This window comes from Dromiciops gliroides, chromosome 3 (assembly GCF_019393635.1).
Source record: "Dromiciops gliroides isolate mDroGli1 chromosome 3, mDroGli1.pri, whole genome shotgun sequence".
Lineage (NCBI taxonomy): Eukaryota > Metazoa > Chordata > Mammalia > Microbiotheria > Microbiotheriidae > Dromiciops > Dromiciops gliroides.
In genome coordinates this window covers 278,523,038-278,595,126 of record NC_057863.1, presented here as the reverse complement: position 1 = coordinate 278,595,126, position 72,089 = coordinate 278,523,038, and the positions used below count along the sequence as shown (strand labels likewise).

Below are 72,089 nucleotides of genomic sequence, written 5' to 3'. Positions count from 1 at the left end.
TAACTGCCTATCTCAATAGCTAACTAACAGATCTTTTCTTTCCAATCCATCCTTTCTACTGCTATCAGAATAATCTTTCTCATTATAAATAACAGGTGGGAGGCAAAGTTTAACTGAGAGTTTTCCCTCCTTCTAACTAGAAATTAAAGGAGCAGATTCCTCCCAGCCCAGACCTTTCTTCTTCCACAGGGCTATGTTAGGAGTATAAGCTTTCCTTTGCACGCGTGCGCGCGCGCGCACACACACACACACATACCCTACCCCCATCCCTGTGTTCATATTCAGAGGAAGATGATGAAGTTTTAAAAGCCACTCCTTTTTCAAAGAGAAATTTCAAATGGTCATAAGCCCAAAAAGAGTTTTTCAAAAGCTTTAAAAGGAGCAATCCAAGAAAATTAGGGAAATGTTTAAATATATATTTTATTTTTCCCTTACATGTTAAAACAATTTTTAAATATTTGTTTTTTAAAGTTTTGAGTTCCAAATTCTATTTCTCCCTCCCTACCCTCCTCTCTCCCTGAGACAGTAAGCAATCAGATATGGGTTATACATGTACAATCATGTAAAACATTTCCATATTAGTAATTTTGTACAAGAAGACTCACATTAAAAAAAGAATGAAAGAAAGAAAATGAAAAATAGTATGCTTCAGTCTGTATTCAAACAATACCAGTTCTTTCTCTGGAGGCAGATAGTATGCTTCAACATTAGTCCTTTGAGATTGTCTTGGATCATTGTATTGCTAAGAATATCTAAGTCATTAATGGTTCTTCATTGTACAAAATTACTGTTATTGTAGACAACATTCTCCTGGTTCTGCTCATTTCACTTTGTATCTGTTCATATAATTCTTTCTGGGCTTTTCTGAAATCATCCTACTTATAGCACAGTAATATTCCATCACAATCATATGCCACAGCTTGTTTAGCCATTCCCCAATTGATATGCATCTCTTCAATTTCCAGTTCTTAGCCACTACAAAAAGAGCTGATATAAATAAAATTAGGAAAATTATGAAAAGAAAGTCAACAAACTGAGAAAAGAGGGAGAAAAAAACTTAAGGAAGAAAATAACTCCTTGAAAACTAGAATTGGGCAAGGGGAAGCTAATGATGTTATAAGGCAATAAGAAATAATAAAATCAAATCAAAGAATGAAAAAATAAAAGACTATAAAACATCTCATTAGAAAAAGAACTGATCCGGGGGGCGGCTAGATGGTGCAGTGGATAGAGCACTGGCCCTGGAGTCAGGAGTACCTGAGTTTAAATCTGGCCTCAGACACTTAACACTTACTAGCTGTGTGACCCTGGGCAAGTCACTTAACCCCAATTGCCTCACTTAAAAAAAAAAAGAAAGAAAAAGAAAAAGAACTGATCTGGAAAACTGATTGAAGAGAGTCAATATAAGAATTGTTGGACTATCTGAAAGCTATGATTAAAAATGAATCTTAATATAATATTACAAGAAAGTATTACGGAAAGTTGTCCTGAAGTTCTAAAGCAAAAATAGAAAAAAAAAATCTACCAGTCACTGCATGAAAGAGATCCTAGGAAGAAAACTTACAGGAATATCATAGCTAAGTTTCAAAGTTCCCAGGTAAAAAAGAAAAAAATTATAAGTAATGTTAAGGCTAAAATTCTAGCTAAACTGTCTAAAATATCTAATGAGTGGTCGCCAATAAATTATAAGCTTTAGCAAGAGTTAGACTTTTAAGCATTTATTAAGGAGAATAAGAATTTGGTAAAGAGAGAGAAAAAGGCCTAGATTTCTATCTATTAAAGGGAGAGCACATTTCTAGCTCCCTTCTCCACCAGAGTCCAGAGGAAAAGAGCCCCAGTGTCAGCGCCAGTCTCTTCCTTCCTCCTCCCACTAGCCCGCGTCACTTCCTGACTCCTGGTCTTGCCCTCAAAGACCTTCCCTTCATGGGCAGAACTCTTCTACAGTAAGTATCCAGCAGGTGGCGTTATTCCAATCGTTACAGTCCCCCCTGTTGTTCCTCAAGAAACAAAATGTTTCCTTGACGGAACAGTAAAAACAATATGATAACTATTGCTAACTAATAATATGTGAACAACAATATAGAAAAGGAAGAGAGGAAAGTTTTGTCCAGAGGGGCGATTTTTTTTGTCCTCATGAACCGACGCTTTGACATTAGTCTTGCAAAGGGAGGGCCTCTGCAGAGAATACATGTTACAGATGGTGTATATTATAACAGAAAGAGAAAAAAACCAACAAAAAGAACAAATCAAAACTGTTCATTTAAAGTCTCTGAAAGTCTTTTCTCAGATGTCCTCTAGGTGTAGTCGTGGAATGGAAGTCTTTTCAGGGGTTGATGTGTGGATGCTGGTAATCAGCCAGGAAAATTTCCTACAAAATTGAGCTTAACACAACTTTAAAATAGCTTTGTCAATAATCAAATCAAACAATGAAAGTTCTCAAAAACATGTCTAAGGGAATTCAGAATCTTAGTTGTTACACATGAAACATATAATAAAACAAAAATTGAACCATTCTTTAAAATTATAATATTACTATAGTCCCCCCCTTATGGAGGGTAATTGAGAAGACAATTGCTGCGATATTAATTATTAAAAATAATTTTTTATCTTTGTTTCATCACTTTTTGCATCATCTGCCTAATTATCCTCATGCCATTATGAGAAATTAAAAAATCTAATATAATTAGTAACAGGTGTCAAGGCCAAATTCAACACTGTATTTATCATGACACCTGAGATAATTATGGGGGTTACCATAAAAGAACAGAGAAATGATGGGATATGAGCATTCCCACACTTGAGCAGTATGTACTGTCCATGCAGTATGCCAGGCTTAAAATAGGTGGATGGAATATATGTCCATGCCACCGAACATATTGGAGGAAACTGAGTCAGACTTAATCAGATGCATGGGATTGAGATGTTCCATGGCATCAGGCATATAGGAGGGAGCATAGAAGCCAGGTGTAGAAGTGAGATGGGTGGGATGAATACTTCCAGCCATCTGTACAATATTGTGGGGAAAAATAAAATAAAATATTAAACCAAGAGAATCCAACCTCAACATTTGTCAAAAGCCGTTCCCTTGGCCATACCTTGACTTCATGCATGTCTCCCCTCATGTGACAGTTCAGTGTCTGCTCTTGCATGTATTCCTCTTGTGATTGGATGGCATCTTGGCCAACTGGCATCTGATAACTCAGAATAAAGGCAATTAATGTCTTAAATGATAAGTTCCCATAATCCAAGTCTCATATGGATTTAAAATTGAGGATAATAAATGATTGCAAAAAATGTGAATACATCTTGACTCAAAATATAATATATAATTATGCAACAATTTCAAATAATACCCCTTTTTTGTACTTAGTATACAATTACTTTTGTGAAAAATCTGAACATATTTAAATACAAGTTAAAGCACAACAGAATCTCAAAGAAAACTTTTTTTAAAAAAAGAAAACTTTTACAAATGTTCCCCTCTTTTTTTTTTTTTTTTTGGAGTATGCTTATCAAAAATAATACTTCTAGAATCAATTTACACTTGCCATGGCAACCAATTTGCCAGGGAAATGCTTTGAAGAGTTTGATCAAATAATCAGTTGAGAAAAAATAACAAAAACAAACAACTCAGAACATGGGAGCACAATACTCCTAGAATTAACATTGTATTATGAAATCAAAACCATCTTGCAATTTTTTCAAAATTAGATAAATGAATAGAAGAAAATACACATGGAACAATAAAAGACAATGAAATTCAAACTAGGGAAATCTAAATGAATATGAACTTAATATTAATAAGAGTATTATAAAATATAAACTTGATCATATGACTATAAAAAGCTTTACAAATATTCTCCTTGTTTTAGAAACTAAGTATAAGACACAATCTCAAAAGCATGAAAATCTCTATGAAAATAAACCCATACCATTAATTTCAAAATGTATATATAATAGCATAGAAATCCTATGTAACCTCTGAACTGACATTAATACTCTGAGTGAATTCAGAACACTTTTGATTCCGATATCTAAAATCCCCAATACTCATATCAATACCTTGCTGCTTACTTCTACATTTCTGTAAAATATATACCCTTCCATGGCAAAAGAAGCAGAGTCTTGAACTATGTTGATGGTTGTCATTCTTATTCAGCTTAAGTTTTTCTTCTTTAACCCCTTTATATTGTCTGTCAGTCTTTTCACCATACAAATGCTTTATAAGATTACTAATTAAAGACAAAAGCAGGTTAGCAAAATTATGAACAAAACAAGCATATCTGGAATTTAAAGAGTTTTCTAAGATTGTCTCAAAAGCACAGCCAGGCCTGGGAAGGGCTGAGCCTGAAGCTGCAAATGCAGGTAGAAAAAGTTGAGCATGCGCATCAGATCTCTGGACTTCCCAGGCAGGGGAAGCTATGGGCTTGGCCATAGGAGGAGTAGAGGGTGGGGTCTGGGGAGGAGGGGAGGGACCAGAGCAATTTGAATCAGACTTGATTTTGAACTCAGGCCTGGATTCCTCTTCCCCCACTTTGCCTCCAGGTGCTAGGGGATTAAAAGCTTCAAGAGGGTGGGTCACTGCCTCCAGGCATGCAAAATTAGAGCAACAATTAGTGTTAGAACTGGGAAAAGCTGCAGGAATCTCTTCAGGTTTCTCTGAAAAAGCATGGTTAGGAGAGGGAGAGATATTTCCTTGTGTGAGTAAGTTGCTGGCTCTTTTAACAAAAATAAAAAGAAAAATAGAAAATCCACAAAAACAAAGCATTAACATGATCTTATCTCCCATTTGTCTGGTTAAACAGACTAAAATCAAAAATAGGGTAATTAGGGAGTTTAAAAGTTCCATTCGAAAAAATTTAAAGGGAAAACACAGCCAGTACACCAGTACTTAGTAGGGGAAATTTCTTACCCAACCAGAAGATCAGAAGACTGAGGTTTAGCTTTCCTCTTCGTGGTCAGCCATCTGTTAAGGGCTAAAATTCTAGCTAAACTGTCTAAAATATCTAATGAGTGGTCGCCAATAAATTATAAGCTTTAGCAAGAGTTAGACTTTTAAGCATTTATTAAGGAGAATAAGAATTTGGTAAAGAGAGAGAAAAAGGCCTAGATTTCTATCTATTAAAGGGAGAGCACATTTCTAGCTCCCTTCTCCACCAGAGTCCAGAGGAAAAGAGCCCCAGTGTCAGCGCCAGTCTCTTCCTTCTTCCTCCCACTAGCCCGCGTCACTTCCTGACTCCTGGTCTTGCCCTCAAAGACCTTCCCTTCATGGGCAGAACTCTTCTACAGTAAGTATCCAGCAGGTGGCGTTATTCCAATCGTTACAGTAACAAGAAAAAAAAAACAATTTAAATACTATGGAGCTACAATCAGGATCACACAAAACCTAGCAGCTTCTACATTAAAAGACTATAGGTCTCAGAACATTGAAAAACAAAAGAGCTGGGGTTGCAACCAAAAATAACTTATCTAGCAATATTAAATATAATCCTAAATGGCAGGGGAGGAGGTGAACCTTTAACAAACTGAAAGACTTTCAGGTATTTATGATAAAAAGACCAGAACTTAATGGAAAATTTGACACAGAATATCCAGGAGAAATATATAGTATACATTAAAGACCAGTTATAAGTAACTCAATAAGGTCAAACTGCTTACTTCTTATATGTGAAAATGTTATCAGTACTCTTATGACTGTCATTATTACTTGGGTAATTTGAAAGAAAGGCTTGGGCTGAACTGAGTATGATAGGGTGATTCTAAAAAAATAAAACAGGGTTGGGAAAAGTAAAAAGGAGCAATTATCTCATACAAAGAAGGCAAGAAAGGAAGAATTGATACAGAAGAAGCATATGGGAGTGGAAAGGTGGTAGTGCTGGAACTTTAATCTCATCAGAAATGGGTTAAAGATGGAACACATAAAGATATATATGTATGTATGTATGTATGTATTATGTATGTATGTATAAAAGTCTTCTAAATTTATAAAGCAATAAAAGGACAAGGTAATAGGATAAGGAAAGGACTCTTAGAGGGGTGGGTAGATTAAGGAATAGCAGGGCAAAGTAGTGGTTAGAAGTAAATTAGGTGCCTGAGGAGGGATAGGACAAATATGGTGAGGATAGTGAAGAAAAATAGGATGGAGGGAAAAATACAACTAGTAATTATAACTTTGAATTTGAATGGGATTAATTTACCCATAAAATGGAAAAAGATAGCAGAATGGATTAAATCTCTGAATCCAACAATATGTTATTTATAAGAAACAAAATAAAAAATGAGATGCATGAAGAGTTAAAATAAAGAGCTGGAGTAGAATTTATGCTTCCACTGATGTTAAAAAAAAAAAAAAGGCAGGGATAGCAATCATGATCTTAGGCAAAGTTGAAGCTAAAATAGATTTAATTAAAAGAGATAAACAAGAAAACTACACTGTCACCAATATTATTTAATATTGTTTTAGGCCATTTAAAATAACCAGAAACAATATAAAATACCTGAGAGTATACCTGCCAAAACAGATCCTGGAACTACACGAACATAATCATAAAATATTCTTTATACAAATGAAGTTATATTTAAATAATTGGAGAAATATTGTTTATGGGTAGACAGAGCTAACATAATACAAATGACCATTTTACCTAACTAACTTATTTATTCAATGTCATCTCAATTATATTACTAAAACAATTTTACTGAATTAGGAAAAATAATAACAATTCTTTTGAGGGGAAACATGGTAAAAATTTTCAGAGAAACTAATGGAAAAAAACATAAAGGAAGGAGGGTCAGCAGTACTAGACCTCAAACCATATTATAAAGCAGTAAATATCAAAACTATGTGGTACTAAGAAATAGTAGACAGTGAAACACAGTAGACATACAATACACAGTAGCAAATGATTATAGTAATCCTGTGTTTGACAAATCTAAAGATTTATGTTTTGGGGATAAGAATTCATTATTAGGTAAAAATTATTCTGGAAAGCAATCTAGCAGAAGTTGGGCATAGACCAATATCTTAAACCATGTACCAAAGTAAGTTCAAAACATGATCTGGATATAAAGGGAGATAACACAAGAAAACTAGAACATAGAACATATTACCTATCACACTCATGAATAGAACAATTTATGAAGAAACAAGAAATAGAGAGCATTGTGAGATACAAAATGGATAATCTTGATTATATTAAATTTTAAAGTTCTTGTATAAATAAAACCAATATAGCCAAAATTAGAAGGAAAGCAGAAAGTTGGGGAAAACTTTTCATAGACAGTCTCTCAAATAAAAGTCTCATTTCTCAAATATATAAAGAATTTTGTCAAACTTATAAGAATGTCATTCCCCAATTTATAAACAGTCAAAAGATTTGAACAGGCAATTTTTTGATTGAGCAATCATATATGTAGGTATATATTTATGTATACATACATATACAAATTACACATACACATATATGTATATATGCATTGTATATATGTGCATACACATAATATGGGTGGACATAAACATACACATATATGTGGTGTGCGCACGTATGTGTGTATATTGTGTCTATGTGTGTATGTGCATGTGTGTATTATTAATTAGAAAAATGCAAATTAAAATCACTTTGATGTATTATCTTACACCTATCAGATTAGCTAAAATGATAGATGCCCTTCATTTGGGCAATGGCTAAACAAGTCATGGTTTATGATTGTGATGGAATCCAACTCTATATAAGAAATGATGATCTGGTTGACTTTGGGAAAACATGGAAAGACTTGGACCTATGAAGAAAGAGGCTATCCATCTCCAGAGAAAGAACTTATGTAGAAATATGTTTAGTAAGGTCTTACATATGTGTATTGTGTGTATATAGATATGTGTGTATACATATATATGTATGTATATATTTGTGCTTAATTGTAGCCTTTTCTAGGGTGAGGTGGGGAGAGAGGGAGAAAAAATAAAAGGTACACAGCAGAGAACAAAAGAAAATTTAGAAGGAAGCATAGAAAAGCTTTAAAACAATGGATAGTATTTATTACATAATTTTTCAAGAAAAAAAACAGTCTGAAATGGAACTTTATGGTTTTATATTGAATTCTTTCTTTATGTTCTTCTGTGTATGTGGAAATGTTCTTTTTTCCCCTCATTTTGTATTTAAGTTTAAAATGAATTAAAAAGTTTTTTTAAAAAGAACAAAAATTATCACCATTAGATTCATTCCCATATACATAGCTCATCAAACTCCCAGTTAGGGAAATCCCTAATATTCAAAGATTCAACTCTATTAAATTCTGATTATTTCTAGATAGTCCCTGGTATCCCCATTTGCATTACCTGTATGCAATTAAAGTACCTGAAATCAGTCATCTTTATTTAGAGAAAACTGACTTTAAAAGTCTATTTAAATTGGTAAATATGAAACTTTAAAGAACAGAAAAGATCTGGATTTAAATATCTGTCTTATCAGATGGAAAGGAAAAGGGGCAGGGGGGAATAGAAAGAGATACTTCACCAACTGCCTGAATTTTAAGGCCGGGGGAAGTTCACTTACAATCAGGCAGGTACAACATTCTGATCACAGATTTCCTGTCTGCCTCTGGTGGATGAAGATACTAGCTGCCTTTATGGATCTCAAGCATGTCCTATCTCCCCCATGTGGAAATAAGTTTTGCAGGACTTCACATGTATATAATAGGTATTTCTTGCCTTCTCCATGGTGGGGGAGAGGGGTGGAAGAAGGGAGAGAATTTGGAACTGAAAATAAAAATTAAAAAATGAATATTCTAAAAATATAATTAGGAAATAGTTAACAAAATAAATAAAAATACAATAAAATATCTGCTTCACTGTTTTTCTCTTCAGTTCCAGCTACCCTTCCATCTTTGTGTCTATATCCATTCTCCCTTAGAGGGATTCAAAAAGTTCACACTGGAAATTTGGCTCTCCAACTCAGACTCCACAATAGATCTGCCTTTTGCAGAAAGAGAACTCTGCTACCTCCAGGATTACAAATCCCAGAATGCATAGAGATTGTTTCAGAACAACTTCCTCTGCCTCGTATACAGGATATTCATACAGTATGAATTGATGTATCTGTCATCTGCTCAAAAATCCTCAGTTGCATTCTATTGCCTACCAAGTAAAATTCAAATTCCTTTACCTGGCATTCAAAGCCTCCTACAATCTCCCACTACCCTCCCAGCTTTATCTCATATTAATCTCTCCCACACACTTTTAAAATTCCAGCCAAACTGTACCACTCTCTGCCTCCCTGAAATGATTGTCTGATTTCCATGGCTTTATGCCTTTTTTCACATTGCTCTCTCTGCTTGGAATGTCTTCCCATTCCCTCTTTACCTACCAGTCCTCTAAAGCCCAATTCCATGCTACCACATGCACAAAGTCTTTCCTGATCCTGGAAGGATTTTTCCCTCAATGGTATTTTGTTTTGTTAACTATTTAATGCATTCATGAAGGAATGAATATTACAATAATCTGTGTTTGGGTCTTGTGAGAAATGGGTAATTGTCTCCTCTCAATGTGGATATAACAGTCAGTCATACTCCCCTGACCTGTTTATAGGACAAAGGTCCCAGATCTCCTCCTCCCCCTCAGGTCACATGGTTCAAGGAGCCCTGGTCTCAATTAGGTCCTCTCCAGAGTTCTGTCCATATAAGGAAGTATAAGGTCCACTCCTGAGTTATGCCCATACAAGGAAGAGGGGTGGGAATACTGCATTCCAATTAGCTAGTTTTTGCACGTGGATTGTAACCCCGACCAGTGATGAAAAAGGGGAAGGTCCATTCGCATTAGGGACTAAGGTATAAAACAGGGCCTGCGAGCCCCCTTTCTAGGCACCCACTAGCTGCACACTAGGATGCCTCCTTCTCATGAGAAGAAAATAAAGCCTTTGTCACCTTGCTGCTGAGTTCCTGAGAATTATTGAGAAGAGGATGGATTTTTCCCTCACAGGTCTCATACCCCTACTAGAGTATAAACTTCAAGAAAAAAGTTATCTTGTTTAAATTTTTTATCTCGCCCTATGGTATCTAGTAGGATGCCCTGCATTGCTTAATAAATGTTTGTTGATTGAAAGAATTGATAAATTGCTTTACTGATTGTTGGAGAATATATATAATACTCTTTCAGAGAAGTGACTGAACAGTACATTAATGACACTGATAGAATGATGCCTGTAGACAACAACAGAGAAGTGGCATTCACAGTAGGAAAAAAGGGGTCAAGGAATGCATTTTCATTCACACCATTGCATTCCCACTATTTATGTCTTAGTGCACACATGACTCAGGAGAAGAGAGGGTGAAATATTTTACAAGTTCTATCATAAAGAAGACCTAAGATCTGGATCTACCAAATTAAACCTGGGAAATTTGACCTGTTTTTGTCTCTTTATCCCCAAGTTCCCAGCTCATCATAGATACTTAGCAAATGGTTGTTGCTGAATTTAATTAAATTGCAAGTTTTCCTCATCATGGAAGGATGAGGAAGGACTTGAAAGAATGCATTCTCCAGAAATTCTGATAAAAGAAAGAGCACTAGATAGATATGCTGCAGTTTTACATCTGACCACAAGATGGAAGTAGAAGAATGTTGAGTGTGCACTGAGGAGTTTGGGGTTTGTTTTTAAAATCATTAATAGTTAATCAAGGTGAAGTGGATTTTGTGAGTGTTTTTGTCTCTACTTCCTCCACATCACTAAACTCCTTTACATTTCACATTGTCCTATTCCTTTTGATTTTAGTGATCGTGAGCTTGTTTTTTTTTTATTTTAATTTTCCCCAATTATATGTAAAAACAATTTTTAACACTCATTTAAAAAATCTTTTGAGTTTCAGATTCTCTCCCTTTCTCCCTCCCTTCCCCCCCCACCATTGAGAAGGCAAGCAACTTGATATAGGTTATACATGTGTAGTCATGCAAAACATATTTCCATATTATTGGTATTGTGAAAGAAAACACAGACCAAAACAAAAACAAACAAAAAACCAAGAAAAATAAAGTAAGTAAATAAAAAGTATGCTCCAATCTTCAATAAGACTCTGTCAGTTCTTTCTGAGATGGATATAATTTTTCATCATAAGTCCTTCAGAATTGTCTTGGATCATTGTCTTGCTGAGAATAGCCAAGTCATTCAGACTTGCTCATCATACAATATTGCTGTTACTATATATGATGATGAATGTAAGGGTTTTTTTTGTTTTTTTGTTTGTTTTTTAGTGAGGCAATTGGGGTTAAGTGACTTGCCCAGGGTCACACAGCTAATTAAGTATTAAGTGTCCGAGGCCAGATTTGAACTCAGGTACTCCTGACTCCAGGGCCGGTGCTCTATCCACTGCGACATCTAGCTGCCCCAATGAATGTAAGTTTTAAACAAAATTTATTTTACTTACTAATTCAATTGTAGTTCATTTTCTTGTATATTCATTGTATTTACTATCCCCTCTAATTAATTACTTTTATTACTCTTATTCATTATCCCTTCTTATTAATTACTATTAAGAACAGGTTCCAAATTGGAAGTTTCAAGACTTAAACTATCATCTTATCTTTTAAAAATTATGTTTCATTGCCCCCCCAAAATAAATAAAAATAAGTGAATAACTAAAAATGGATAAATGAATGAACAAATAAATAGATCAATCAATCAATCAGTGAATAAAGAAATAAATAGAAATTACATGTTACTTGATAGGATTTGAATTGTTACAGCCTGTTCCCTAGTTATTCACTTCTACTTACAATAAGGTAAGCACGTACACAATGGATAGTCAATAAAAGACTGGTGTTTGAGTAACTGAGTAACTTCTCTCCTCCATTTGAGAAGCATAGATATGGAATTAGAACAATCTGAGTTGCCTCAAGATAGAATGGGCTGCCTGGATGGGGGTGGGGAGTGATGGACTCCACTTCAAAGAAGTCTCAAGACTAAATAACTGAGCACTCATTAGGTATGTTGCAGTGGGGGCTTCTTTCTGTTAAGATTTGGATTAGTGGACCATTGGAGTCCCTTCCAATTCTAAGATTCTGATTCTTTTGAGTAATTGAGATTTGTCCCAGCAAAAAAAAAAAAAAAGTTTAATTGTACACATTTAAAATCAACAAAAAACTTGTCCAAAATTCACATAATATTTGTCCAAGAGAATTAGTAATAACTTTAGTCTCACACCTCTGGGTTCCTGAATTCCAATCCTGTTGTCAGGGCCAGCATGAGGTATATATACACTATCCAAGATTCTAGGAGTCCTTTTATGCCAACATCATTAGCAAATAACAGAAAGTGGCCATGTTATTTTCCTTCACTAAGAATTCTGCTAGTGCTTAAGTCCTTGGTTTGGACATACATATTCTATAGTGAAAGCTGCCATAGTTAAAAGCATCTGTTGTCATTTTGAGAGGAAAGTGCAAAACAGATTGAAAATAATATTGTTATTATTGTGCAAATAATTATTGTTACTGGACTGCCAACAACAAAACGTGTACTTTGAATTGTTTCTCAGAATGTTTATGGGTTTGCACTGAGACATCTTTGTCCCCATGTATTCATGGTATACCCAGTTGGTCATAGGGAACCAACCATCTGTCCTCATGAAACAAAGCAAAGTTTAACATGGATAACAACATCAATAAATTTTGTTTTGGTTTGGTTTTTGGGGGGTTTTGTTTTTTTTATGGGAGAATGAGGGTTAAGTGATTTTCCCAGGGTCACACAGCTAGTTAGTGCCAAGTGTCTGAAGCCAGATTTGAACTCAGGCCCTCCTGAATCCAGGGTCAGTGCTTTATCTTGTAACGATTGGAATGGCTCCAGATGCCACCTGCTAGAGACTTACTGTAGAAAAGCTCTGTCATGAGGTGAAGGTCTCTGAGGGCAAGACCATGCATCTTGCCTTTGGCATCAGGTAGTGACGTTTGCTTGTGGGAGGAAGAAGGAGGAGCCTGGAGCTCTGACTCGCTCTCTTTCCTGAGGACTCCGGTGGAGAAGGGAGCTAGAAATGCGCTTTCCCTTTAATAGATAGATGAATGTAGGCCTTTCTCTCTTTACCAAATTCTTATTCTCCTTAATAAATGCTTAAAAGCCTAACTCTTGCTAAAGCTTATAATTTATTGGTGACCACTCATTAGATATTTTAGACAGACTAGCTAGAATTTTAGCCTTAACAATCTACTGCACCACCTAGCTTCCCCAGACATCAATAATTTTGAACTCAATGCTACTCAGCAAAACTCTTCTAACTCACTGACTACATCAGTATTGATACATCCAGGGGGGTCAACATAACAAGTTTTCCAAGGGGATAGAGTGGGGAGATGTAGAGAAAGCCATAATGGCTTGACACCTCTTGAAACTTATCCGAGTGACCAAGTGACCCGAAGTCATGGCTATTTATCTGGAAGATTTATTGTGCGGAAAGCACACTGATTTTAGAGTCAGCTTGTGTTTAAATCCCAGATCTGCTGTTTACTCTGTATCCTTGGGCAAGTCACAAATTCTCTTGTTGAAGTTATCCCACCCTCTCTACAGTTATGGATATCCAGCTTGGTTTTCCTTTTAGACATACTGTGGATGGATGGTATCAGGTCACACTGACTGGCAGTGGAAATCAGAAAAAAAAAAAAGTACATTTGTTTATTTGTAAATTCTTGTTCCTTTTTACAAATTCTTGAAAAATTTTCTAAGCTCCATAATAAAAGAAAATTCTTGAAGGTATAATGCACATTCTTTTTGAATCCTTTGTTATTAATTAGTTGTCAACAATGGGGCATCTTGATTCAGTGTCTGGAATAGAAAATATGGTTTCCTCATTCCTGTTAACTTGGAATTTTTGAGGAACTTTTCATGTACAGAGTGTTTTTTAGCCACTTGAAAGTGAAGGAGTATAATAGCAAGATGAGGTAATGTTCCATTCATCAAGATAAGTAGCATATATAGGGTTTAAGTTCTTTCTCCGAATACTGGCTATGTGACCATATACTGGTTACTTGACCATGAGTTTCTGGAGAGTTACTAATCTGCAGCATTGGGGTGGGGGGGAATTACCTTAATTGGAGTGTTCTACACTGATGAAATCACAATTCTAGACCCCCCAAAATCATGCTGGTATAAACATTACTGAAATGATTTTCTCCTAGAGTCAGGAGACTCAAATTACAGGCTTATTATATAATCAATACTATATTTCCCTGTGGGATTGATAAATTTAGATATTAACAAGTCAAAAAATGTAGACCATAAGTTTTTTTTTAATGAGAATAAGTTGTCACTACTTATACATAAGGTATTTGAAAATTTCTGAAGGGTCTTTTAAGTATTGTGTACAATTCATTATAGAAACATTTATATTTCTAGTATATCACCCTGAAATGACTTATCTTGCATTCTGCTTGCATTGAACTTTCTTTTGGACAGAAGAATATGTGTGGATGAGGCTATTGCTCCCAGTTGACAGAAAATTCCCATTATTCCATCTATGTGTAGCATCCCTTTTGAGTTTTCTCTCCCTGCCCTTACCTTCCCTATTTTCCTTGCAGTAGTAGTGAAGATTTGGCTGGGGATGGAAAAGAGAACGTACCACAGGAAGTGAATCAATGCAGCTATAGGAGAGAGGTGCTGGCAACAAGATCAATGTGCTTAGAGGGACAGAGGAGATGTGACTTATTTCCAGCTACCGGAAGTAAGAAGTAAAAGTCTCCAGATCAGAGAATGAGAAAGAGCATAAAAGAATGATTAAAGAAGAGAGAGAGAGAGAGAGAGAGATTCCTCTGTGTGTCTAGCCTGTCCTTATCTCTGCTGCTCCAGGTCCATAAGTAGTAAGTTAGCCAAGGCAATAATTATTTGAAGGTCCCTGCTAAATTAGGGTTAGGGTTAGAGTTAATGTCCAGCTTTTAGAAGTTCCAATTTGCACCTGATACTGAGTTCCACACTGGTGGGGAGTCTTGAGTCCCTAATGACTGGACTTCCTGGAAGTATGAATAGAGCATTTAGTGGTAACTGACTGTAAGTAACCCTTGACTCTAAAGCCAACTTCATGAGACTTTGTCCTCATTGGTGGATACTGTTTACTCAATACCCTACACCTATATGAAGTGAGGGTGGGGCAGAGTTGGTGAAATCTGGACAGAAAAGAGACCCATTTTTCAGGCTTCAAGAGAGAAAATGGGGGCAGCTAGATGGCACAGTGGATAGAGCACCGGCCTTGGAGTCAGGAGTACCCGAGTTCAAATCTGGCCTCAGACACTTAACACTTACTAGCTGTGTGACCCTGGGCAAGTCACTTAACCCCAATTGCCTCACTAAAAAAAAAAAAAGAGAGAGAGAGAAAATGAAGCATGTCAAACTCTCTTCAAGCCCCTAAAGGGAGAAAAAGACTCTGGGAAGAAGTTGACATGCAGAGGGGCAGGCACTTTGATCATGTCACTATTCTCAGCTCACTATATGAGAGATTTCCCGGAACTTCCCCTGGGGTGAAATCTGAGACTCTCTCTTGGTTAAATTGAGTTATCTCACTCCCCATGGAAGAGCTCATTCAATCTGTTTAATCTGGCATGTGTTTTCATATATACATTTTCTCTGGTTTCTGTTTTACTAATGACTTGGACAAATGGCTTTAGTTGCTATTTTCTATGTGTGTTCATTTTGGAATGGGCATTCAGTGAGAAGGGAGTCAAGCCTCAGATAAATAGTTTGGGGCCTTCCTTTCACATTAAGGGATAGATATAAGGAGTTTGGTGTGAACCTAAAAATGATTTCTTCTAGACTAAGAGTATTTAAGGGAGCAGATAGGTATAATTTTATCCCAGTACCCCCTCTTTCAAAGGAAAGCAGAATAGCTAGCCTCTGGCCCTAACCTCCTGCTTCCCCTCCTGGCAGGAATCAAAGTCTCCCTTGGAAAAGGGTGGGAGGGGGAGCTAGGTGGCACAGTGGATAAAGCACCGGCCCTGGATTCAGAAGGACCTGAATTCAAATCTGGCCTCAGACATTTGACACTAGCTGTGTGACCCTGGGCAAGTCACTTAACCTCATTGCCCTGCAAGAAAAAAAAAGAGAAAGAAAGAAAGAAGGAAAAAAGAAAGGAAAAGGGTGGGAGGAAAAGACTCTAGAGATATTTATTCTTACCTCCCCTTAAGCTACAGATCCATGCAGATGCACAGTCTTCATGAGCAAACAACACAGCACACATGATCCCCCTTATATGTGTTATATTGTCTGTACTTCCTTGATTATATGCAGGAGTGGCCCTGTAGTCTCAGAAAAGCAAAGCAAGCATTTCCTAGAACTCCTGGGTCCAAAGCAGCTTGTGTAATGTCTGGAGATTTCCAGAGTATGCAAGAAGCTGAGGAGAAAATGTTTTATTGTGCATTGTTTTATTGTTATTGGGTATTGGTTAATTGCTTTTATTGATTCTATGCCAAGAGTAAAATATTTGGTGCAGTTAAATAGGTTTTGTCCATGCAGGGAGCCAACTCCATTACACCAAGGTCATATAGCTACAGCTCTATAAAACATAACAAGTTCAGGGAAGACTTGAGATTTGTCAGGAGTGGAGGCTCAAGAACTCATTCTCAAGGGCAGATCCACTATATTTCACACATCTTAGCTAGAATGCTGTTAGTTCCCCCAAAGGGTGAGGCTGAGTAAATGCACTCTTTGTGAACCATAGCAGGTCCTGCCCTTCCTGGGCATTTCTGCCCAAAAGGAGCACTACACAGAACTGCCAAAGTGACCATGGAACAAACCCAGCTCCTCATCCTTGTTATTGAGAAGGACCAAGCTAGTGGCTCTCAGTGACACCTGGTCATTAAATATTTATATGATTTTAATTTTTAATATTGAAACTATTTAGTTTCGATGATAAATTATAAATAAAGCTCATTTTTACATAAAGCTTCCTGGTTTATAAAATATATATGTATGTATGTATGTTTAGCTCCCAGTTGTTGTTCAGTTATGTCTGACTCTTCATGACCCCATTTGGGATTTTCTTGGGAAAGATACTGAAGTAGTTTGCCATTTCTTTTTCTAACTCATTTTACAGATGAGGAAACTGAGGCAAATAGGGTTAAGTGACTTGGCCAGGGTCACACAGTCACATAGCTAGTAAGTGTCTGAGGCCAGATTTGAACTCAGGAAAATGAGTTGTCCTGATTCCTAGCCCAGCACTCTATCCATTGTGCCATCCAGGTGCATATGTGTGTATATATACACATATGTACATATGTATGGGTATACCCACATATATATGCATGCATGCATGTATACACATACATGCGTATAAATATAATTTCATTTCATCCTTATAACTATTAACTATTATAATAACTTATAACATAACTATTTTGTGGACTAGTAACAGGAGGTCTCACACATATTTTATAGATGAAAAAACTGGTTTTCCGATTCAGAGACTTGCCGAAAGACACATGGCAGTCAATGAATGGACCAAAGACCTTTGAGCTGAAGGACTTGGCTTCAAATCCTTAATCTCATTCGAATCTAAGCCCAGCAATAATTTTGTGGAAGGATAAATACCAACTAATTGATATGTTTCCACTAGAAAAGCAAAGCCAATGCCATCCTATATCTGCTCCCCACCCTCTCCCTGAACAGATCATGAATTGGAAATAATGGAATAAAAATCACTGTTGCTTTAATATGCAATTGTAAAACATTTGAACAAAAGCATATTTTCAAAAATGCTCTTCCATCCAGATATAAAGATAGAGACAGAGCATGGGAGAGGGGAGATACAGTGAGGTACGGAAGGGGTGAAGAGAAATAGTGAAAGAAAAATGGAGAATAGTGAGTGAGAGAGAAGGAAGGAAACAAGAGAGATGAGAGGAGGAGAGAGAAGAAGAAAGAAAAGAAGAAGAGAGGAGCGTGAGAGAAAGACTCAGTTCGATACAGTACTGACTTGGGGTCAGAAAGATCTGTGGTCAAATCCCATCTCTGACGTGGGATAATATGCAAGTCACGACTTTGCTAAACCTTAGGGAACTCAGTAGTATTCACTTACTAAACTACAGACTCTACCTTGGATGAAGGGAGTTCCCACACTAATGTGTGTTGTATAGTATATACATAATTAGAATCAAGGAGGTTCCCCCGCTGCCACCACCCCATGTTTAGTGGGTAATCTGACAAAAGAAAGAGGTTCAATTTTTTGCCAAAGGCTAGTAACTCCTACGTGGAAAGAAAGAACAAGAATTGTCAGCCTTTTTTAGCCTCTACTTTCTCAGCTTTGAGCAGATACCGTGTATGTTGGTTAGGGACATCATCTAGGCTCAATTTCTGTCCTAATTCTGGTAGTCCCATAATTCTGCCCATCTACCCTGTGTCCTCTCTCAGAGCTAGATAGTTGTGAATGGCTTTTTATTTGCAGGATTTTCGGTGTTTATATTTGTAATAACACTCATCCCATTCGAAGTTGAATGTGTGACAATAAAAAATATGAGACATAATTTCTGGATAATTTAATCATTTTATTAATAGGTCAGCAGTTATTAATAAAAGGAGGCCAATGGCTGTCTCTCTAAGACCAAAGGTCCTTCACAGCTGTCGGGTTTCAGTTCACATACCCTTCCAAGTATAGGAGGGCCATTACATAGCAATCAAATCTAATTGGTTAACATCATTAAAATCTAATTGATTGGGGGCAGCTAGGTGGCACAATTGATAAAGCACCAGCCCTGGATTCAGGAGTACCTGAGTTCAAATCCAGCCTCAGACACTTGACACTTACTAGCTGTGTGACCCTGGGCAAGTCACTTAACCCCCATTGCCTTGAAATTAAAATAAAATAAAAAGATAGCAACAAAAAGATGCCACAAATCGGTGTTTTAAAAAAAAATCTAATTGATTGACATGGTTGGAGGTGGGCTATATTAAAATAAATTTCAGGGAGGTCACTCAACTCTTGGGAGAGATGACATCACAGAAAAATGTAGACCCCTCACCCAAAATAGTTTTCTACCTAGGTGTGTTTTAATATTACCAGTCCTTCAGTAATCTAAGCAAAAGGATCTATCTCCACCCAGGATTCTTTGTAAACTTGGCGTGGCTTTGGCCCAGATGAACTAACTAGACCTTGGAGTGGGGAGGAGAAAGGACTAAGAAAGAAGGGGAGATCACTGGGTCCTTCAAGATATCAATTATTAATAATTATTTCTCACAAATGTATTCTGGGGGGTCAGCTAGGTGGCATAGTGGATAAAGCACCGGCCCTGGATTCAGGAATACCTGAGTTCAAATCTGGCCTCAGACACTTGACACTAGCTGTGTGATCTTGGGCAAGTCACTTAACCCCCATTGCCCTGGAAAAAAAGAAAAAAGAAAAAAAAAGTATTCCAAACTAAGGTAGACGATCACCTATAATTTTTTTAAGTTCTTATATATTTGCAGTAATAGGATCATACATGTATTGGTATTTATGGAAGACATTGGTCTTGGAGTAAAATGTAACCTTGCTGAAAAATGCTACACATACAAAATTCACTTATATTCATAGATATGTTTAAAACTTCAGAATACAGTCACTTCATATGTCTGGACTAAACATAGTTTAATACCAGCTACAGTAGGTCTATCCTAACAATCTTAGCAATATGGATTACAAAATATGAAAGTCCAATTTTTCTTATGTAATTAAGTGTCTCTGAGGACAATATTGATTTGTGTGCATGCATGTGCGTTTTTTAAAAGACTGCATGATCTTTGATGCATGAAAGTACCCACTTTCAACATCCAATACAAATTTGCAGATGTCCTGGCTAAAATTCTGTATCAGCCCAAGGCTTCAACTTTCTTTTTTACTCATTTTTTTTTTTTGTAATTCTTTTTTATTTTAGACTTACATACAAAATGAGAAAAAAAAAGATTGCCATGTATACAGCAGAATATAGGAGAGGATTCAATACAAAATAATAAATGTCTGTTTCAAGAAAACCTATATAATAAATACTACACATTGTTTTCAACTCTGCCCAGGTTTTCTTTGCTTCCTTGTTGGTTTTCTCTTGTTCTACTATACACTTTTTTACTTTTTCTCCCTTTTCCCTTCACCCTAAAGATATATATGTATATGTATAGATATCTATGTATATGCATATATATCCCTGCTTAATTGTTGTGTATGACTGTATGTGTATATATACATACACACACATATATATTATATATATACTCTCATACACATATATCTAAGACCATACTAAACTTATTTCCACTCATCAACTCTTTCTTCAGTCAAAGTATTTCCATGCCTTTCCAAGTCAAGTCATTCATCATATCCTACACCACAGAAATATTCCAATTCAATCCAATTCTATCTGAGATTGTCCATGAAAGTTTCCCCACAATTTTCTGCATTCCTTATATTCTTGGGTACATAATTTTTATTTATACATGAAAATTTTAATTTAAAATAATCAAAATTATCCATTTTATACTTCAGCAATGCTCTCGATATAGTTTAAGGTCTGATACTGCTGAAACAATTTCCTTTACATCCTTTTTCCTGGTTTCTTTAAAGTTCCTGACCTTTTGTTCTTCCAAATGAACTTTGTTATTATTTTTTAATTCATTAAAATAATTTTAGTAATTTAATTGGGATGACATTGGATCTGTAGGTAAAATTCTAATGTAAAAATAATCTTGCCTTTACTTACACATGAACAATAAATATTACTTCAATTATTTGGATCTGAGTTCCTTGCATAAAAAGTATTTTATGTTTATCTTCTAATAGTTCCTATATCTGTTTTGGCAGGTATACACTCAGGTATTTTATACTGTCTAGTCATTTTAAATGGTCTAAAACAATATTGAATACTATTGCTGACACATAATATAGTTTGTATATTTTTCTCTTTTGATGAAATCTATTTTAATTTTAACTTTGCCTGAGATCATGATTACTATCCCTTCTTTTTTTACATAATAAATTCTACTCCTACCCTTTGTGTGTATCTCTCATTTTTATGTTTCCTGAAAGCAACACATTGTTGAATTCTTATTTTTATTCTGCTATCCATTTCTGTTTTATGGGTAAATTCCTCCCATTCACATTCTAAGCTACAATTACTTGTATATTTTTCCACCTTCCAAGTTTTCTTCACTATCCTTATTACCCCATTTACCACCTCCCCACTCCTTTTCTTTACTTCTACTGCTGCCTTGCCCTCCTATTCTTTACCTTACCCATCCTTCTAGGAGTCCCTCCCTTATCCTTTCTTCCCTCCCTATACCCTTTTAAAGGGGGCAACAAGGTGGCACAGTAGATAGAGCACTGGCCCTGAAATTGTAGGACCTGAGTTCAAATCTCACCTCAGATACTCACTATCTGTGTGACCCCTGGGGAAGTCACTTAATTCCAAATTGCCTTAAATATCCAGGACTATCTCCAGTTGTCATGATAGATATCTTGCCACTGGACCCAGATGGTTCTGGAGGAGAGATTGAGGCTGGTGACCTTGCACACAGCTCTTCCTCACTTAAATCCAATTCACTGAAAGTCATGACATCACCTCCCTGATGTCATGGTCCTCTTCGAGAATGAAGGGAAAACAACATACCCTTTTAATTCATTCCTAAAGAGAGTTAGGCTCCATTACTACCCACCCTTCCTCCACTAGCTTCTTCTGTATCAATTTTTCCTTTTGTGTCTCATTTCTATGAGATAATTGCTCCTTTTCATCTGTCCCTAGTAAGTTTTTTTTTTAATCACTTCATCATATTCAGGTCAGCCAAAACCTTTCTATCAAACTAAAAACTTTCTATCAAATAATAATGACGGTTATAAAAGTACTACTAATATTTTCACATATAAGAACTAAATTTAATGCTTATTGAGTCCCTTATAATTGTTCTTTAATGTTTATCTTATATTTCTCTTGGATATTAAATGTTGAATTTTCCCTTAAATTCCTTTTTTTGTCACAAAAACCTGAAAGTCTTTCAATTCATTAAATATCCTTTTTTTTTTTTTTCCATTCAGGATTATACTGAACTTTGCTGGGTAAGTTACTCTTTTGTTCTATGGAATATAGTATTCCAAGACCTATAGTCATTCAGCAAAATAGCTGCTAGGTCTTGTGTAATGCTTATTGTAGCTCCATATTTAAATCTTTTTTCTTGTTTTTTCCAATGTTTTCTCCTTAACCTGGGAGCTTTGAAAGTTGACTATGATATTCCTGTACGTTTTTCTCCTGGGATCTCTTTTAGATGGTGATTGGTGAATTTTTTTCTATTTCTGCTTTGCCTTCTTGTTCTAGACCTTCAGGGCAATTTTCCTTGATAATTTCTTGTAATATTGTATCAAGATTCTTTTTTATTGTAATTTTCAGGTAGTCCAATTATTCTTATATTATTTCTCCTCCATCTGTTGTCTAGATCATTTGTTTTTCTGATGAGATGTTTCCCTTTCTCTTCTATTTTCTTATTCTTTTGGCTTTGTTTTATGATTTCTTGTTGTCTTAGAACACCATTATCTTCCCCTTGTTGAATTCTAGTTTTCAAAAAATTATTTTCTTCCTTAAGTTTTTGGTTCTCTATTTCAATTTGATTGACTTTCTTTTTGTTTTGTTTTGGGGTTTTTGGTAGTTTTTTTGTTTTGTTTTGTTTTGTGTGTGGTTTTTTTGTTTTGGGAGGTTTTTCTTTTTGGTGCGGGGCAATGAGGGTTAAGTGACTTGGCCAGGGTCACACAGCTAGTGTCAAATGTCTAAGGCCAGATTTGAATTCAGGTTCTCCTGAATCTAGGGCCGGTGCTTTATCCACCAAGTCACCTAGCTGCCCCCGATTGACTTTCTTTTCATAATTTTCTTTGATTGCTCTTAATTTTGTTCTAGTTTTTCAATGCCTATGCCAATAAAATCATGAGATCTAGGCATCATTTTCTTTGAAGATCAAATACACACATATGCAAAACCCAAACATAAATAAAAGGTATCAGGATAAATTTTTTTTAAAAGAATAGTATACTTTTCCACTTCAAGTACTTAGTAAATTACATTTGACATGGGTTCATAAGATTTTTTTTTAAAGGATTAGAAGGGAAGCCAAAATGACAGAGTAGAGGGAGCATTCAAGCCAAACTCTCCCGATATTCTCCTCAAAACAATTTAAAAATAATGCATCAGGGGCAGCTAGGTGGCGCAGTGGATGGAGCACCGGCCCTGGAGTCGGGAGTACCTGAGTTCAGATCCGGCCTCAGACAATACTTACTAGCTGTGTGACCCTGGGCGGGTCGCTTGACCCCAATTGCCTCACTAAAAAGAAAAAAAAAATAAAAAAAAAATAATGCATCAAATAGAATTCTGTTGGCTTAGCCAACAAAAAAGTCAAAGTGTGACATTTTTTTCTAGCCCAAGACAACTTAGAATGTCTGAAAGAGAGATATGTGATGCTAGCATGAGGGCTGCCCCAGAACAGTGCAACAGCAAGATCAGCTACGTGACCTTGGAGGCTGTGGTGGTAACAGTAGCAGTAGCAAGCAACAGCAAAAGTTCTGGGAGTTTTCACAAAGTTGGTCACAAAGGGATTATAGGGGGTTCTTGTACAGGCTTTGGGTGCAAGACTGGCAACTCCATTTCAATTTCCAGATTGCAATTCCAGAGAAGGAAGGCGTAGAGAGAAGCATTTGTGGTCACAAGGAGGTAGGGGCCCTGGTCCCATAGCAGAGAGAGCAGGGGCCTCAATTACTGGTAGCAGTTCCAGGGCAGAAAGAGGAGTGTTTGCATAGCAAGGAAGCAGGGGCCTTTTCTGGGTAAGGACCAGAACAGATTAGGAAAGCAGTAACCATACAACTCCCCCATCACACTCTTTTGGAAGCATCAAACATTTACAGACCACAAGAATTAGCTGTAAAAACAGCAAGGCAAAAAAGAGACAGTGAATCCCACTCCCTTTAAGGTGAACAGAACCTAACACTAACATAAAGTTCTGAGTCAAGATATAGGCTGGAAAAATGAGTAAACAGCAACAACCCAAAAAAAAAAAATGAACCTGACCATAAAAATCTACTATGATAATAGGGAAATTGAAGACACAAACTCAGAAGAGGACAACAATGTGAGAACATCTATAAGCAAAGTCTTAAAGAAAAACAGATTGAGAACAAATTTAAAATTCCCAATTAAGGGGCAGCTAGGTGGCACAGTGGATAAAGCACCGGCCCTGGATTCAGGAGGACCTGAGTTCAAATCCGCCCTCAGACATTTGACACTTACTAACTGTGTGACCTTGGGCAAGTCACTTAACCCTCATTGCCTGCCCCCCCCCAAAAGAAGAATACCTCTAAAATTCCCAATTAAACATAAATTAGAAACCTTAAAAATTAAAGATGAGATTAATAAAATTGAGTTTGAGAAAACCATTGAATAAATTAAACTAGGCATTGGGTTTATTAAAAAAATAAACAATTGGTTAATACTATTTTTAAAAAGAGAGAAGATAGGGGTAGCTAGGTGGTGCAGTGGATAGAGCACCGGCCCTGGAGTCAGGAGTACCTGAGTTCAAATCTGGCCTCAGACGCTTGACACTTACTAGCTGTGTGACCCTGGGCAAGTCACTTAACCCCAATTGCCTCACTAAAAAAAAAAAAAAAAAAAAGAAAAAGAAAAAAAAAAGAGAGCGAGAAGAAAACCAAGTAACCAGTATTAACAATGAAAAGGGTAGAGGCAGCTAGGTGGCACAGTGGATAAAGTGCCAGTCCTGGATTCAGGAGTACCTGAGTTCAAATCTGGCCTCAGACACTTAACACTTAACTAGCTGTATGACCCTGGGCAAGTCACTTAACCCCAATTGCCTTACCAAAAAAAACCCAAAACAAACCAAAACAAAAAATGAAAAGGGTGAAAATACCACTAATAAATATGAAATCAAAGCAATTACAAGGAATTAATTTTGCCCAATTATATTCCAATAAATTTAATAATTTAAGTGAAATGGAAGAATATTTACAAAAATGTAAACTGTCTAGATTAACAGAGGAGGAAGGAGAATATCTAAATAAGTCTATTTTAGAAAAAAAAAATTGAACAGGCCATAAATAAGCTCCTAAGAAAAAACATTATGAGCAGATGGATTTACAAATGAATTCTATGAAACATTTAAAATAAACTAATTCCAATATTAAATAAATTATTTGGAATAATAGGCAAAGAAAGAGTCCTACTAAACTCCTTTTGAGAAACAAATATGATACTGATACCTAAACAAAGAGAGTAAAAACAGAGAAAGAAAATTATAGACCAATTTCATTATTGAAGATGGATGCAAAAATCCTAAATAAAGCACTAGCTGGGAGACTACAACACTATATTACAAAGATTATACATTGTGACCAAATGGGATAGATACCCATTAACAAAATTGATTGTATCAATAACAAAAGAAATAAAAATCATATGACTATATCAATAGATGCAGAAAAAGGTTTTGATAAAATACAATACCCATTCCTATTAAAAACACTACAAAGCATAGTAATAAAGGGATTTTTCTTTAAAATGATAAGAAGCATCTATCCAAAACTATGAGCTAGCATTATTTGTAATGGAATAAGCTAGAGGTCTTCTCAATAAGATCAGAAGTAAAGGGGCAGGTAGGTGGCGTGGTGGATAAAGCACCGGCCCTGGATTCAGGAGGACATGAGTTCAAATCCAGCATCAGACACTTGACACTTACTAGTTGTATGACCCTGGGCAAGTCACGTAATCCCAATTTCCTCACAAAAAAAAAAAAAAAGATCAGAAGTGAAACAAGGATACCCATTGCCACCAATATCATTCAATATTGTATTAGAAATACTAGTAATAGCAATAAGAGAAGGAATTAAAGGAATTAGAATGAGCAGTGTGATAATAAAACTATCTCTTTTTGCAGATAATATGATGATATACTTAGAAAATCCTGAATATTCAACTAAAATGTTACTGGAAACAACAAATAATTTTAGCAAAGTAGTGTTAAAATTGATTATTTGAAATAAAAAGATAACTGAGGACAAAGTTACTGAACCATCTATGCTTTAATCTGCAAAGCAAGCATTTGTATATCAAACCAGATCACCTGACTCCTCAGAGGTCAGAAATAAGGAGTGATTTACAGGGATGATTTTTATAACAAAAAAGAAGGAATTGGAAAAATTATAGAAACTTGTTTTGAACATAAGTTGGTTGGACAAGGCAGGTCACCTGACTAGTTAGCTCATCCCAGACTTTCTTAATCCTATGCCAGATATCCTTTCCTCCAGAGAGTACCTTTTGTAACGAGAAGGTGTACTGGGAAAGAGGAAATTGTGATTAGTGGTTAGCAGATACCCTCTATCATCCTTAGCAGAGTCCATTATTCAACTTAGACTCTAGCTAAAGAAAAAGTAAAGGGGGCTTAACTTAGTTTTTGGTCAACCCCACTTTCTGCTAAAAAAAGGGGGACTTGGCCTTTTGAAAAACCTTATAATCTTATGATTATTTTATTCTTCTAAATTATGTGCTACTGGGGGCAGCTAGGTGGCACAGTGGATAAAGTACCAGCCCTGGATTCAGAAGGACCTGAGTTCAAATCCGACCCCAGACACTTGACACTAGCCGTGTGACCTTGGGCAAGTCACTTAACCCTCATTGTCCAACCAAATAAATAAATAATGTGCTACTAAATGATAAAGTCTTCTGTATCTATCTAGTCACTAAATCTATAAGTAACCTAGACTTAAGAGACTATCTATATTAGTCTTTCTTAGTTTAGGACTAACTCTTCCTAAAGAAGGGATCCTAATTCTATAATCAAACTAAAAATAAATCAAAGTAATCAGTAAGAGCTGATTTCCTTTTCAGCAGCAGGGCATAAAATAAAACCACATATATCATCAACATTTTTATATATCACCAACAAAATCCTGCAAGAAGAGATAGTAACAGATACCCCATTTAAAATAATTGCAGACAGTATAAAATGCCTAGAGGTAAACTATCTGGTTCTGGCTAAGAATAGAAAGGTAGATTAGTGGAACAGAGTAGACACACAATACACAGTAGCAAATGATTATAGTAACCTTGTGTTTGACAAATGCAGGGATTTAAGCTTTAGGGATAAGAATTCACTATTTGGCAAAAATTGTCGGGAAAGCTGGAAAGCAGTCTGGCAGAAATTGGGCAGAGACCATTATCTTATACCATTTATGAAGATAGGGTCAAAATGGATACATGACCTAGATATAAAGGGAGTTATCATAAGAAAATTAGAACATGGAACATGTACCTGTCTGACCTATGGATAGAAGAATAATGTATGAATAAACAAGAGATAGAGAGCATTGTGAGATATAAAATGGATACTTTCAATTACATTAAATTAAAAAGAGTTTGTACAAATAAAACCAATGTAGCTAAGATTAAAAGGAAAATAGAAAATTGGGAGAAAAATTTTATACACTGTTTTTCAAATAAAGGTCTCATATCTCAAATATATAAATAATTTTATCAGATTTATAATAATACAAGTCATTCCCCAATTGATAAATGGTCAAAGGATATGAGTGGGAAGTTTTTCAGTGCAGAAGTCAAAACTATATATAGTCATATAAAAAAAATGGTCTGAATCACTATTGATTAGAGAAATGTAAATTAAAACAACTTTGAAATATCATGTTACACCTATCAGATTGACTAAAATGATAGAAGAAGAAAGTGACAAATGTTCGAGGGAATGTGGAAAAAAATAGGACACTAATTCACTGTTGGTGGAACTCTGAAATGATCCAACCATTTTGGAGAGCAATGTGGAATTATGCCCAAAGAGTTATAAAGTTGTGTATACCCTTTGATCTGGTAATCAGGTCTGTTTCTCAAGGTGATTAGGGAAAAAGGAAAAGAATGTGCAAGTTCTAAAATATTTATAGCAACTCTTTGTGGTGGCAAAGAACTGGAAATTGAGGGGATGCTCATCAATTGGGGAATGGCTAAACAAGTTGTGGCATACCATTGTGATGGAATGCTATTGTGTTATAAGAAATGATGAACTGGCTGATTTTAGAAAAACATAGAAAGACTTGCATGAAATAAAGAACAGTGAAATGAGCAGAACTAAAAGACTATTGTACATAATAACAGCAATATTGTTCTAAGAACAACTTTAAATGACTAAGTAATTTTGAGTATTATAAATACTCAAATCAACTACAAAGAACCCATGAAGAAATATGCTATCCACATCCAGAGAAAGAACTGAGATATAGAAGTATATATGGTGTGGTTTGTGTATGTGTATATATGCATGTATACACACATATATTTGTGTCTAAGGGTAGCATTCTCTAGGATGGGATGGGTAGGGAAGGAGAAAAAAATTAAAAGTACACAGCAGAGAACAAAAAAAATCTTAGAAGGAAACACAGAAAAGCAGCATCACTTTGAAAATGATGTATAGTATTTATTAGTTTTTCAAAAAAAAAAGTAAACAATATGAAATGTCAATTCATAGTTTTATATTGAATTCTCTTTTTGTGTTTTGCTGTGTACATAGAAATGTTCTCTTTTTGTCTCTTTGTATTTAAGTTCAAAATAAAATTTTTTAAAATTTTAGAGAAATACAGATTGGACACAAGTCCAACAAGAATTCCTAAAGAAAGAGGTGCTTTACAAGTATTACCTCATTTTATCTTCATAACAACCCTGGGGGATAAGTTACTATTATTATTTTTTTTTTTGCAGGGCAATGGGGGTTAAGTGACTTTCCCAGGGTCACACAGCTGGTAAGTGCCAAGTGTCTGAAGCCAGATTTGAACTCAGGTCCTCCTGAATCCAGGGCTGATGCTTTATCCACTGCGCTACCTAGCTGCTCTGATAAGTTACTATTATTATACCCATTTCACAGATGAGGAAAAGTGGAGCAGAGGTTAATTGACTTGACCAGGACCATACAGCTGGGGAAGTATCTGGAGCTGAATTTGAACTCAAATCTTCCTGATTCCAGGTCTAATGCTCTCCATTGTGCCACCTCGCTTGGTGGGCAAACTTCCAGATATTTTACACATTCTGTAGTTATTTTGAATAGAATTTCTCTATTTCTTCCTTCTGGGTTTTGTTGATAATATATGTTGTTCAGTCATCTAGTCAGGCCCTTCTATCCTCCACTATCTCTCAAAGTTTGTCCACTTCATATTCATTATGTTGATGATACTATCTATCTACCTCATCCTCTGCTGTCTCCTTTTCCTTTTGCCCTCAATCTTTCCCAAACTCAGGATCGTTTCCAATGAGTCTCATCTTCTCCTTATGTGGCCAAAGTATTTAAGCATCAGTTTCAGTATTTGACTTTCCAGTGAATAGCCTGAATTAATTTCGTTAAGCATTGACTAATTTGACCTCTTCGCTGTCCAAGGGACTCTCAAAAGTCTTTAGCACCACATTTTGAGAGCATCACTCAGCTTTTGTTATAGTCCAACTCTCACAGCCATACATTGCTATTTAAAAAAACAGAGCTCTGGGAAAACTGAACCTTTGTCAGTAAGGTGATATATTTGTGATATATTTATTTAAGTATGCTGTCTAAATTTGCCATAGCTTTCCTTCCAAGGAACATCTTTTAACTTCCTGGCTGTAGTTGCCATCTGCAATGATTTTTGAGCACAAGAAAATAAAATCTGACACTTTCTATTTCTTCTACTTCTATTTGCAAGGAAGTGATGGGATCAATCAGCTTCCAAGATCTTAAGGTTTTGGGGGGGTTTTTTAATGTTAAGGTCCAAGTCAGCCTTTATACTCTCCTGTCCATGAAGTTTTCTTGGCAAAGATACTGGAGTGGTTTTTCATTTCCTTCCCCATTGAATCACCTTTTGTCAAAACTCTCTACAATGACTTGTCCATATTGGGTAACCCTTCACAGTATAGCTCATAATTTTATTGAGCTACACAATTTCCTCCACTGTAACAAGGTAGTGATCCAGGGGGTAATGATATATGGAAAACTGATAATTCATGTGGGTTTATTTTATATCATTATTTTGCTGGAGTTATTAAATTTCAATTAATTGTATTTGAATCTCTGGCATTCTCTAGAGTTCTCTAAGTAAATCATTACATAGTTTTCAAAAATTGTTAATTTGTTTTCTTTTTGCTTGTGTTTATTCTATCATTTTCCTTGTCTATTTGCTATAGCAAACATTTCTAAAACTGCATCAATTAATAGAGGTGACAAAGGACATACTTGCTTTGCCCCTAGTCTTTTGGAAAGGTCTTTCATATTTTCCTATTGCAAAGAATCCTAACTCTTTGGTTTATATAAATATTTTTACCATATTAAGGAATAGTCCATTTATTCTATGCTTTTTAATATTTTTAGCAGCAATGATTGCTGCACTTTTCAAAAGCCTTTTATGTGTCTATTGATTTAATCATGTAATTTAAAATATTTTGTTATCAACATGGTCTATTATTTTTATAGATTTCCTAACAATGAATAAACTCGGCATCCCTGATATAAGATCATCCTAGTCATCATATGTAATCTTTTTAATATTATTGTAGCTTTTTGTTAATACTATATTCAATAATTTTACTTTGATATTAATTGGGGAAATTGGCCTATAATTTTTACTTCAGTGCTTCATTTCTAGCTGTCTTAGGTATCAGGACCATATTTGTATCATAAAGGAACTAGTGGGATCACTACTTTTCTTATATTTTTCAAATAGTTGTTGTAATACTAGAGTTAACTGTTCTTCAAATGTTTGATGGAATTCATGTATAAATATATTGGGTCCTGATGATTTTTCTTTGGGGGTTCATATGTAGATTGTTAAATTTATTTTTCTAGAATTGTTTTTTAAAATTATCTATTTCTTGTTCTATTAACATGGATATATATTTTTGTAAATATGCATCCATTTCATTTAATATATCATTTTTTGCTTACATATAATTGGGCAAAATAGTTTCTCAATATTTCCTTTATTTCTTCTTAATTTGCTGTGGATTCTTTTTTTCATTTTTTATTTTGGCATTTTGGAATGTCTTATGTATTTTATCAACCTCCCCCCCCTGAAGCCCCCTAGTTTTATTTATCAATTCAATAGGGTTTTTTTATCCAATTTTATTTCTTTTTGATTTTCAGAATTTCTATTTTTGCATTTGGTCATGGGTTTAAAAATTTTTCCCCAAGTCTTTTTAATTGGAGGTCCAGTTATATAATTTTTTTTTCTTTGTTGATGAAAATGTTTTAGAGATATAAATTTTCTTTTAAGGACTTTGGCTACATGTACATGTGTCATGTACAGTTTGGATATAAGCATATTCCCTATTATTGCTGTTGATTAATCAACAGAGATTTATCACGTCCATGTTTTCTAATATTCTATTTAGATTCTCAACTTCTTTCATATTTATCTTTTGTTATATTTTTCTATGTTTGAAAGTGGCACATAGTTTCATTTCTAAGATATATAAGGAACATATTAAAACTTTTAAGACTAAGATCTACTTCTTTTCAATATGATATGAATAGACCTTTTAAATGAAGAAATCCAAGCTATCAACTAACATGAAAAATGCTCTAATTCATATTAGAGAAATTCAAGTTAATGCAACTTTGAGGCTCCATCTCACAATCATCAATGAAGATGACAAAAGAAGTAAATGACAAAGAACTGTTAGTGGAGTTATGAATTCATCTAATCATTCTGTTAATCAATTTGGAATTCTGCCAAGAAACCTAGCAAATTCTAAATATCTTTTGACTTAGCCTATGTCCCAAAGAAATCAAAGAAAGAGGAAAAGAATATATGTTTACAAAGGTATTTATAGCAGCTCTTTTTGTGGTAGCCAAAAATTGGAAACTGAGTCATTCCTCCTCCAAAACCAAATTGTGGTATATGAATATAATATTACTGTGATGTAAGAAATGATAAACTGGACAATTTCAGAGAAACTGAAATGAAGCAAATTGAACAAAATAAGGAGAACAATTTATATAACATTATAGAGAAAAACAACTCTGAAAGATTTTAGAACTCTAATTAAAGAAATGATAAATCATGAGACCAAAAGAATGAAAATGAAATATGCTACTCACGCCCCACCTCAACAGTGATGAAATTAAAATGCAGGATGAGATAGGATATATTTTCAGATATGGTTAATATGGGAATTTGTTTTTTTTAATTTGCTTGATTGGGGGGTGGGGGTGGGAAGTGGGAAGGATAGATCAATTTAAAAATACTTATTACTTAAAAATAAACTGGTTTTTTTTTTTTTTTTAAAGAATGTGGCACAATAAGGTCACCAACTATTATCGTTTTTCTATTTTTCCTTGTAATTTCATTAACTTTTCTTTCTAGTACTTACATACTATATATTATTGATACTATTTCAAGCATAATGTAATTTCTCTGTCCTAACATAACAAGAATATATAAGAATATGGTGACATTTAGCTTCTCTGAACTCAGTAGTCCTTGTCTCCATCTGGAAACTGTTATCTATAAGATATCAGGTATGAGGGCAGCTAGGTGGCGCAGAGGATAAAGCACTGGCCTTGGATTCAGGAGGACCTGAGTTCAAATCCAGCCTCAGACACTTGACACTTAACTAGCTGTGTGACCTTGGGCAAGTCACTTAACCCTCATTGCCCTGCAAAACAAAAAACAAAAAAAAAGATATCAGGTATGACAATTCACATAGTCTTAGGCACCCACCAAGTCTGAAAGACCCTAACTAAACACTGCTGGGACCTTTTATGCCCCCAGACAAGAAAGCTGGTTCAGGAAGCTAGAGCCAAACAGGTTTTGTCAGGGGAAAAAATCTGTGTGAGAGAAGTCAGAGAAATCAAGGAAACTAGTCAGGAAAAATGACAGTTATATCATATACGACCGGATATCCTGTCATATGTAGTACTGAGGGAGGGAAGAAGGGAAGAAAAAACACAAAGAAAACACAAAACAAAATGTGGAGAGCAACAGCAGGAAGTGCTAAGCCTTTCCTTCTCTCCTTTGGAAGGATCAAGTCTCAAGTCTTTTCACAGGGATTATGCCTCCTAGTATGGGTAGGTAAAAGGGGAGGCGGAGGGGAGGAAACAAACCAAAATATACAGGAATACAAAAGCCAGAAGTCCTAAGCCTTTCCTTCTTCCTTCAAAAAAGTCTCAAAGTCTCACAGTCTGGTCCATGTGATAGATGATGCTACATCTTTGAAGTTCACAGTGGGTCTCCCAGTACAAAGTGGTGACAGTACCAAGAACATCAGAGCCATAGTACAGAATATAACACATCTGGTATGGTTGAAGATTTCTTCTCCTGATATGAGGTGGTGATGATGAGCAGGAGCAACTCCAAGAATATCATCTTTCCTTTGAAGGACTTCTGGCTTTTATATTTCTCTACTTTTTCTTTTCTTTTTTTTTTTGTTTTCTTTTGGTGAGGCAATTGGGGTTAAGTGACTTGCCCTGGGTCACACAGCTAGTAATTGTTAAGTATCTGAGGCTGGATTTGAACTCAGGTCCTCCTGAATCCAGGGCCAGTGCTCTATCCACTGCACCACCTAGCTGCCCCTCTACTTTTTCTTTTGTTTGTTGCTGTTCCCCCCTTTTACCTTAGTACTGCCTGGGCCAGCAGGACTCCCCTGTAAAAGACTTGAGACTTGGTCCTTCCAGAGGAGGGAGGATGGATACTTCTGGAACAGCTAGTTTTTCATCCTGTATCAGGATCATCAGTAGTAAAGTGGCTAAGAAGTCAATAAACATCTTGCATGCAATCTATCCCAGAGTCTAAGTTGATACTGAGACTCTCTCAGTACCACCACTCACTCAATATTTCCTGGCCCACCTGCTAAAACCTTCCCATCCTTGAGAGCAGCATCATGGGAATGATACAAAATCTTTAGCCCCTTAGAGGCCTCTATGGAAGAGTAACTCTTTTCTTCTACAGTGTCTAAATAAAGACTGTCCTTCACTGTCATGCAGTGATTCAGAATTACCAACAAGTCAACTAAGGCATCCCCTTTCTTCCAAGGAAAAACATACTCACCAGTTATATAGCAACAGTTTTACCTCCCTCATGCTATTCGAAAGCAAGATACCTCCCAACAATACCACCTCTTGTTCTCCCAAGTGTTTTCTAGGAAGTTCTTTGAACCATCCCAAAGGAAAGGAAGTCTACCAATTGAGGGGCACTTGAACTACTACTTCAGGATATATAGAGTTCTGCGAGGGGGACAAAGATCTTGAAGCCAAGGCAATTCTGTGCTGGGGAAGGAACAAGAAGGACTAAAGAAGACCACCAGCTAGAACTATTTTATAAAACAGTCCATTCTAATCAGGAATCCATTCTTCCTGGAGATTGGATCCAAGAAACCACCAGACAAAGAAGTTCTTCCCTTTTCCAGGGTAGCATCAATTTGTTACAGTCATAGTTTCTAGGAGATTGGGCAGTCAAATGTTTAATGATGCAGCTGTTCATCAATAGGGGCTAACCTTTTACCCTGTGATGTGACAGCACTATTTTGCCAGTTGGGGACAGTTTGAGGGGCACTTAAGTTAGAAATGTCTATAACATTGACAAGATCAGATACAGCTGTAGAGATGGGCATGATAACTTTGTTCAGCTCTCTGTGGCTCACTGTAAGCTGCAGGTGCTGTCACTAGAGAAGAAATATTTTTCAATCCCTTAGGAACCCAGTATTATATGGTGTTTACTGTGTGGGATAGTTCAGGTATTTCTAAGGGTTTCCATTTGCCCCTACCCATAATAACATACCTAGAAACTGCTGAAAGGGCTGGCACAAATCCTGAGTACACAGTACTCTTTTCCTCCATGGACTGCACTCTGTGGCCTCCCCGAATGGATCAAATAGGGCTTTGGAAGATATCTCAAATTTGGGTGGGGGGAATGAAGGTTCCTATATATCAAAAAGCTTCATTTCCTCTGTATAGTTTTACAATTACCCCCCAGGAGCTGGCCATCAATTACTTTATCAACCCCTGGTTTTAGGAGCCATATCCAAAGCTTCCTCCTAGGGATGGTATCACGCCCCTCTGCTGACTGATTGGAAAGATGGGAGACTTTGGCTAAAGTGGGCTTTATGACCTCTCCCCCCATTCACAAAGTGTCTATTTGCACTTACAGAAGCATTTGCCAAAGCCATAACTGTTCCGACTTCCTGGTCAAATTTCATTAACTGATCAGTCCACATCTGTATAGTTGTATGGTTGGGGAAACCCATAGTTAAAGCCAGAAGCCATTTGAGTTGGGTTCCACTCACAAGGGGGGATCTAACTCCTCTTAAGACAGTCTGAGCAGAGAGTGAAGTCGGACTTGGGGAAGGAGAGCTTAATATATCCAATCTTATCAAGTTCCATTTGTTTTAGGACCGTCACTGCTTTCCTTGCAGATTTCCATCTGAGAGTTGGCTGCTAGAATTCATCTTTAAAAGGCCCAATGTACCCCTAACTCAGATAACTAAAAAGAGACAAAGACCATATCCCTTCAGGAGGCTCTTACAAATTTTGTTGGCTCTGAAAAGGAGATCTTTAAAGAGTTACTCCAGGCTAAGGAAGTCCCAAGCAGAGTCTTTCTGCCATGGCTCCATTAGACCACACTCTCAAGAGCCATAGCTTCAGGGACTCCTCGGGTTTCTGTTTGATCTCCAGCAACCCTCTCAGCTCTCTGGTGGAGAAGGTCTTCTCACAGCTTTCTCCCACAGTGAAGTGAGTTACTCCCCTCCTCCTAGGAGAAGTGATAAGATAAGCCTGGGCAGTCTAACTATAAACTGGAGTTCCCCAATCTGCTCATCTATTCTCCTTCAGTTTTCAATGCTTCGAAACCTCTGGGCCAGAGACCATAGTGAGTCTGTGGCTGGGGTCCCTTGGTCCCCACTACCATTAAAAGAAATCTCTTCATTTATGAGGCCACCAGCTCCATTAGCTTGCTGCCCCCCCCCACCCCCACCCCCTTCATTGCACAGTGCTTGCAAGCAGAGAGTTCTGTCTCTAGGTGCTAAATGCACCAGCCCAGTTTACTTTCAGTCTGACTTCCATGGCAATGCAACTTATGAAGCAGCCAACAACCCTCTGTCTGAAGGGGAGGCTGCTACCTGTCCCACTAAGGACTACCCTTCGAGATCAGGAGGCCATCTATCTACTTTCTATTCTTTCTATTGGCCTGTTAAATTCTGACCCCTCACTTAAGGCCCCATTCACATGCCATCTTCTAAACTAATCCTTTTCTCAGTATATACTTTCTCCCTTGGACTTCACAATAGCACTTCCATTTACAATCCTTTAGTTTCTTGGTTGGTTGGTTGTTGTTGTTTTTGTCAATGACTATGATTACAGGTATCCAATATGAATTTTTAAAATCTCTCTTCTGTCTACTAGCTCCAGTGTTCTGTATACAGTAGATGCTTAATAGTCAGCCAGTCAATAAACATCTATTGAGCACCTCCTATGTAGCAGGCACTGTGCTGAGCGCTGGGATACAAAGAAAGGTGAAAAGACAGTCTCTGCTCTCAAGGAGCTCACAGTCTAATGGGGGAGACGACATGCAAACAACGATGTACACGTTATATACAAGATAAACAAGGCACTAGGATTCAGGGGTATTAGACAAGGCTTGCTGTAGGTGAGATTTTAGCCGGGGCTTGAAGGAGGTGGAGATGAGAAGGGAGATCATTCCAGGCATGGGAGGGTGGGGGTGGGGCGGGGGGTGGTGGGTGGGAACACTGTTAGTGAAAATGCCGAGTTGAAAGATAGGTGTGTCGAGGGCGGAACGGCAGTGTCACTGGATGCCAGAGTACATGGGGAGGTGGGGAGGGAGCTGTGTGCTGTGTAGGAAGAGAGGAAAGGTGAGGGAGGGAATGGGAGGGACAGGGTTATGAAGGTCTTTGAATAGCAAACCGAGGATTTTTTATTTGATCCTGGATATGATAGGGAGCTGCTGGAATGAATGGGGTGGGGGTGGGGGGGTGTAGCTGACACGGTGAGACTAGTGCTTTAGAAAGCTCCCTTGGGCAGCTAGTGGAGGATGGGCTGGAGCGGGGAGAGGCCAGACGGAGGCTATTGCAATCGTCCAAGCATTATGCGAGGTGGGGCTTACACCAGGGTGTTGGCAGCATCCGAGAGAAGGGGATCGGAGAGATCTTAGAAAGGTGAAGTGGATATGGGACAGCGAGGTGTGAGAGTGAGGAGTCAAGGAGGACGCCCTAGGTTAAGTAAAAGTTGTTAAACAAATTAGGAGATGAATGCACCCCCCCTCACCCCCTCCCCAACCAAGCACTAAGCCGGCTCTGCTCCGCTCCCTCCTCACCCCTGCCCGCGTAGTGAGAGCCTAGACAGTTTAAATCCTTCTGCGTTTAGCTAAACCTGGTTAGCATTTGCTTGCTGAATTACATAATGGAATTGTCGAGGGATGGGAGGTAGATAGAGAGGTCTGCGACTAGAAGAGGAGGGGGGGAGAGGGGGGGGGAGAGGGAGAAGGGGAGGGCGAGGGAGGGAGGGAGAGACGGAGAGACGGAGAGACGGAGAGACAGAGACGATGCCGTTCGAGAAACAATCAATCCTTTGCACCCAACCCAGCTTCCCCAAGGCAGGCTCTACTACCCAGGGCCCCGTGACTGCGGATAAGCATAGGGGCGTGGCTTCACCAGAAAACCAGCCGCTCTCTCCCATTGGGTCATCTTCTCCGTCAGTCACTCGAGGTCCCGCCCCGTTCCCGATCCAGCGGAAGCTGCCCCTCCACAGGGAGGCGGGCTTTTACGGCTGATTGGTGGAGAGGGTGGTGGCGGAATCAGCTGGGGGGCTGCGCGAGGAGGGGAAAATGCGGTGAAAAGCGGGGGGCGGGGTCTAGGAAACGTCATTCCCCTTTCCTCTTCGGCTCGGAGGCTGCGGCTGTGGTGACTGCTTGCGCTGTTGCTGCCGCTGCTGCGGGCTTGTGACCATGGCTGCGTTCGCCCTTCTGGCTTTGCTCCTTCCCGGTAAGGAGCCCCGGGTCGTTGTGGGGAACCTGAGGGTGCTCCTGGCCACACCGTGCCTCTGGATGTCCGGGCCTACGCAGACACGGGAACGAATGGGGAGAGGGGGCGGGGGAAGAACCGAGTAGACAGAGAAAGGGGGATAGTTGTATAGATGGAGCGTGAGGGGAAGAGGCGAGGGATTGGGGTGGGGGGGGAGCGGGGAATGAAAGAACGTGGGTGTGAAGACCTTGTAGACAGATAGAGGAACCTGCGGAGGCCGGATGGGGTGAACTGTGTCGGAGGAAGAGCCGGGGGTGGGGGTGGGGCGGGGAATCCACTGGTCTTTCGGTTGGGGGAAAAGTGGGAAGTGGCCCTGCGTTCTGGTGCCGCAGTGCTGTCATCGCTGGGAGGGGTCTAAGGTAGGAGTGGGGGAAGAGAAAAACCTGACGACGGTCTCGTGACCTTGTCGGAGCCGCTTCCAACCGCCGGGCACCCCCACCATTCGCCCCTCCCGTCCCCAGCCTCGCTTTCATATGCCACGCCCCCTCTGGTCCTGGTCCCCAGCCGCCCCCTCCCCCCCTTGGTCCCTAGCTTCGATTCCAGATCCTCCCTTCGTCCTCAGCCTCGATTTCATATCCCATTCCTCCCCCCCCCCCGCCCACGTCCCCAGCCTCGATTCCAGCGCCGAGATTTATATCCCACCTCCCCACTCCCCCCCCATCGCCAGCCTCACTTTCATATCCCACTGCGTGGGTTCTGGGAAGGAGGAGGTGACGACGACTTACAATGACGATCCTGCAGTGGAAGCCATATCTCCATCCGGGGCTGGGGGTGCCCGCAGCTTACCTGGAGAAGGGGGGAAGGGCATTGGGATGTTGCCTAATGGCTTGAGGAGAGGAACTGCTTGCTGCTGTTTAATTAGGCAGCTCCTAAAAAATGCAAATATGTAGCCCCCCTCCCGCCCCCATGGGAGAATTGTCCATTCAACCCGTCGCCTCGATCCCTGCCTGTTAGGGCAGAGAGGTCGGCTTCTCGCCTCTCTTAGCTTTGCTTTAGACCTGCAGGGAGACCTGTCAGTCAGCCAGTGTCAATCACTAAGCTTTGGGGAGACAAAGACTTTTAAGAGTTCCTGTCCAAGAGAATACATTCTAATTAGGGAAACAGCATGTAAATAATGTATGTAGAAGATATGTACAGGTTTAATCAAACTGCCCATATTACGATTGAATTACAATGGAAACTGTACGTGGCTTAAATTGTTAATAACTCTTAATGTGATCCTGTGAAATTCAGTAAATCCCCATTTTTCAGTGCAGTTTGCACAGCATGGCAGGTAACATGCTTTCTTCAGAAGGGAAGAGATTGCCTTATGTCTTGGCCTCTGCAGGAGAGCTCTAGTGACGTTTTTTTCAAATATAGAGTTCTGTGTTGGTAAGGAAAACACCAGCAGTCTGACACTAGTTATGGAGACCTTATTTTTTCTCCCCAGACTTGGATTTTTAATAAAATTACAGATTTTTGTATTGCTTTTTTTAATTCAGAAAGATATATTTATTTTGAAATTGCAAGTGTCTAAATAAGATTGAAATGGACTTTAGACGTGTTCCATAAATTTAGAATTTGAAGCTATCTGAATAGATCTTCTTAGATACCTTCATATTATAGATGAGGGAACTGAGACCTGGAAAGTTAAAAGTCATTTGCCCAAGGTCACACAGGTATAAATGGCAGAGAAGCTCTTTCATGGGATCCTGTGTGATCTTTCTACCACACTGTCCTCTGGCTAATGGAATTTTAATGCTCCCTCCTTAATTCTATGTTCTAATTCAAGTAGTATGGTGAGTACTGTATTTTTTTTTTTAGTGAGGCAATTGGGGTTAAGTGACTTGCCTAGGGTCACACAGCTAGTAAGTGTTAAGTGTCTGAGGCCCGATTTGAACTCAGGTACTCCCTGACTCCAGGGCCGGTGCTCTATCCACTGCACCACCTAGCTGCCCCTAGTACTATATTTTTGTAGTATGAGGAATTTGGCTTAGGTTATTTTCTTGCCTAAGGTAAGATTATGTTTTGTATATACATTTTGTGAAACCATTGGTATTTTCTTGCTTGTTTAATCCGGCACACACAGGCCGAGAACCTGGTGTAATCAACTTTTGCCTTTTTTGTGCTTGTCAGCTGACATTAAATCATACTGTTTTCCCCAGTAACTGAATGTGTTTTAGTGAGAAATATCTTTAAGGAGGCCCACTTCCTTGTTTGAGAAAAAAATAAGTAGATATTTTCTTCTAGTACTTTCTAACAGGATAGAGTTCAGATGAGGCATGGTTGAAAGAACTAGATTCTTTGGTCTGAAGAAGAGAGATAAGGAGATATCATAGAGTTGTCATCTTTTAGATATGTGGAAGAAGGATTAGATGAGTTTGGTGTTGCTTTAAAGGTCATAATTAGGACATGATAGATGAAAATTACCAAGCTGGATTTCAGTTTATAGAAATAGAATAGAAATAGAAATGACACTTTATAGCAATTGTAGCTCTCGTAACAATGGAACAACATCTTGTTAAGTACTGAGTTCCCTATCACTAGATGTATCCAAAAGTAGTCAGTAATATAACAGAAGGGAATTCCACTTTGGGTAGGAAATTAGATTTAATAATTAATAAGGTCCCTTTCAACCATGAGATTCTTTGTTTCTAAGAATTTTTAAAAATTGAAATTTTGGGCCCTGAAGATCTTCTGTGTTACACATAAGAACCAGAATAAGCTTCTAGGAGCAGTTGTGGTAACAACAGGAAGGATTTGATCCTGAAATCTAGTTATGGGGATGTTCCCCTTGGGAAGGTATAAAAGTTGGTAATGATAGAGAAAAGATAAAAAGACAAAGTAATCAAGATGGACATTTGTGGGTATTATCTGTTCATGACATCATGTAATTCTCTCTACTGCTTCTTGTGGTATTCCAAGAGTGGTTAAAGGTAGGTAAGAGAAATTCTTTTTGATATGTTTTCTCTCTTGCCCTGGTTGCTGCCTATATGATGGAAATTACAGTGAAAAGAAAGACACTAAAATAATGGTGTACATAGTAATGAAGAAAAAGCATTTATTAAGCACTTACTAAGTGCAAAGCACTTGTCCATTTTCCTTTCTCTGCCATTGGTAAAGATCCAGGAGAAGTACCATACTTTTGCCATAGTATTATCTAAGGGTGTTGTGGATAGATATATGGTCCTAATGTATCTAGGAAGAAAAGACTATTTAAAAAATGGAGTTGTCTAAAGAGACCATAAATGGATGCCCTGGGAACTCTCTAATTAACTTAACTTTTTGAGAAACATCGACAAGAGTTGGAATCAAAAACAGGTAATAGGATGAATGCAAAAGCATTCTGTGGTGTTTTAAGAATAGTGTCAGAAGTGTTAAAAACCCAGACTGTCAGCAAGCTAGGTAGTGTGCTAGGTGCTGATAATACAAAGACAGAAATGGAACCGATAAGTTTATCTGTTGAATGGGATAATGTACACAGATAAGTAACATATAGTAAATAAAATAGAAGGGTTGGGGAATTTAGAGAATCAGCAGTCCTCATATAGAAGGTGGCATTTGACCTGAGCTCTGAAGAGTTCTAAGAGATGAAGTTGGGGAGGAAATGTTTTCCAGTCATAGGAAATAGTCTTTGGGTGAAATATGTGTCAGGAGTAGCTATGTGGCCAATTTGGCTAACTCATAAGAGTATGTGAAGTGAAGTAAGGTATAATAAAGCTGAAAAGGTAGGTTGGAGTCAGGTTTTTTAGGGCTTTAAATGCCAAACAAGATTTTATCATCTTAGAGGTAGGTAATAAGGAACCACCAGTGTTTGAGCAGGAGAGTGAAACAAGCAATATATGAATAGAAAAAAGGGGACCCCATGCAAAAGCAAGAAGGTATAATGCAGTGAAAAGGGCCGTATTCTCAAAAGCCACTCTGATCTTTCCATCCTGCCAACCACCTTCCCATATCCATTCTGCCCTTTATGGCTAAATTTCTTGAAAAGGCTGTTTTCTCTAGGTATCTCCACTCCCCTTTCCCCTCCCCCCCCCAATCCTTATCACTCCAGGGAAACTATTCTCTTCAGAGTTACCAGTGATCTATTAATTGCCAAAACCAGTGGGCTTTTTGAATTTTTCTTAATCTTCATTCTCCTTGACTTCTATAACCTTTGACATAATCACTCTGCTTCTTGATACTCCCCTTGCCTCTGGATTTTCAAGACCACATTCTCTCCTGGTATCCATCTGACCATTCCTCTGCCTCTTGCTGCATCCTCCTCCAGATAACTGTCTAACCATAAGTGTCCCTCAGGGTTCTGTCTCATGCCCTCTTTACCCTTTATACTACTTCACTTGGTGATCTCATTAGCTCCCATGGTTTTAATTATCTCTGTGTTGAAGATTCTCAAATTTACCTATCCTGCTCCAGCCTTTTCTTTTGTTTTGGTTTTGGTTTTTGGTGAGGCAATTGGGGTTAAGTGACTTGCCCAGGGTCACACAGCTAGTAAGTGTTAAGTGTCTGAGGCCGGATTTGAACTCAGGTACTCCTGGCTCCAGGGCCCGTTCTCTATCCACTGCGCCATCTAGCTGCCCCTTCAGTAGACATCTTAAACTTACTATGTCCAAAACTGAATTATCTTTCCCCCAAAACCTTCCCCCACCTCTACTTTTCTCATTTCTGTAGAGGGCAACACCATCTTCCCAGTCCCTCAGACTCAACTAGGGGGTATCTTCAATTGTTGCCAAGACCTGTTGAAATCAACTTTGCAACATTTCTTGAATACACCTCCTTCTCTAACTCTGATATTACTACCACTCTGGTGCAGGCCCTCATTACCTCACTTCTGGACTAGTGCAGTAGCCTGCTGGTGGGTCAGCCTGCCATAAGGCTTTGCCCATTCCAGTCCATCCTCCATTCAGTCAAAGTGATTTTCCAAAGGTATAGCCCAACCGTGGCTTCTTCTCCCCCCACCCCCCAACCCCCTTACTAGCTTCCCTATTGCCTTCAGGATCAAATACAAATTTCTCTGTTTGGTGTTCACCCAGAGCCTAGCTTTCTCTACCTTGTCAGTCTTCTTAGACCTTGCTCCCTCCTACCTAATCCATTAATACTGGCTTCCATGTTGTTCCTGGAACAAGACAAACCATACCTCAGCTCCAAGTATTTTCTCTGGCCCTCCTCCCTGCCTGGAATGTTCTTGCTGCTCATCTCTACCTATTGGCTTCAAGCCTCAGCTAAAATTCTGTCTTCTATAGGAAGCCTTTTCCAATCACCTTTAATAAAGTACCTTCCCTCTTAATTACTTCCTGTTTATCCTGTATGTAGCTTGTTTGCTTATTGTCGCCCTGGATTAATTGTAAGCTCCTCCAGGTCAGAGACTGTCTTTTGCCTTATTTTGTATCCCCTGAACTCAACATAGTGCACATAATAACTGCTTCATAAATATTTATTGACAAACTGTTTATTGACTGACAGCCTTGAGAGGTTCATCCCAAGTTAGGGAGCCTTAACTGTCAGTGATCACCTAAATTTTACCGGGTTGCAGGGGGGAGGGCATTTAAATTTTTTTCCAGTTACATGTTAAAGACAATTTTCAACATTGGTTTTTTGAAAGATTTTGAGTTCCAAATTTTTCTCTCTCTCTCCCTTCCCCCCTCCCAAAATGGCAAGCAATCTATAGGTTATTATACAAAAGCATTTTATTTCTATTATGTGCCAAGGACAGTGCTAAGTGGTTTACAAATATTATCTGATGTTATTCTTTTGTTCCCAAGCTGTCTTTCTTTGAAGCTTTGCTTGTAAGATATTCTTTTAGGTTTGTGTTTTGAATATTGCTGTCATTATAATAGCTTGTTATGTATGGTAGGATTCTTTTTGTTGTTTGCTCATTCTTCCAGCCCACTTCCTGACTACAGATTTGATGTTAGGACTGGGCTCTGTTCTATTCTGGGGGGAAAATCTGGGCTAGTCCTCTTGTTGCTTTCTTGGGGGTATTGAGTGTTGTGTTATTCCAATATTTAGCTCAGGCTAGGGACCTGCAAACTTCAAGACTCCCCAAATGGTTTGATCCAAGGCAAAATTTGATTGCTACCTCCATGGTCTGAGCTCTGCAAGTAACCTGGGTTTGGATCTGAGCCACCGTAGACTGTTGGTGTCAGTGGTTTCTGCCATTGTCAGTCAGCTGGGAAGCTAGTGGCACTGCTTCCTGCTACTCTGCCATCTTGGTTCCCCCCTCACCTATTTTATCATTTCGTGTTATTTTTATGGAAAGATAGAGAGATGTGTCTTAGGCAATACTATAGTTAGGTGGATTTAGAACTAGTTGAAAGGTTCGGCCCCAAAGAAGAAAATTTTAGTTTTTTATCATCACTGATAGATGTCCTTAGTGTAGCGGTAATTAACATTTTTATCAGTAACTTGGAAAGTGAATGCACAGATAGCATGCTTATTATCACATTTGCAAATTACACAAAGCTGAGAGATACTAGATGGCAGTACTATTATAACCGGCTAGAACAAATTGGTCAAATTGAGTAAGATGAAATTTAATAAGAATAAATGCAGGGGCGGCTAGATAGCACAGTGGATAAAGCACTGGCCCTGGATTCAGGAGTACCTGAGTTCAAATCTGGCCTCGGACACTTGACACTAGCTGTGTGACCCTAGGCAAGTCACTTAACCCCCATTGCCCCACCAAAAAAAAAAAAAAAGAATAAATGCAAATCTAACACTTTTTTTAAAAATCAACTTTTCTAGTAAAATATGGGGGAGAGATGGTTAGGCAGCATGCTGTTCATTGGGGGAAAAAAAACTTGTGGTTTTAATGAATTGTAAGCTTAGTTTGAGTCAGTAGTGTACTTTGGCAGCCAAGAAAACTAATGATGAGGAGCTTAAGCAGCATAAAGAGAGGTATATTGGCCAGTCCTGGGGAGGTTGTAGTCCAATTTTTGGTACCAGATTTGGGGGAATGGTTTTAAGCTGGGGAGCATCCAGAAGAGGGCCTCATGTTCATGTTACATGGCAGTAAGTTGAAGGAATAGGGGATGTTTAGTCTGGAAGAGAGAAAACTCAAGCATGTGCTAATTGTTTTTGGATATTTAAAGGTCTGTAACCTTTCAAAGAAATTAGACTTATTCTGCTTGGCCATAGAAAGGAGCAAAGGATGTATAGGTATATTTGTCTCCAAAAAGAGACAAATTTAGGCTTGATGTCAGGAAAAATTTCCTAACAATTAGAACTATGCAAAAATGAAATGAGTTGCTCTTGAGAAGCAGTAGATTCCCCCTCGTAAAAGGCCTTCAGACAAAGACTGGATGACACCTTTAGGGAATGTTGTAGCTCTGGGTTGGAGTAGGTATGACCTCTGAGGTTCCTTCCCATTCTGAAATTTTGTGATTCTTTGAAAAAAGTCTGAAAGGTAGTTTTTGAAACTTAATCAAATGCCAGTTGTTAGGAAAAAAAAATAGGGAAGGTATGCTTTTAATAGCTAGCAAATATTTAGAACTAATATCTTTACACATAGAGTAATCATAATTTATTTTCAGCACAAAATAGACGTTATTTCTCTCTATTGTCTAATTTGAATCTATATTTTAAAAAATCATCTCTTAAAATGGGCATTTTTTTTCTTCCAAATGTATTAATGAAGGATTATCTATTTGCTGCCAGGGAACAATGTGGTGGCATTATTTCTTCCTTGACTGTATGAAGATTGTTATTTACTCAGAATATTATGTTCCCATTAATAAAACAGACATCTTAACACTCTTTTACATGCTAGTAGATGGAGTCATACCAATATGATAAATTGTTGCATTTGGAAGAGCTAGATTTGCTATCAGAAGACATGGTTTTGAATCCTGGCTCTTTTACTTTCAGTCAAGTAACTTAATTTTTTTGGTCTGTATTTTTTTCAATCTGTAAAATACAGGACTAGATAACTATCTAAGAAAAGTTCCTTGAAAAGTTCCTTGGAGTTCTAAATTTCTGTTTGCTTTGGAAGAGTAGTTCATTGTGAAGAACTTTTATTAAATAAGTTGTATGTTGCCTTGAAGTGATCATTGAAAAAAATAATACCAAGTTTTCAAGAAAATAAAAACAATTTCATTTAATATGTCAACTGACTAGTACAGCTTGATAGCTAGCTGTTGGTCTCTCCTATATTTCTACCCTGAATTTTTCAGTCTAGTTGGAAATTTGGGAAAAGAAACTTTTTGTTATACTTAAACTTGTAATAATATATATAATATTTCAATGCTTAATTTCAAATTTCAAATATAAGACTTAATTCAGAATAACCTTTGGAAGAAACATAATGAAGCATAAACATTAACTCTATAGGACAAGTTCCTTCTGATATGTTCTTACCAGTAATAATAGCTAGCATTTATATATCTACTGTATGCCAGGCACTGTACTAAGCACTTTACAAATATTATCTTATTTGATGATCACAACAACTCTGGGAGGTACGTGCTATTATTATTCCATTTTTATAATTGAGGAAACTGAAGCAAACAGGAGTTAAGTGACTTGGCCAAGGTTATACAACTAGTGCATGTTTGAGGCTGAGTTTGAACTCAGGTCTTCCTTATTCCAGACCTAGTACTCTATTCACTGTATCACCTACCTGCCTCAGTTGCTAGTGTGATTTACTAATTAACATATACTGAGCAACATGTTTTGCAGAGTGAAATCCATTTCATTACATTATGTCATGAAGGAATATGCTAGATTAGGCAGTCAGTCATGGAGTTGAAATTTTTTAGAAAAGCAGATTCTCAGTGAACAAAACACCATTAGATTAATGGATACTTGAGTAGAAATGTGGTTTGGCTAAGATGTGTAATTTCTCCATTAATACATAGATTGCAATCTTACGGGTATCTTTCTGTTAATTTTACATAGCTGATCTGGCCAATGCACTAGCAATTTTCTGCTGCTACTTTTAATAATTTTTTGAACACCTGTATAGCACTCACTCTGGAAACTAGCCTACCACCTTTTCTGGTTATATATATCCTTGTGAAGTCATTTATACCATTTCCTTAGGAACAAGGAATAGTAGGCAATATGTAATGTCTTATTTAGACCTGCCACCTTTCCATTGTTTTTTTAAGTACCATATAGCCATCTACATATAGATACCATCATTAGGAAGCTATTGATGCAAAAAAGATGGGTTTTTGAGTTAGTGACCAACTAGGGATCTTTGAAAACATCATACAACTATAAAAGTGAAGCTCTTACCAAAGTGCATGACACATATAAGTGCTATACAAATGTTAGCTATAATTATCATCACCATCATCGTCATTATCATTATCTAGCTTATTTGCCTCTTCCTATTAAACCCTGAGTTTAGTTCATTTTCCGTTTGTGGTACCTGTCAAGACATGCACTGATGAATGATTTATTTCAGTGGGCTGTCTGTCCATCTGTAGTTGATACAGGTGATATACATTCTTCTTCCACTTACTGATACTAAGTTGAACAAGGTTGTCCTTATGTGATTGAATTTTCAATGGATTTCTGTTGAAATCATGACCACAGACAAACCAGGTAGAACTAATGAAAAGAAATTAGACTAAGCCTAGAAGAAATTGCAGATAAATTTTAAATAAAAATGGAAATTGTGACCTATTTCTAATACTATTATTAGTATTTATTTTTATACTATCATTTCATATGTTATTCTTAAGTATGGTCAGAACTTTGTAGGTCTAAAAGTTAATTGGATATATCTGCAAAACTGAGGTGAGGTATTTTATAACAGCTGTAACACTAAAGTGATGAATAAGTACGAAAGTCCTCCTACTCATATATCCCTTTAATCATTCTTTCTATTTAGTAAGTACCAAATATATATTTTCATTGATCTTTTGCTCCTACTACTTAGTTCTTAAAGTCTTATATTCAGAAAAATTCTAGAAATTCTTGCTTTAGTGAGTGTGATATATTTAGATTTATGCCACTTTCTGTTAGCATAAAAACCATTCGGAGGTTTTATGTTTACTGTTGGTACCACCACAATTCATTTACTATTTATTCTAGCTTTATTAACATGTTTTTTTTTTTTAAGTTTGCTTCTGTCATACCAAGCATGGCTAGACTTTCTATGGACTAGAAACCACTTTTCATGTAGCAGGAGCCTGAAAATGATCCTTGGCTGTTTGTAGCTTTGTAGTCTGGGCAGTTCCTCTCAATACTTCAATTTATGTTATTTTAACATAATTTTTAAACTGAAAAAAGTTGATATAAGTCTAGATTAAAGAGCTATCAGAATGAGGAAAACCTGCATTCAAGTCACTTAACTGCTCAGTGATCATGGCTACTCTTTAGGTCTCATAAGTTTCTGGGAACAAACATGCATTGGTAGTAAAATTGTTACCTTCCAGAAGATCCATATGCCATTGAAATCACAAGTCAAGTCCAAAAAAATTGAACACACACACATTGTGTTTGTATACACGTGTACCACATAGTTCTCCTTTCCCTGAGGAAAATATCCTACTCCGAAATACCCTTTTCCTACATTGAACCTTTTGTTTTTAGAGAATATACTCCTAGACACGTCTACCTTTTGATCCTTACCCCATATGTTTGTTTCCTCTGTGGTGCTTTGTAACATATCTTTAAAATACATACATAATAGTGTGCTGCTTTGGAACACCTGGGGAAAGGGAGGAGGAGGTAAATCAAGAAAACCTGTATTCTTCCCCTTTAGAGGATGCAGTTGTTAGGGAATCTAGGAAAAGAAGAAAAATGGTTGCTGTAAAGCACACAGAGTAGAGTATCAACAAGCCAGATCTCATGGTTGACTTGGGCTCCGCAGGAGAAGGGAAGAGGAGGAGGTATGTGGGAGATGACTGATAATTTTAGTATAGGGATAGTAGTAGGGCTTAAGCATTGTGAAGACATTTTGAGAATGTGGAAAATTTGAGCATAATGAACACTTTTCTGGATTCTTTCCAATACCCCAAAGGGTCTGTAATCTCATCAATCTGTGGGTACTTCCTCCAGTAATACAGATTGCAGTTAATCCACATCTGCCCACCTGTTTGAACTTTATATCCTTATGTAATTTTATCATAAGTTGTCCACTTCAGTTTACCTTTCAAAGTAGAGGTAGGTAATTTGCTTGTACTTAAACTATGATTAAATTAACCTTTTGTGTTTCTTTTTTAGGTGTATTGGGGAATGAGTTCAGTGTGTTAAGATCACCAGAATCTGTTGTTTTCCGGGATGGAAAATGGCCAATACCTGGAGATCGAATTCCAGACGTGGCTGCATTATCCATGGGCTTTTCTGTGGAAGAAGTATGTGTATCTTAAGTAATATTTGAAACTATTTAGAATCACTTTTGTTGGTTTTTACCAAAATCAGTCCATTGGCAAATGATTATATGGCTTCAGTTCAGATTATATACTTAGGAATATTACTTTGTAAGTTGTGAAGGAGATTCTGGAAAACTTAGTTTGGTTTTGTTGTCAAATATTATTTTAGGTCTTAGTCTATAAAAGGCTACATCTACAAAGAAAAGGGAATGAGACATGGAATAATTGGTAAATTATAGATGTTGAAATTAATTTTCAAAATTACTAATAATTATAGCTGTTTTGTTTTTGTCTTTGTATAGCCAATGCCTTGCTCATGTAATATGCTTGATAAATATTGCGATTGAAAGTACTTTTAATTGGTTTTGTTTTAAAGTTATATCTGACTTAATATTAATAGGCCTTGCTATTTGATTTGATTTTCCAGTATTAGTGATGGATTAATTGATCATTGCTGTGCTTATTTGTCTGAAGCCCTTAGAACATTGACTATTTCCATCTTACCATCTTTTCTAATTCACTGGATTTGAAGTGAAATCAGTCTTTCAGATGGTTGTTAATAATTTGTAATTCTTTTTAAAACTTCTTATTTTTTGTTCATTTGTTCATTAGGGAATGATGTTTGGTCTTAATATAGTTACTACATACATATGTATTTGATTAACAGACAGGAAAATACTTATTGGTAGTGTGGGATTTATTCCTGAGGCAGCATCCGAGTGCAATCAGACCTACTGGTTTGTCAGAACTAAAATCAGAATTTAGAAAGAAGGGGGGAAAAGGAAATATATAGTGTACAATGAAAAATATTTAACCTTGAATTATTTAAATAAGATATTGAAGAGCAGAAGTGGAAGATGGACAACAAACATGAGGACTTGAGTTCAAATTTGGCCTCAGACACTTGACACTTACTAGCTGTGTAACCCTGGCCAAGTCACTTAACCCTCATTGCTCTGCAAAAAAAAAAAAAAAAGAAGAAGAAGAAAGAAAGAAAGAAAGAAAGAAAGAAAGAAAGAAAGAGAACTTAAGATCTCATTGTACTTACTGTTGATTACCCCAAAAAAATGTATGTATGCTGAGCCTCATGAAAGAGACGTAATTACTCAAAGAAGTTTGGCATGTCCATTCACATAGAAAAGACCAAGTGGATAAAGACTCGCTCAGATTTCAAGATGAATTTGAATGGAAATCTTAGAGAACTTGTCCTACAGTATTTATATCTGGGAGAGATAGTACAGATGGAAAATGAACTGGGTATAGAGTTGAAAAGGAGGAAGAGAGCAGGCTAGATCAATTTCAGAAAATTACTGTGCTCTTTTTACTCACCCCATGCTTTACATGAAAGCAAAGATCCTGCTTTTTATTGATTTATTTATTTTTACATTTTGAGTTCCAGGTTTTCTCCCTCCCAACTTTGCATTATAGGCCAACATTTGATACAGACATATGTGGAACCATACAATACATATTTCCATGTATCAGTACTTTCTCTGAAAGCGGTTAGAATTTTCCTTCATGAGTCCTTTGTAGTTGATTTGAATGTTCATATTACTCAGAATAGCTTAATCATTCACAGTTTCTCTTTGAACAGTATTCTTGTTACTGTATACAGTGTTCTCTTGGTTCTGCTCATTTCACTTTGCATTATTTCATGCAAGTCTTTCCATGTTTTTCTAAAACCAACCTACTCATTTCTTATAGCACAGTGGTATTCCATCCCATCTGGCTTTTCAATACTAACATTTTATTAGTGTTGCTTTATGGCAGCAAGAGATGGAACATCACTGAATCCAAAGAATGAAAGATGAGTATCACAAAAAAAGGGCAATATAGAGGTGCATGGAAGGTATGAGAAGGCTACAAAATATAATGATGGGTGTGATACCTGTATTCCTGTCCTATGTGTTGGTGGTATTTGTACCATAAAGTTGTGTGTCACCAACGACCTATTTTCATAGGATTAAGATTTTTAAGGCCAAATTTATGGTTATAAATTTTCTAATTTGACTAAAAACATTACTAAAAATATTATTGACGTTTCTAAGCAATATTAGCTATCTTTACTCTTACTTTTTTAACAGGGCTCTTAGTCCAGAAAGAATTTATTTGGATGATATTATTATTTTATTTACTTTTTATTTATTATTATTTAACACTGTGAGAGGGGGTTTTATTAGTGGAAGTTTTCCTGCCACTGATTTAGGAACTCCAATACCTTTTCAGTCTATCCCCTATGTGTTATCACATAAATAGAATTCTACCTATGAATTCTCTGTTCATAGAATTCTACCTAATGTATTGGGAGACTTTTCTCTTGCTGTCTAAATTCATGGGAATTTAGACAGCAAGTGAAAAGTTCTCATTACATGATTAGCTGTCTCTTTCCAATCATACACATTTCCCAGTATGCCTTCTCTGTTATTTCATATGTACAAATCATTATTAGTAATACAATATAGCCTATTCCTACCATGTCTTTTCTATCGAAGGGGGAAATGACCAAAAGATCAGTTTGAAGGGGAAGAGACTATTTTCACTTAGAGAATAAGGTTATGATTTAGAATTTGAAAATCCCTTATTAACATATCTATCCACAAATTTTTCTTTACCTTGTAGATCAGATTATCCCTTCTTTTCCCCTCAGTATTTTAATTTTTAGGGAAGAAGGACAAGGAACAGGAAGGTAATGATAAAACTCAAATAATATCCCTTATTAAATGAGGACCTCGTGTGATCAGAATACACACTATATTAAATACAATTTGTGGATTATCTGAAAGTTTCAATTCCACTGCTAACCCAGTAACTCCAGGTTTGTGTGTGTGTGTGTTTGTGGGGGGTTTTGTTTGTTTTTTAGGGAACTTGCCCAAGTTGAAAATTAAGCCTTGTTTTATACTTTTAAATATTTAGGATCTCTCATGGCCTGGCCTTGCTGTGGGCAACTTATTCCATCGTCCTCGAGCTACTGTTTTGGTGACAGTGAAGGGAGTGGACAGTTTGGGATTACTCAAGAATGGTGTTGTTTCATACCCTCTTGAGAACGTGAGTATTTCAGAAGAATGTTTTTTGAGTGCTCTTTTTTGTGAATGGTCACTAAGTATTTTTGTTTAGTTTTGTGTGTGTGTGTGTGAACTTTTTAGCATATAGCTATTTCCTTGTTTGTTTTTATTATTTGATTAAAATGAGAAAGTTATCCCCTTTTCTTCATAAAGAAAAAATTACATAGGTTATCAATAAACTTGATGAGATCCAGACTTCTTGCATCTTATTATGTCATAAGGGCAGAATAACCTTTCATTGTATAGACAGAAAGAATTCTCCCCTTGTTTCTAAGGAATAGGCCCTAAATAAGTCAGGGAGAAGAGCTGGTAAAGCATTTACTTTGTTGTTTGCGGGTCATTGCCTACCAGTTACTCTGGATAGAATTTTCCCTCCATACTTTTTTTGTAGATGTTGTTTAGTTATTTTTTCCAGCTTCAGGAAAAGAGTTCAAGAAGAATCTGCCAAAAATGTATGATAGAGTGAATTCGCAAGTTTAAAGAGGAACATAAATCAGAATGTTTAGACGTTGTGGTAGACTGAAGGAACCTAGTCGTAGCTGAATGCTTTTGGAAGATACTTACACTCACCTTCCCCTTAAAAAATTACCCAAATATATTGCATCTTGAATTAGAAAAAAATTAAAGTTCATTTGGTTTACATTGAACATAGGCAAAACTGAATAGTAGATAGAATAGAAAACCTAATCAGTGAGATTCAATTTCTTTTATATTTACTGTGTACCATGTTGAAGTCAGATACCTCTTTGAACCTCAGGCAACTGTAAAAATCTAATTTATAGACTGCTGAAGAATACCAGAATCAGGGGACCTGAATTCAAATCCCAGCTCTGTGACCTGGAGCAAATCATTTAACCTCTCTGGACCTTAGTTACATCATCTGTAGAGTGAGGAGGTTGGCTAGATGACCTCATAACCCCTTTCAGCTCTAGACCTATGATCAGATGATTTTCAGTTCATAGTTGTAATCGTCATCAGGTAAAGAGAAGTCCTGCACTGGACTCATAAAATTTACTGGACCTTGATTAGGGAGTGACTGATCATTTGAGATTAATGTCATATTTTGCTACTAGATCATATACTTTTGAACTTTTTTGATCTTTTGATCTACTGGGTTGGGAGGGAATAGTAATTTATTCAGTAATCCTTTGATGGTTGCTTGTTGATAGATTAGAATAATAGAACAGCTGAATTTGGAGTCAGGATGATCTGTATTTATATTCTGCCTCAGACACTTAATAGCTATGTTCTTCTGTGAACATCACTTAACCTTTTCAGAACCTCAGTTTTCCTAATGTGTAAAAAAAGGGAATCAGACTTGACTTCTCAGGCCCTTCTAGTGATAAATCTGTGTGTTAATGGGATTTCCTAAAGAAATAGTGATTTGAGACTTGAGTTTACAGATAATGTACTTTCTTACATAGATAGAAGTTTCAAAAAAACAATGGTCATTATAATAGCCTTTTAATATTCTTATCATTATTTTTCTCTCATTTGGTAAAAATTTTTAAATAAAGTATTATTCTTGTATTCTAGGCAGTTCCTTTCAGTCTTGATAGTGTTGCAAATTCTATCCACACGTTTTTTTCTGAGGAAACACCTGTAGTTTTGCAGTTGGCTCCTAGTGAGGAAGTAAGTAATACATTTCTAAAAACAAAAATTATCTTCTGTGTTCAAACTTGTTTTTATCTTCATTTTTTCAAAAATTATTTTAATTATAAGCTTGATAATCCTCAACAGAGACCCATATGTAATGTCTATATAGAAAAAAATCAAATTTCTGTCATCTGTTTAATGAAGATCTTTTCTAACTTGATTATAAACTAAAAACTACTGCTGTTACTTGGACTGCTATTAAAGTGAGTCTGTCGTGTGCGGATGAGCTTTAAACGTGTTGTTGTTTCAGAGAGTGTATATGGTGGGAAAAGCAAACGCTGTATTCGAAGACCTTTCAGTCACTCTGCGGCAGCTGCGCAATCGTCTATTCCAGGACAACTCCATTCTTAGCTCTCTGCCCCTTAACTCTCTGAGCCGGAACAATGATGTAAGTGGTGCTGAGATAATGAATGAATAGTGCTCTTCATTTTTCCCTTCCTTACATTGCTGAATTGATGATAACTTGGAATGTGGGTGATGAACAAGAAAACCTATTCTCTCTTCAAAACTTTGATTATAGTAATTAGTATCACATTCAGATATGAATGATTGTCAACTGTCTTTAAATAAAGTTTGAGGATGTAGTAGCCATCTCTCCTTGCTAGCCATCTCTCCTTGCCACTGGTTGCCATATTTTTCTAGTTCATTCAGGACATTACAGCACTGGAGGCAGTCTAAGTACAGCCTCTTCTTACCCTTATGTACCAAAACAGCCAGCCATCTGACTCAAGCCTCAAACACATTATATTCACATGTGCATACCATGTCTCTTAGGTCTAAACATGACTGGTATCCTTCATGTCATTAATTAAAAATTGGCAAAGGGAGAGTAAAGACTTGGGATATTGTAATATAGGGCTATAGACAACCTGTGATTTCACTTTTATAGGGAACTCTGGTGAGGAAATTTCTGACTAATTCAGATTAGCACCTTCTATGCAAATTATAGATTTTATTAGAAAGTTGCCTAAATCATTGAGAGTCCTGGGATCACATAGCTAGTATGGGTCAGAGGCAAGCTTTGAACCCACATGTTCCTGCCTCTGATGCCAACTTTCCTTTACAACATACTGCATCTCATAGTTTAATAAGACAACAAATTTGCATTCATATGGTATCTTGGTGCACTTGTGATTAATAGTATTTTAAAGTGATATGATTTTTGGTCATTAATACTTGAGACATTTCTTTTCTTTTTTTGGTGGGGCAATGAGGATTAAGTGACTTGCCCAGTCACACAGCTAGCAGGTGTCAAATGTCTGAGGCTGGATTTGAACTCAGGTCCTCCTGAATCCAGGGCCAGTGCTTTCTCCACTGTGCCACCTAGCTGCCCCCAAGACATTCATTTTACATAGAATATTTACTGTGCATTTGAAACTTGTCTTTAAGGGATATATTCTGTAAAAGATCATTATACAGTTCCACCCATGCTTTGATTATGCTGATATTATTAATTTTGGTAATTTGCAATGTGTTCTAGAGAACAAAAATTCACAGCAGGTTGAGGCAACATGTATACAGTAAATTATTTTCCTTATTAAATAGCAAACAGGAACTTCTGACACACTTTCTCCTAAAATGAAAACTAATACTGATTTTATTTTGGTCTTTTAGGTTGATTTGCTATTCCTTTCTGAGCTACAAGTTCTACATGATATTGCTAATTTGGTAAGCAGGCAACTTTAATGTTAAAAGAAAACTTTTTAAAAATGCCTAGTTTTCCCCTTCATGTTCCTCCAGAAAGTCCCTAAAAGACTGGTGGTGAATGAGTAGGAACACTGATTGAAATATGTGATTTAAATCTCATCAATTAATTGGTTTTATGTCTGAAGTTAGCATAGGTTTGGATAGAATTTGCATATGCATTATACCTATATAAATATATATTGTTCATATTATGTATTCATACATGTGTTTATGTATTATTTTTTTAACTGTACCTGCGATTTCATCAGTCTAGGGAGCTCCCAGTTAGGAACTAAACTGTCTGAGACACAAGGGTTAAGAGTGATTTTACTTGGGTTTCAGTATATGTCAAGAGGTAGAACTTAAACCCAGACTCTGAGACCAGCTCTCTACTATGCCCTGAATTATGTTTTTAGGTGTGTATCTTAATTAAATAGCTTGTGTTTTACATTTTCAGCAGTGAAGTCAGGCTCTATACATTACTACTGTTTTGACCTCAGCAGCAGTTTTCATGTGTTTGACACATTTTATTTTCCCCAGATTCTTATAATAACTAAACACAAATAGGGAGTTTGCAAAGCAGCTAGGCAGCCCCTCTACAACTTAGTCCTGGAGAGTGACTGAAGCAGTGATCTTCCCCCACTACTACTACACCATGGTGCTGCTTATGTGAACATGACAACCACAAAAACCCCAAATCTTACTCATGTTTTCACACAAATTAATGGCAAAATTAGAAGTATAATAACCAAGTATTCTCTTTTTCCTGTTCTTTTCCCTTGAATGACTGTCAAACCTATGTGTACACACACACACATACACATACACACACAGTGCATATCCCAAAAGTATTAGTGCAGTTTAAAGCTTTAATAACCTAAGAACTATAAAAACTTACCCAAAATTGAAAGGCTTGTTATTTAAATTTTTAAAATATTAATGTATTTCTTATTAAGTTCAGCATAACCACCATCTTGTGTAAAACATCTCACTCTAGTTGATTTTTGAACTTTGTAAAAAACTTTCATCATCTGTTTCTCAGTGATAGACAAGATTGCATTTTAAATCCTAGCCTAATTCATGGGTCTGAAAAAGTATCATCTGGAAACTGTCAAACATGTAAGACATAATGGCAACCTTGTTGAAATGAAAAACTTATTCAGAATTCACAGAACTTAAGTGTAAAGAAATTTAAATAATTAAACTTTCAAATGACTTTTTTATGTTTGTAGCACTTATACTTCTGAAGTTATTAAAGGTTAATGCAGCACAAGAATTTTGGGATATTGTGTATCTATTTAACAAGACTACTTTTATGAGATATTCAAGAGAATTGTGTTTGGGTGTGTACACACATGCACATACACAGCAAGTATGGTGTAGTGGATAGAGGTAAAGGTAGGTGGCTAGGTCTGCAATTAAGAAGTCTTAGGAATGTGGAAATGTTTTGCATGACTGCACATGTATAACTTACATTGAATTGCTTGAGTTCTTAAGGGTCAGTGAAGAGGGAAGGAGGAAGAGAATGTGGAACACAGAGTTTTAAAAACCGATGTGAAAATTTGTTCTTACATATAACTTGGGGAAAATTCTGAGTGAATGAATGAATGGGAAAAAAGAAGTCACAGGTCTTGCTTCTTGACACATATTAACTCTGTTACCATGGGCAGGTTATTTGACTTCTCATCTCAAGAATCTGTCTAAGACTGAAAGTTACAGAGGGATTGTGTGACTGCATTAGTGATATGCATACTTGGAATTTCCTACACTGGTGGAATCATAGATCTGTTTAAGTATATCCCATCCCACCCTCACCTCCTATATCTGAAATCAAGTCTAGACCAAAAAAAAGCCACATAAAACATAAATAACAATTTGAACTAATATTGACTTTTATTAGTTTCATAATGTTTTATCCGAATCAGTGATCTGCTTCTAAAGCTTTTTAATGATTTGTTTTTTACTTTTGTGCATAGGTACATTTTTTCCTGTCTTAGTCATGATTTCAAATTGACCAAAGTAGAGAGCTGCTCTTATTTCCCAAATCTCCACTGATTTTTAGTTATAGGAATTTGGGGGAAAATGTATCAAGAGCATGAGTAGTGCTGCTACAGGGGGACACTCAAGCTGTAAATTACATATTGTCTTTCTCCACCCAGATGTCATTGCAGAAAAATATATCAGTCCAGCTTTTTGTTTAGCTAAATAATAATCTACTTAGCATATTGTTTGTATATGTTAGGTTTTTTTTAAATGTAGGAAACTGGCAGTGGCAGTAGAAATTCCCATTTAAATGACCAAAGGATATTTATTATATGTCTAGGAATTGTCATTATTCCCCTTAGATTTAATTAAGAATTCTTACTTCCTTTATCAAACTCTTGATTTGTCATGACCATACTATTATGTTCATCTTTTTATAGTCTCAAGGAACTAGTTGGGAACTTGCTAAGTATCTTGAGTATAGTTGAATCCATCCTAGCTAAGTTATGTATGAAATTTAAATTGACATAAAATTTTAAGTGAGTATATTTGCAATTTTCTTTGTTCTGTAACCTTTTCCTAAGTTGTCTCGACACAAGCATCTAGCCAAAGACCATTCTCCTGACCTGTATTCTCTGGAGCTGGCAGGCTTGGATGAAATTGGAAAACGCTATGGAGAAGATTCTCAGCAATTCAAAGATGCTTCACAGATCCTTACTGACTTTCTACAAAAGGTGACTTGACCAATATATAAAACTGAGGCACTAAGAAAAAAAAGACAGTACCAAAAGAAATAAACAAGGAAACTACTTTATTCTTAAAGTACTGTAGATAATGTGATCCACCTGGTCCTGGGGTGTTTCTGCTCCATCTCCTTATTTTAACTCTATATGTATTTTTCAGTTTTAAGTGTGTTTCTTATAAACAGCTTATTGTTGGATTCTGGTTTCTCATCCATTCTGCTATTCTCTATCTTTTTCCCTTTTGTGGATGAGTTCATCCCTTTCACATTCACAGTTATGATTTTTAACTGTATTTCCCCTCCATCTTGTTTTCTCATTCTTATCCTTCTCTTTTTTACCCTGTCTCCTCAATAATCTTTTACTTCTGACCAGTACCTTCCGTAATCTGTCTTCCCTCTCATTTCCCTCTTCCCCTTTCTCTTAACCCCATTATCTTTTATTTTCCTGTTATGCAAGATTAATTTCTGTACTTAACTGTGTGGATGTATATTCTTCATTCCATGAACCAGTTTAGATGAGGTTGAGGTTCAAGTGATGTCCATTCCCCCTCCCTGCCCTCTTCATTGTATAAATTCTTCCTTGCATGTCCAATTTATGTGAGGTAATTTTTCGCATCTTTTTTCTTTTCCTTTTCTTCATCCCCCAATGCATTCCTCTTTCCCTGCTCTTCCATTCTTCTTTTGAGGTCATTCCAACATAATAAAATCACACCCAGACCCTCTGTCTTCCCAGTTAAGCTCTCTCTAAGAGTCCTAGTCTAACGTGTTGCATGTGGAAATGTAAACAGCTTTATCTTTTTTTGTCCTTTATGAGCCTCCCTCATATTTATCTTTTTATGCTTCTCTTGTGTGCTGTGTTTGAATGTCAAATTTTCTATGAAGCTCTGGTCTTTTCATCAGGAATGGTTGAACTAAGTGGTCCTTTCCCTTTCTCCCCTCCCTCCTTGCAGCCTCCTAACCTAATAGGATTATATTTAGTTTTGCTTGATAGGATATTCTTGGTTGTAATCCTAGATCCTTTGACTTCTAGAATATCCTGTTCCAAATTCTGCATTCTTTTAGGTGGTGGCTGCTAAATCTTGTGTGATCTTTATTGTCCCAGCCAGTCCCCACCCAAGTGTCCACAGCCTGTCTGTCTTCCTCAGCTGCTTTTTGCTAGAAAAATGACTTTTCCTTTACTTTCTTGGTCAAAATTCAGTTTGATTTACTATTTTGAAAACAAGAAGGAGAACATTGGAAACATTAGATATGCTAGCCATTAGTGATTACTGAATAGGTAACCCTTAAGAATATGCTTATTTTTTGGGCAGCTAGATGGCGCAGTGGATAAAGCACCGGCCCTGAATTCAGGAGTACCTGAGTTTAAATCTGGCCTCAGACCCTTCACACTTACCAGCTGTGTGACTCTGGGCAAGTCACTTAACCCCAATTGCCTCACCAAAAAAAAAAAAAAAAAATTTTGATGTCAAAATTTGTGGGGCAGCTAGATGGCGCAGTGGATAGAGCACCGGCCCTGGAGTCAGGAGTACCTGAGTTCAAATCCGACCTCAGACACAACACTTAACTAGCTGTGTGACCCTGGGCAAGTCACTTAACCCCAATTGCCTCACTTAAAAAAAAAAAAGGATATACTTATTTTTCATTATCATGTGGGACCTTTGCAAAAATCTAATCTTGTGCTAGGTCATTAAAAAAAATTATAGGCAGAAGTGTTTAAAAACATTCTTTGAAAACTATAACAGGTTAAATTGAGTAAGGGAAATTTGAGCAAAAGAAATAGACTTAAATGGGAACCAAATAATATGCAGATAATGAGTAGGTCAAAGAATATAGAAAAATAATTTACTCCATTTAATATAATGAGAAGATAACATTTATCAGGTGCAGCAAAATGATCCTTAAAGTTCCCTTTGACCATTCATATTAACCAAAGAGAGAAGACTAGTGAATTCTGCCTCCAGTTTTAAAAAATTTTTGAATCCTCAAATAATCAAAAAAGTATAAATGTTAAAAAAAAATATCAAAAGGGAGATGTACAAAGTTAAAACCAGAAAATAAAAAACTTTGTTCAAATAATGCAAATAAACATGTTGGAAGAGATCTACAGTAGGTAGAAGGGGAACTATTGCTAGCCTTTTGACAGTATTTTTTCTTCCATCATTCTGTTGCCTTTAAATAATCTCGGGGGGCCGGGGTTGCGGGAATAGCGCTGTTTCACTGGATTATTAAGTTCAATTAGTTTAGTAGTGATGATGGATGCAAATAGACTTGAAAAAACTCCTTCAGGGTCTAAGACTTCAGAAATGTTAATATCAAAGAGAAATGATTGTTTGAACAAACTTCTTTCATTTTGAACCTTCTCCTCTCATAATCCTTTTATCTGATACTAATAGAGACCTGGCTTTTCCTGATGATATGGCATTTCTAGTCATCCTCTCTAGCACTGGCTGCACCTTCTCCTAGCCTCTATTGTGCTCCTATTACCTGTTAATAACTGGAAAGGAAGCTGGAATACTCCTTGCTCCCCATTGACATATCCAGACTCTCCTTATGCCACTATCACTCAGCAGTGCTTTGTCCTCTGAAAGTTTACTTTATCAAAATATATTACTCGATACAAGCCATGGTAGTCATTACCATTGGTCCCTAGGTCATTCTTCTACTTTTCTCAGAGGTCAGTATTCAGATCACTGTCTTCCTCCCTTTCCTGACTTGTGCCCTTCTACAAAGGGACTTGATCACTCACATTGATGCCTTCTCCAATACTCTAACCTCTGACTTCCTCGATCTCCTTAAATTCCATGGCCTTATGCCTTCACTCTACCTCAGCCACACAAAGGGTCTCATCATTACCTACCAGTTTTTAACCTCTGTGATCAAAAACTTTTGATATTCCTATATTTAATCATAAGCTATCATTCTCTCTCTTCCTTGTGCCTTTCCCTTTTCTGTACTTTTCTTCACCCTTATCATGACCTCTAATCCCTTTACCTGATATAATTTTTCTCCCTTTCTAATCTCAATCTTGTAACTAACCAGTTTTGCTTCACAGTGCTCTCTACTCTCAAATTATTTTATAAATTTCTACTTAACTTCGATAATAAAATAAGTAATCTTTCATAGTTTGCAGATGAGATGTATGACCTTTATGGTGGGAATGCAGTAGTGGAAGTAGTAACAGTAAAGTCGTTTGACTCCCCCCTTGTGAGAAAGACAAGATCTATTCTTCAGGCAAAACAGAATGTAAGTCCATTTTATATACTGCTTTAGAATCGAGAGATATACTTTTTTTCCTAACCAAATCATAATTCACTTGGAAGCCATTGCACTAAATGCATTGAGTCTAAATTAATACAAGATTTGTTATTTTTAATCTCCCACTGAGAAAATTGTAAACCACATTTTGGTATAGTTGTTGAATAGTGATTTTCTGAGCCAGGTCTTCTTTTGATTGGAACCAGATTTTGTTACGGTAAATTGATTTTTTCCTAATGTATTAGGGTCAGGGATGAAAGAGAAAATGTTCAGAATCAATTAGGTAGTGCTCATACTGTATTGCTGTGTAATTATAATATTAGAAATTAATGGTGAAGGGGCAGCTAGATGGCACAGTGGATAGAGCACTGGCCCTGGAGTCAGGAGGACCTGAGTTCAAACCTGGCCTCAGACACTTGACACTTACTAGCTATGTGACCCTGGGCAAGTCACTTAACCCCAATTGCCTCACAAAAAAAACCCCCAAAAATTAATGGTGAAAATGTGTATATTTTTTCTTGGAAATTTCTGTCTTTGGATATGACCTCTTCATTTTTAAGACTCAAGTATGGAAACATAATTTAACATACCTATTTTCCTTAGTGTATTCCTTTAGTATTCTCTAAATACCTGTTTAGAAGAATAGTAATGTAGGTCATTCAAAATAAATGAGTTGTTAATATGTATATGACTTTTAAATAAAGTTAGATATATACTCATCCATGTCCAACCACAATCTCCTCCCTGTCCAGTTCTATTAGGAAGTGGAATTAAGGAGATTAAAATATTAACCCCCTCATAGATAGCTCAGAGTTGACTGATAAAAGTACTTTACTTCTGAAAAGAATTTCAAGGTTGAGCACTCTTATTTATTAATTTGCAGTTATTTAAATGTTAAAAAATCATATCTTCTACTGGCTTAGGAAAGTCTTTGCAATTCAGGGAACCAGACAAAAAACAATACTTTCAGGTTGATGCCTTATATCTGAAATTCCCTTTCCAAACTATATCTCCTTACTAGTTACTCCTGCTTCTTTAAGGTGAGCTATGAGTTCATCCCTCAGGCATTTCACTGAATTGTGATAGAATCCTTTTACTAATTAATGATGCTAGACTTCTTTATTATGCGGGAATAGCGCTGTTTCACTTTGATGTTTTAAAATATTAAGTAAAATTAAGTATATTTGGTAAATGGAGAATGAAGATATATCATCAATTTTAACCTATTTCAAATTATATTAATATCACTTCCTAATTAGTACAAATATGAAATTTGATTTATGTAAGATAGGGTAGTAGATGAAAATGGAAATTTCTTTGGGAGTTAAGACCTAACATTCCTAGCAGCACCAGGCTGTGCCTTCCTAACATATTGTTATAATTTTTCTGACTGCAATTGAGGTAACTTTTGATATTCATTTCTTTTTTTCCCTACTTAACTGTAGAGCAACACAGGAAATCCATACAACCTTGCATATACATACAATGTAAATTACGCGGTGGTCTTCAACATAATTCTTTGGATAATGCTGGGCTTAGCCTTAGCTGTGATCATCATCTCCTATGGCCTGTGGAACATGGATCCTGGATATGATAGTATTATTTATAGGATGACAAATCAGAAGATCCGAATGGATTAACCTATTTTCTGTGCCACCCTAATAAAAAAAATATGGGAACCACTCATATTGTATTAAGATAAGTCTTTTGGTGTGGTTTAAAGTGGATATTGTATTTAAAATGTATTAAAAGACAAGATTTGTTTTCTATTTTGTGTGTACTTGTAACCATTTTTCAAAGTGGGTAATATTTAAGTGAAAATGTGACACAAATCCTTTACTCTGCTATGTTACTACAGTGGCATTAAAATAATTTCATTCCATTTTAAATTTGGAAATATGCACTGAAAATACTTTACATATTTATAAATGTTAGCCTGTGTTGCTCATTTATGTGGAACAAATGCACTGAAAGTATAATAGAAATTTTTTGCTGAGTTCTTTAACGGTATGGGTAGAAATCTTCTCTAGATTGTTATGTATTATGAACTACTTGTAAATGTCTTAAGGTGATGTAAATATCTTGAATAGTTACTGGATGAAGGTTTTTATCATCTACAAAAGTCCTAAAATGGGGGGAATGCTTATACACATAGTTTTAGGAAAATATTCCCATAGACAGAAGAAAACTGTTTTTTAACCTCTTCTGAAAGTTTGGTGATCTATTAAAAGGTGGTTAAGACCTAGGAAAGGAAACATGCAGAGTATTTGGACTAGACCCAGGAGACCGGGGTTCTAATTCCACCTCATACCATGTCTAGCTATGTGACACACTGGAGGAGTCACTAACCTTTTTGGGCCTCAGTTTCCCCTTGTGTAAAATGAGGGGGTTGGACTAAATGTCATTTCGGTTCCTGCCAACTCTGAAATACTCTCATCTATCAGTATATGGGATTGTGAATTCTTACAGTTATGCACACAGACACACATTTCTTTATGGTGGTACCTTTGGGAATGGCTTGAGTTGAAAATTCATTTTTTATTTTAATGTCTGGTTTTCAGATCCTTTATTAGTTGGTAAGAGTCATGTTACAGTTTCATTCTACAGAATGCTAAATGGGTGATTCCTACTTTTTGATGTGGACCAATGTATCAAACTTATAAGTAACTGAAATAAATAAAAATTGATAAGGATTGCAAATATGTGTTAGTCATTCACTAAAGCCAACTGATTGCATATAATATGAAATCAAATAAGTAGTTTTGTAGAAAAATTGTTTTGCAGAACATTTCAGAAAATATATGTAAAATTTACCTTTTTAAAACTATTACTAACTAGCTGTGTGACCCTGGGCAAGTCACTTAGCCCTCATTGCCCTGCAAAACAAAACAAACCAAAAAAACCCCCTATTACTAGCATCAAAGACATATGATAAAAATTTGAGCTAGACAGCTCATGTAGTGAGAGTGAGGGAGAAATGATGGACAGCCCTCAGGTTCCATGTATTCTTGAAATATCAGGAAAAAAGTATGGAAGAACCTTAGTACATTGAATTCAGATGTGTCAAACCTTACATGAGAGAATTTTTGGGAAGATGGGCAAGTGTGATGGATTTTGGTCTGATTCACCAGAGGAAACACTCAAAATAATGAAATTATAGGCCCATTTTAGGACTGGCATTACCTAACATTGTTATGAGTATAAAGGAAAACCATTTTAGTTCTCTTTATAATTTTTTTTTAACTGAGCATTGGTAAACATACAACAGAATTTTTAAAAAGTGAATGTAGGAGGGGCAGCTAGGTGGCGCAGTGGATAAAGCACCAGCCCTGGATTCAGGAAGACCTGAGTTCAAAATCCAGCCTCAGACACTTGACACTTATTAGCTGTGTGACCCTGGGCAAGTCACTTAACCCCCATTGCCCTACAAAACAAACAAAAATAAATAAAAGTGAATGTAGGGGCAGCTAGGTGGTACAGTGGATAAAGCACTGGCCTTGGATTCAGGAGGACCTGAGTTCAAATCCAGCCTCAGACACTTGACACTTACTAGCTGTGTGACCCTGGGCAAGTCACTTAACCCCCATTGCCCTACAAAACAAACAAAAATAAATAAAAGTGAATGTAGGGGCAGCTAGGTGGTACAGTGGATAAAGCACTGGCCTTGGATTCAGGAGGACCTGAGTTCAAATCCAGCCTCAGACTCTTGACACTTACTGGCTGTGTGACCTTGGGCAAGTCACTTCACCCTCATTACCCCCCCCAAAAAGTGAATGTAGCAATAAATGGGGGCAACTAGGTGGTCCAGTGGATAGAATACCAGACCTGGAAGCAGGAAGAGCCAAGTTCAAATCTGGCCTCAGACACTTATTAGCTGTATAACCCTGTTTGCCTCAGTTACCTAATCTGTAAAATGATCTGGAGAAGGAAATGACAAACCACTCTTTGCCAAGAAAACCCCAAGTGGGATCTTGAAGAGACGTACACTGAAATGACTGAAATACAACACAATAAATGGTTGTAGACTTTAAAGATAAGAATTAATAGAGAGGAGGCTAGGTGGCGCAGTGGATAGAGCACCGGCCCTGGAGTCAGGAGTACCTGAGTTCAAATTCGGCCTCAGACACTTAACACTTACTAGCTGTGTGACCCTGGGCAAGTCACTTAACCCCAATTGCCTCAGTAAAAAAAAAAAAAAAAAAAAGAATTAATAGAGTATATTTTTCTTTAGACACAGATTAGTACTTTACTGATCACCTAAAAATCAATTATCTAGCATTTGTGCTTTTTTGAGAAAAAGAGAATTAAAGTTGTCATGGTTGAAACGGTGAAACATACTTATACTTTTGATCACTGTTATCTCATTGTGAATAATACTCTGATCCTTTGGATAGTCCTGCTCAGAGACAGTCAGCAGCACCATCCATTTTCAGGGTTAACAGATACACCACAGTCCAAAAGTGACTTTAGGATCTTGAAGATTGCCAGCACACTCTACTAAGTTTTACTATTTTTTAAAAGCCTATAGTATCAGCAATAGAACAAGCCTGCTTTTGAGGGCCAGCTTACTTTTAAATACAGAGAAGCTAATTATCAGGAAGCTGGCCACTTGGTGATGAATTCCTTGACCACAATAGCCCTTCAAATGAAATGTCACATTGCGTTTTCTGTCCTGTAATGAAATCAGAAGGAAAAATAGATTCTAAGAATCAGATGGTCTATAAACTTTAACCTGGCTATTGGTGCTCTAAATGTTGACTGATAAATGAATGAGCATATTACTAGGGAAATGGAATTGTATTAATCTTGACATTTCTTACTATACACAAAACCAGGATGAGAAAGTTGCACCTAAATAGAAAGGTGACTCCATAAAATACAAAGGAATTGGTAGGGTTGGTTTATTGTGTGCCCAAAACATCATTTGATACTGACATAGGGGTTGAACATACGGAAGAATTAAGGGACTATTAAAATTTAAACTGGCCAACTAGATAACAGGAAGGACACACCTAAGAAGTTATGGGAGATTAAATTCTATAGCAGGAAAGTCACTTGGGCGTGGCTACTACCTGAGCTAGGAGACAGAGATAACTCCAGAGGTCAGGACCATCATTTGAAAAGAAAATCCCCCTGACTCTCAAGAATCTTTCCTCACCCCACCCCCAAAAGGAACTTTCCATTGTTAGGTGGTCACCTCATCTATGCTCTATAAAAGCTTTGGTCCCCTGGTTGAGGAGAAAGTTGTCTCTAAGTCATCTCTTGGTCACTTTCTCCAGTGCCCAAATAAAAGAACATTTTCTTCTTACTGGATTGTGTAGAGTAATTCTTTAAAGAGGAATACCTAAGGACCCCCACATCACCTATTTCCCCATGATAATACACATTTGCAAAATGCCAATGTGAATGTAATTTCAGCTTCTCTACAAACAACTTTTTCGAAGAAGAGACATTCCATGAACTCAGTATCTTGCAACATAAATCTAACATATACTTTGATATCCAGCAAAAGCAATTACAAAGGTTAGAATAGAAAAAACTAGTGAGAAACACATTGGAAAATATGGGTGAACCTATGATCAGGAATAAGGAAAGAGAAGCTAACTACTATCTTATGCCTGTGTCTTGAATACTTAAAGGGAAAAAAAATTGACTCTGGACATGATATTACAAAAATAAAATTGATTATATTTTAACAGACTGGAAATAACATGATATAGGTGTCATTACTGAATCAGTTCTCTGCACAGTCTGTTAACTTGTTAGAGCAAAAATTAAAATGAGCACAAGACAAGAAGGAAGAATAAAAATTAAAATATATGGTGTCCAATTTTAACAACAATCCTGATTTATTTAAAGAAACTGTGATAAAATCTATAGTGAAAGGAAGGACATGATCTGTAACAATTTCAGACATTGACCATAATAATTGCATACAGAATTTTAACTGGTGTAAATCAATTGATTTTATTAGGAGAATACAAAACACTAATCAGCAAACACGACCTATTTGACAAGTGGGAAGATACAGAAACCAATGGGAAGATTAGTTTACAATATCAACTCATTTGTAATGCCCAATTTCTGTGAAATCCAATGAAGTGGTCACATGTATTCAACTAGACACTATTCAAAAATTATGTAACATGGTAATTTATTTCAGTCCAATGGAAAAATGCCCAAATACGGTTTCGCAAGACTTATTATTTGCACTAATTAGGACCTGGATTTATTATGAAAACTGATAATGGATGATTATAAAGCATTAGTACTTAATAGAGTAGAGAGAAACAATGTAGGGTAAAACCAGTGTAAGAAAGCTCGATGAGAGACCCAACTATGCAAAATCATACCAAAGGGATTTTAAGAACAAAACGGGGGGGGGGGGGATGCAAAAGACCTGTGAAAAATTTTATAATAAAGTAGCTTCTCCATCTAGGACAGCAGAGCCACTTATTCACTGATTATAGAAGGAGAGTCCTAGATATGCTTTTAGAAGAGGTGTAAAAGTGCAAAGAACGAAGATGGGGCAAACAGCTGTATTAGACCAAGTATAGACAGAGAAGATAAATGCAACCCAATTGTGAGGATGTTGAAAAATTGATTCAAAAGATAGTGAAAGAGAAAAAGATACCAAAAACTAGAAAAAAATCAAACCCTATAAATACTGGGGGTAAAGCCCAACAATTGACCTATATGGCTACTTCTCCCATCTATATATATGTACACTCATTGAAGAAATTAGTAGGGAAAAGGCAGGCTTTCACAAGTGATAGTCCAAAAGAGAATGTGTGTATACATATATACACATATATACCATTATATAATTTACAGAAATATGTAGAGGAGACCCCAGTCATTATTTACATTAAGAAAATACATTTTCTTTGTTTAAAGACTTGCCACCTGAAAGATAACAACAGAACCACGTTCAGTTTTTATCATACATACCAAGTGTAACCACTGCTATATACACAGATGTATATAGGGGTAGCCAGGTGGCTCAGGGGGATAGAGCACTGGCCCTGAAGTTGGGAGGACCTGAGTTCAAGTATCACTTCAGACACTTATTAGGTTTGTGGCTCTGGGTAAGTCACTTAACCCCAATTGCCTTAAACCATCCAGGGACCATCTGCAGTTGTCCTGATGTATTTCTTGCCACTGGAACCAGATGGTTCTGGAGGAGAGAGCAAGGTTAGTGACCTTGCACAGCCCTCCCTCACTGAAATCCAGTTCACTGCAAGTCATGACATTAACTTCAAATGTCATGGTCCTTTTTGAGATCAAAAGACAAACAACAACCAAGTGTGGCATAAAAGAATTTGCTTACCAAAGATATTTGTCACTGTGATGGGGGAAGGGGAGAAGGGAAGGGAACAAGCATATATTAAGTGCCTACTATGTGCTTGGTACTATGCTAGGCACTTTCTAAATATTTCTCATTTGGTTTTGCAACCCTGGAAGGTAGGTGCCCATTTTACTTATTTTTATAATAATAATATTACTATATAAATAACAATTATTAAGTCCATTTTATAGGAGGAAATCCAGCAGAGAATCCAAGTTGAAGAGGGATTCCCTAATGATAGCGAGGTCTTCCTTTCAAATTCCATCAAGTTCTAAAATATTGGAGAGTGTCTTGGAGGAGACCCAAGACCCTTCAAAAGAGTTTGGCCTAGCCATTCACATGGGAAAAGTCAAGTGGATGAATGCCTCTATTGCTAAGATGTTGATAGGGTATAAGTTCTAGAGTCCATCTACTTGTATATATTACTAATTTTTTACATACTATATAATTTTTATATTTTATATTTTACACATTATATTTTAATATTTAATGTTTTAATTCCATTTTAATAAATTAAATTAACATTTTTATGGTTTTACATATTATATAATTTTCGCATATTAGGAAACTGAGTTCCAGAAAAGAAAAGTAACTTGAACAAAGTTCAACCTTCCTCCACTCAGCTGCCAAAGTGATTCTCCTGATGTAGAGTTCTGATCATGTCATACCTCTCTACTCAATAATCTATAGTGATTCTTTATTGCCTCTAGGACCAAATATAAAATCTTCTGTTTGACTTTTAAAGCCCTTCACAACCTGGCCCCATCCTACCTTTCTAAGTGTCCTTACATTTTTAGTCCCCTCCATATATTCTATGACCCAGAGAAACAGGCCTACTTCTTGTTCCTTCCACATAACACTATCCTGACTCCATTTTTCCCCCCATCTGTCTCCAACGCCTGGAATGTTCTCTCTCTTAAGTTCTGTCTGACTTCCCTGGATTCCTTTAAGTCTCAGCTCAAATCCTACCTTCTACAAGAGGCTATTCCAAGTTCCTTCTACTAATAATACCTTTGCTCTAACATCACCTTCCATGTATCTGTGTATGTATGTATGTATGTATGTATACACATACACATACACACATATGGTATATAGAAATATATAAAATGTGCGTATGTATACATCTATATATATGTATGTGTGTATACACATTTTATATTTATATGGATTATATATTCCATTTGCATTATGCATAAACATTCATTATACACACACACACACACATATATATATATATATATATATATATATATAAAGTATTTACATATTCTCTCCTCAGTTAAATTGAAGCTTCTTGAGAACAAGCACCTTTTTTTTTTTCCTTTTTTTATCCCTAGGACTTAGCACACAGTGCCTGACATATATTAAATGCTCACTGACTTATAGAATGAGCAGGTATGGGTAGGGATAGGTTGTGATCTGCATTGTTGGAAGGAAAATTCTGAATTGATAAGATCAATGATTCATTTGAGCATTACATCACAGTGAGAATATTAATATTAAAATGTGATCTTCTGTAAGTGTGAATCACTTTGTTTTTGTTTTTGTTTTCGGGGGCAATGGGGGTTAAGTGGCTTGCCCAGGGTCACACAGCTAGTAAGTGTCAAGTGTCTGAGGTTGGATTTGAACTCCTGAATCCAGGGCCGGTGCTTTATCCACTGCGCCACCTAGCTTCCCCAGTGTGAATCACTTTCAATCATTAACAGTACTGGGAAAGGCAGAGCCAAAATGGTGGAATAGTAGGAAACATTATAGTGAACTATCCCTCAAAATTCCCCCAAATAGACCTAGAAAATGCACTTGACTAAATCTAGTGCATGGATTGATTCTCTGCCATTTGTGCTCATTTTGGCCTGACAATTAACACCAAGAAAACAGAATTCCTCCACCAGTGAGCACCATGCCATCTATATGTGGAACCACGGGTTACAGCAAATGGAGAAATTTTTAATGTTGTGGAGAAGTTCACTTGCCTTGACAGTATACTTTCCAGGCATGTCCACACAGATGATGAAGTTGATGCACACATTGCCAGAGCTAGCTCCTTGTTTGTGGGACTCTGAAGGAAAGTGTGGAAGAGAAGAGGTATTAGGCTGCCTACCAAACTGAAGGTCTACAGAGCTGTAGTGCTGACTTCATTGTTGTATGCCTGTGAAACCTGAACAGTCTACCAGTGCCATGCCAGGAAACTGAATTGTTAACATCTAAATTGTCTTAGGAAGATTCAGAAGATGACCTGGCAAGATAAGGTATCAGACACTGAGGTCCTTTCTTGAACTGAACTGCCAAGCATTCAAACTCTACTGAAGAGAGTGCAACCCTGATGGGCTGGCCACATTGTTCGAATGCCAAACATACTTTTGCCTAAAAGACTTTTATGGAGAACTCACACAAGCAAGTGCTCACACAGAGGTCAGAAGAAGTAATACAAGGACCCTCTCAAGGTCTCTCTGAAGAAAAGTGAAATCAACTATGAGACACAGGAGACACTGGCACAGGACTCTCCAGTGGGTATGCCCACATCAAAGAAGGTGCTGTGCTCTATAAACAAAGCAGAATTGCAAGAGCTCCAAAGAAACGTGAGATGCACAAATGTAGAGAATCTTTACGCCAAATGTTCATATAGACTATTTGTACCTGACCTGTGATAGAGCCTTTCAAACTCATATTGGTCTGATCGACCACAGTTGGACACACTGTACCTTGTCCCTGACATTGTAATGTCATTTTGGTCCTCTTCAAATATGAAGGACAACAACTAGACTGAATCCTGATGGAGAAATACAAGAAAAAGTCACCATGAGTCATTTTGAAAACCCAAGTTGCCATTGAGAGAGGTCTATGTGTGCTGACTGATGGGTCCAACAGAGTGGATGGAATATTCCAGCACCCAGGGAGAGGATGTGCACCAGGACAAGAAGAGGCCCCAGGTCCATTCCAAAGGTTCCCAACCCCCAAATCTGACCCATTCTTGGGCACTGCAACCTCCTGCAGGAACAGGTACCAACTGGTGGCTTTGACACCCACTACTCAGTTCTGAGTC

The 72,089-nt window shown here is 37.0% G+C and overlaps 1 protein-coding gene across 1 annotated transcript; it reads left to right on the top strand.

The window, feature by feature from the left end:
• The first annotated feature begins 37,812 nt into the window (after positions 1 to 37,812).
• On the top strand, positions 37,813 to 64,395 carry ATP6AP2 (ATPase H+ transporting accessory protein 2). Its single transcript, XM_043993255.1, has 9 exons — positions 37,813 to 37,969; positions 49,163 to 49,293; positions 52,225 to 52,356; positions 53,910 to 54,005; positions 54,280 to 54,417; positions 55,644 to 55,697; positions 58,283 to 58,432; positions 61,564 to 61,683; positions 63,141 to 64,395. Exons 1-9 carry the CDS (start codon positions 37,933 to 37,935, stop codon positions 63,333 to 63,335), a joined length of 1,053 nt encoding a protein of 350 aa, XP_043849190.1. The 5' UTR covers positions 37,813 to 37,932; the 3' UTR covers positions 63,336 to 64,395.
• Positions 64,396 to 72,089: the final 7,694 nt, after the last annotated feature.

Bases quoted from the DNA above. Each gene is read 5' to 3' on its own strand.
- ATP6AP2 (XM_043993255.1), top strand. From the start codon at position 37,933: ATGGCTGCGTTCGCCCTTCTGGCTTTGCTCCTTCCCG. The intron at 52,357-53,909 runs GTGAGTATTTCA...CTTGTATTCTAG, and splicing joins TTTCATACCCTCTTGAGAAC to GCAGTTCCTTTCAGTCTTGA. The intron at 54,006-54,279 runs GTAAGTAATACA...TTGTTGTTTCAG, and splicing joins AGTTGGCTCCTAGTGAGGAA to AGAGTGTATATGGTGGGAAA.